The sequence below is a fragment of the Phaethon aethereus genome, assembly GCF_964289735.1.
Source record: "Phaethon aethereus genome assembly, chromosome: 4".
NCBI classification, from domain to species: domain Eukaryota; kingdom Metazoa; phylum Chordata; class Aves; order Phaethontiformes; family Phaethontidae; genus Phaethon; species Phaethon aethereus.
The window spans coordinates 29,162,671-29,224,234 of NC_138578.1; the positions used below are offsets into that span (position 1 = coordinate 29,162,671).

The following is a 61,564-nucleotide window of genomic DNA, read 5'->3' on the forward strand; positions in this document are numbered from 1 at the left end:
ATTGAATTGTTTGTCCTGAAAGCATTATTCATTGACAGATGAGGGCAGAAACAGAACAAGGCTTTCTACTACTAATATATAATGATTTTGTAGTCTGAACTTTTAAAGGTGAGAAGCTATTGATTTTGACTGAATTCTACAATGTGCAAAGCTAGTTGGGGTAACTCAGTCTTCTACAATGATCGTGTTTTTTGCCAATCTCTCTAAAAGATGGCTGGGAGTTGAACTGAAATGGGACCTGCATTTCAGTTAGTCAGTACATTGAATGTGGGTTACTCAGTCTTAAAAATACACACACAGAGTAACTGTTCCAACAGCTAAATTGCTGTACAGACTTCTGCTGCCAAACAGTATGGGTTCCAGCCGTCCCTTTTTGAAGTTGGTAGCAGAGGTTTTTTCAGAGTGACAAAAAGAAGATCCGTAACTGTTTCTCTTCTTGGACCAGTATTTCTCAGAACTGTGTGCCCCTGTGCTCTCACAGGTGAAAAGATCACCTGTGATTATATTGTGTACTTCACATGGTAGATGAATGGAAGGACGAGCATTTTCATGTTGTATTGAAACGAAGGGTTGTCAGCTCAAGAGGATTTGGATCAAAAATATAAAGGTATGTTGACTGTGTTCAGTAATGTTTTTCAAGACATATCTAGGGTGGATTCTTACAGTGTACTGAATTAGGTGTGTGAAAGCCAGGAGCTAAAACAAAACTCTGGTATCCCTCTTCTTGTCTGCAGTTCTCTTGCACTCTATACTGCATACCAGGAGCAGCAGCATGTTTTTGTGTCAGTCACACTTTATTCTTATGTGATTTGGTGTATAGATTGTTATATATGTTGTTAAAGTAATTAACTCTTTAGCATCCCAAGGTGCTTTATGTATACCTTCTTCCTCTAATTTTACAGTCTATAATTATAGACAGTAAGAAAACATAAGGACAGAAATAGAAAAACTGAATAAAGTCTTGCAGATAATTGGGGTTTCTTCGAATGCTGTTGGTTGGTTGCATTTCTGTGCAGTCACATGTATGCACCTACATGGAGTTAGTAGTTTGCTTTCTTTGTATGCACAGTGACCTAACTCTTCTGTTAAAAGAAAAATAAAAATTATATAGTAACAGGAAGATAGGTGACACTACTGGTAGCATTACTTCTTTAAAGGAATTTGCAAGATTTTCTGGGTTTTAGGCATATTTTACCTTTTCCTTTAAGTGTATTCCGACACAGCAAATTACCTGCCTGACCAAGGTTCTGACCTGGTTCATAAATGAAGTAAAAACTACACAAATCCAAATGGAACAGTCATTTAATCAATTTTGCTTTAAGAGTAAACAACAAACCACCACCACCACGAAAAAGATGAACCCTCCCCAAAATGCTACAAACAATAAACTCAGGGAGCAGCTGCTGAAATGAGCATTTTTCAATTTCATGTTGAGCTGTGTGAGGGAATAAAGTCATTTATATATGAAGAAAAGCAAACCACCTGCTTTCTAATCTGCTCACAGCTGAGGAGGCATACAGGGAATCTAGTCATCAAAGCTCTTGAATACTCTACTGTTTTGTGCTTGTCACAACCTTCAGGCAGGTATGTGGGTTGGTCGCTCTTGCAGTTGCGAGAGTCTTCGAAGCCTGAGCACTTTTTGATACTGTGAAGGGAGGTTCAGTGGACTGCAGGGCTGTTCTCCACCTGCCGTACAGCTTCAGCTGGAGGAACAGCCAGCCAAAGTGCAACCATGCCATGGCATGAAACATCTCTAATAAATGGAGGTTGATGTAGGCCCCTCTGCACCAGGGTTCAGTTGGAAACGAGCATGAAGTAGGCTGGCTGGCTACCCCTGAAAGCGTAGCTTAGGCCACTGATTGCCTTTTGCTCCTTCCACTGAGCCATTTTAAGAACTTGTGGCTTTAATTCCTGTTTTGGGGCTGTGAATGAAGGGATTAAGCTAGCGAGGGCATGCAGGAAAGCTCCAGTGTGTTTTGGAAACTGTACTTCAGCTTGTTTCTTTGGAGCTGACCCTTCTGCTCCTTTGCAGATGAACATACTCAATTTTTATAAACAAAATGCACAGTAACAGTGCTAGCACTGCTTTATGAGGAACCACAGTACATATGTCATGAGAATCTCATAAAAATTGTTTCAGTTTTATACACGCCTGTAATTTTATGGGGGGAAAAAAAGAGGTGGAAGTCTGAGGCCCTATTAAAATCTCGTGACTGAAGGGAGCTGATACTGAAAGCACCTGTTGCAGTGTTGTCAAGCTCTTCCTCATTCCTCCCCTTTCACTGCAGTTTTCAAGAGCTCTAAGTAAATTTGCTACATCTGAAAGCTTTGTAACCTCATACTGTTCCTATTACCAATATTCCACCGTGCCTCTTCTCGAGCAAAAAGCGCACACTTATGCACCCCCTCCCCCTTCCTTCTCTTAATGCGTATGCTCTGCTCGGTAAACCTTTCTGCGTCCTCGCGTTGGGCCGACTGTGGTTGAGCAGTCGCTTGGACGGCGGTGTGTGTACACAACTGCCCATCACCGCTTTAGCCGGGGAGGGGGCGGGAGGGCGGTCGTGCCCCCCTCGCTTGCCCTCAGGGACGCCCAAGGCGGACGGCGCTGAGCCACCAGCGGCGGGGGGAAACCGCTCTCCCGCTGACTGCAAGTCTTCCGAGGAACCGCGCTGGCTCGTCCTCAGCAGCGCCATCTTTCCTTCCACCCCACACACAGCGCGACCGTTGCCCCGAGGAGCCGTTAACTGGCGGCGGGAGGCGGTGCGCGCCCGCCCCGCCCCCACCCCCAACGGCCGCTAACTCCCCAAGCACCACCCCAGCCCTCTGAGGACGTGGCCAGATCGCTAGCGGCCGCAGGGACCGGCTCTGCGCACCCTCGTCTCCGTCCGTCCGTCCGTCCGTCCGTCGTCCCGCAGCAGCGTCTCCGCGGGCTATGGCGGTGAGGCGGCCGCGGCGCGGGGCCGCCGCTCCGCCCGCTAGCTCCTCCCGGCGGCTATGCCGGCTGTCCGGGGGCCGGGCGGGCGTCGCCATGGGCCAAGCTGCACTGCTGCTGTTGCTGGTGGCGGCGGCTGCGGGCTGGGCCGGCGTCTCGGCCGCGGTCGGCCCGGAGGTGCACAGCCTGCGGGGGAGCTGGCGGCTGGGCAACGGGAACGGTTCGGTGGTGCTCCGAGGGGAGGTGCCGGGCTGCGTGCACACCGCCCTGCACCGCCGGGGCCTCATCCAGGTACGGTAGGCAGCCGCGCCGACACACCTCGCCCGCCTACACCCTGTCCTCGCCGGGGCCCCGACTGTGAGGCCGTGTCCGGCCGTGCCTGGGCGCGGTGCGGTGAGCCAGGCAGGGCGCTGCGGTGTCGTAGCGCTCGAGGAGTAACCTCGCACCCGCCGTGCCGCTCCGAAGTGGAAAAAGGGGAAGTGGACAAAGGGGAAAAAAAACCCCAGCCTCCCAGTCCCTCGTGTGAGATCTCCAGAAGCACGATTAGAGGCAGCCCTCTAGCCCCCCCCAGAACACCGTTCTGTCCCGGGAGCTGCCTAAGCCGCCGCAGGTTTTGCTAGCATTGCTGGTGCAGCAGCCAGATTTCGTTTCCTTAGCCCCTCCGGTGGCAAAGGGTTTGGTGGCTGCAGTATCCTCGGGTGGCTAGCTGGAAGTTATCGACAGCAGAGTAGTCCCAAGTGGGGCAGGGGATACAGATGCAAGCCCGTGCTCTGCAGTCTGTGAGATTCTGTGGTTTTGACGCGGATCCAAGGGGCTGACACCAGATACCTACAACATCATCATAGTATGTAAGTCATGTTTACCTACAATATTACCTGAAAAGAATGAAAAGCTAAACCCACCCTGTTGAAGTTTGACTTGTTGATGCAAGAAGTCTAGGGACTTAAGGCATTTCAGTCCATTAAAAATCCCCTTTAACACTTGCAGAGCACAGAACAGTTCAGATTGTATACTCTCCAGCTCCCTAGGAGAAGTATATTCTGAAACATGAGTGTAAAACTGTTACGTTTAAAAGACTAGTTCCTGCCTTAACACTTTTTGCTGTTTCTGTTTACTATTGCCTCTTTTAGGTTTTAGATTTATGAAAACATAGTGACCATTTTCTGGGACAAATGATCAAAACTGCAGTTGTTGATCGGTAGCAAAGTACCCTGATAGCAGCATAAGCTGCTTGTCACAGACCTAACAAGAAACATGGCATTAACTGGGTCATCGTTAAAGTGAGATGCCTTTTTAAAAGGAAGTATGTGGAAAGTGAAATGTGTACCTGGAACAAGGAAAAGAAATAAAACATAGTGAAGTTAACAAAATCATCTATAAAACTGATAAATACACTTCTGTACTAGAAAACACGAAGTACTGTCATACGTTCTCTGAGTATATCAGACATATCTATATATTGTATTTATTGTGGGCCCAATGTTTCATTTCTTGTACAGCATTTATTTAAAAAACACATTATGGATGCATGCCTTTTATATTCTTTAATTTTTATTCTTCAGATTATTATCCTGCTGTGCTCCAACTAAAGTTAGAGAGGTATAAGGAGAAAGTGACCCCACTTCAGGCAGGGTAATATTAGCATTATTCTCTGTTGGCAGAGGTTGGGAATCCCAGTACTAATAATAGATTCCAACGAGTGTCATTGCCAGATAAAATAAATAGACAACATCAGAAAAGTAAATATGCTAAGAAGGGATAAACTGAGCCTTGATGGACTGTTGTTTCAACATCCGTATGCAAAGTGACGTGACATTTTGAACATACACAGTTAAGGTTTTAAAATGGCTTTTACATAGTCTTAAAAAGTGCAGTGGGCAGGTAGAGTATATATGGAAAATCAGTGAAGAGAACTGTGGCAGTTTTTCCCGTGCAGAACTGTCTAAGATAAGCTGAACATCTCAGATGTTCAACTGTGCTGGGAGGTATTGGTATCAGAAGTGTGAGTAATCCTGCAGGAGAAACTGTGACCAATGCACTGAATCACGCATGCAGGATAATGACGTAATGAATCACATTTAACTACTCACATTAAGTACTCTTCTGAAGTGAGAAAATGTGATTGCTAATTTACCTGCATGGCTGTAAGCTGACTCGTAATTTTAGTCATTTTAAGCAGCAGTATGATATTAGGAAATGAGGCTGGTGATCATGAACTCTCATGTGCCTGGTCAGAATCCGAAGCCGGCACAGAGGTATGAAAGCTTAATCAGCCAGCTGGCCAGCAGCATGGGTCTTGCTAATCGGTAGATGGGTGCTTGGCTAATTAAATCAATGATGGTTGGCTGTGGGCACTTAGAACATGCTTATGTGAATACAAGTATGAGCTTGCTCCGAACACATGCTGATACGGCTGCGTATGAACCCACTGTAGTCTGGAAACTGTTGCTAAGTTGGTGGTGTTAGAATTAGTATGCTCTGTCGCGGAGCCGAGTTAACCAAAATATTTCACTAGTGTGGTTGCTTGACCTCTGGGCTGGACCCGGCTGGTGTCTGGCTAGTTCTAAGCTCAGAATGAGATAACTTATTTCTATGTATAGGTGCATACGGGTAACTTAAGATCAATTTAAACCCATTCTTAATCAGTTTAGCAAAGTCAGCTTTACACAAAGAAGTGTTCACACAAATATTTGCACCAGGATAATTAAACTGTTTTAAAATCACATTTTTGTTTAAAAGACAGAATGGGGAACATACCAAAATACGGGAGCAGCCTTAGTAGATTTCAAATCTATCACAGATAGCGCTAAATGTAACCAATCCCTGCCACCATAGTTGTAGCATACTGCAAAGCAGCAAACCTGGGTTGTTTGGAGGGAGTCTGTGACATAATTTGTTATTGCAGTGCGTGGCTTCATGCTGCAAAGTGCAGCTCAGCTGTTTGTCCTGAGATTTCTTCATTGCTGTGAAAATGCTTATGACCAAATGTTTTCAAATGCAGCTGCCTAAAATCATATTCCTATTTATACAAAAGCATGCACACAGCCTGAATTTTAGAGGCATAGAGCACTGGTTGCTCCATTTCTTCAGTGCTCATTATCTCTGGAAATCAGCCTTTTTTGGGGTTGTGTCATGTGTAGAATTAGGAGTTTCTTTATAGTAGCCTAAATACAAAAGCTTTGTTCATGAGTATTTTTTTTCATTTGCTTCTTTTGCTCTTTGCTGCGGAATGTAGGATTTTTATTCATCCTACTGAAAATGTCACTAGATCAGCAATCCAAAAGCTTACTGCTTGAAATCAAAAGTGAGGATTGGTCTGAAAAGCTGTACCAGGAAACAGGAGAACAAAGCTAGCGGGAACTAAATTATTCTGAGTAGCAAGACCCATATGTTCTGCAACCTAGTGAAATCTATGCGCTGTTTTTCTGTGTGATTTGCAAACGGCAAATAGCACTGCATCCTTTGATTTTGTATCCTTGGGATTTTTTCATGGGTTAGCAACCAAAGCAGTTTAAAACAAAATTTGAGAGGGCCTACTCCAACAATGTAGCTTAGTGGGCATCTCACAAATGAGGGGAAGGAGGGAAGCAAGAATAAGCTGCTGGGTATAAAGCCTGCAAAATGTGGCTTAGGTTGCAAGAGTAGGCTGCAAGTAACTTAGTTGTTGGTGTGGTTCATTTCAAGTTTAGGTTGACGCACAAACTGTTTTTGGCCAGGGATGCTCTAGCTGATTGCATGTCTGTAGCCTTACTTTAACCTGCTGTGCAGGCCATACATTTAAATTGAAAGACCTCTTTCTAACAGGGAGCATTCGTTACTCATTTCTCTGGATCCTCTTAGCATTCATTCTACAGATGTCTTTACTCTTTGGTTTATAAAATATACATTGGATGAACACATCTTTCCAAATGCACCAAATGAATGTATCTTAGAAAATACTCTTGGGGAAGATACTTTTGAGTTTCCTATTGAAGTATTATTTTCTTCCGTGTTCAACCAGCATAGTTCAAATGCTGGATTAACTGTGATAAAAGATCTAAGGGCAGGAGGTAGCATCAGTGTATGTGTTCAGCTGGGTGGTTTTAATAATGTTTTATTAGGACTCCATAGCTCTTACTGCTATTTACATGTAACATTTAAAAAAGACATGAGAAATGCACATAAACAAGGGGAATCATCACTTGAATAAAATTAGTGCAAAGCTTGGGCATAAGCACAGACATTTTACAAAGTTGCAGCGAATCTATTGCTAATCCTACATCTCTGGAAAAAGAAGATTTGCAGAAACCATTTTGTCTGAAGATTAGGTTTTTAAGTACTGTCAATAATATTTTCTTTCAAGCACAGTTCTGATAAGCAATATGTATCAGCAGGTAACTTGTGCATTACATCTCTGAGCTAGAAATAGTCGTCCTCTAGCATGTACTGTCCAAGTACTGCCTGATGCCATTTCTGCTGGCAGGTGACTCCTATAAAATTTCAGTTCTAATGAATATGGCTATTGTAGCTGGATTTTCTCATCTGCCAGCCATTTGCATTCATACAGAAAGGCTGTTTTGTCTTACTAGCTGACACTTTGATTTGTAAAGACCTATTATGGGGGGTCTGCAACTGTGATGCTAATATAGGGAATGGATAACACTGCAGTTCCTGCCCTGTATACAAGGGCATGCACTTGACACAGAAGCTTATGGTGGTCTTGGTCATACTTGGATATTAAAATATATTAGAAGAGGCAGAAGCTTATGTATCTCAAGTGGTATTTCTGCTGTTGTGTAAAATAGTGTGTATTTTTGGTAGTTTGTTCTGCATTTGTCTAAAATATGCTGTTGCATATTTTATGATACTTCATGGTAACTTAGATTTTTTCAGAGCAAGCCAGGTAACAACTGCATTGGGTACCATGTGGTTCTAACAGGTTAAATGGCATTCATTGATGAAATAGTTCATTAATATAAATATATTATTTTCCCTTAGAACGTATGTGCTCTGCTGAGTTGTGTGATCATACGTGGAAGCGTTCAAAAGCTTCAGTGAAACTTAGGATCAATAATAGAGGGCACTCATGTTTGTCTTTCAAAAGCTATGAAGTTAAAACAGATATAAGTTATAGTAGTCTGTTAAATACAGCGGAGTATTCAAAGAATATTAAGCAATGGGTATTAATATCTTGTTAATTTACTCTTTAGTGGTGTTTGTCTCAGTGTTCAACTGTAACACATCTTGAGCATAAGGTGACATTCAGTTTACTGCTTTGTTAGAGTAACTACTGAAAATGAATTACTTTAAGAAGAACTTCCAAAACTCATGTTCCAAGAATACGATCCATTCGTTGCTACTGTTAGTTCAGCATGACTTCAAGCTGTAAATATGTGAAACTGGCCTTGCAGAAAATTGTATAAACGTCCTGCCTGCTATCGCTTGAGGTATCGAGGAGTGTGTGAATATAGGTAAGTATCTTAACTATTTACCTTCCAGTCTGAAGTTGTCAACAGCAAAATCATTAAATTGTAGATCGTGAAATATCCCTTACAAGTTTTATTTTGGTAATCTGTTTAATCAGCAGGATTTTCTTATGGTGTACATTATAAAATATCAGCAGAGTTGATCTATGAGAGCAGAGCATGCAAGGTGGTTTCAAATTAGATCATAACAAAAGTAGGGTAAGGCTAAGGAATCTGGGTTTTGTTCAGTTTATTAGATTTCATTTTATTATATGCTGATCTTCTGCCTGGATCCAGCTGACTGTCTAGTGTCATTCAGGAGTTTGCGCTGTGCTCCCTGGACTCCTGGTTGCGTGGGGGGCCTGAAGCTGGCCCTTCATGGGGCCAGGGCGTACCTGGCACAACTCGCTGACTTGGGCTTTGAGCCTCATTTCTGATGTGGTCACGTCTCATCCATTTCCTGCTTAACAGGAGAAGCTCTTAGCTTATATGACTGTAGCTTTTCAACATACCCATAAAATCATTGCAAGGAGGAGTTTCCATCTAGCTGTTTGGCAGTGCCTTCAGTTTAGTGCTGCCAGTGCTTTTGAAGTCCTGCTGATGTCCTATTGTCCGAACTGGAAATTGCTTCCTTTTGATGCTCTGTAGCAGGGCTTTTTCCTCATTTTGGCAGGTGATTTGCTGCTTGCTTACAGCACTGAAGTTGGGAGCAGAGAACAAATGGGCAGGGAGCTTGAGTGGTTCGGAATTTTTCCCCAAATTGCAGGGAGCAGCAAAATGCAAGGCTGTCATGTTTGGTGGGATCTAAAAATAGCTGTAGTTGACTCCACCCGTCTATAACTTGCTTCCAGGAACATGTTGAGCTAATGAATGTGAAGTATATTTAATACATGTGCAGTCTATTTCCTGCCATCTTTCAGATTCTCCCAGTGCCCTTAAGAGTTTTAAATTTGTCTTTTTTCATCCAGTTTTCTGAAATAAACGTTTACTTTTAATGTGAGCTGATTTACTGTGGGATGAAATTCTGTTTCAGATAAATCCAAACAATTTGACTTCTATAAGTACATCTTCCAGCACTCAAAACAGTCACATTTAATAATGAAAAATTCAATAATCTCGCAAGTGTGTTCGAGAAGTCATTTTCCTTTCTTACAGGACTTTGTTGTGGTCGTGCATTTTTCCTGAACCTTGAGAATTGCCTTAAAAGCATTGCTTGAACATTGCCATATGACTGATTTTACAACAAGCAACGTTTGTCATGCTTTAAAATGACTAACCAATATTAGCATTTAACAGCTTTTCTGTGTGATATATAAGCTGTTTTACTAGTTAATGTAGCAACGATATCAGTAAGCTGTTAAGTTTTATATAAAGGTACACAGAACTAGGAGCTTCCCATCTAAGAAGGTGGATGCCTGTGAGGAAGAAACAGTATTCGTACTGTTGCTAATTAGCACCTTCTGTGACATGTATTGAGCAGTCAATGCATTTCTTAAAGTTAGAAGGCTTTAGACTAATACAGAGAAAGAAATCCCCTTCAGGAAAAAGGATCCGCAGTACGCTCTCAGAAGATTTAAACAAGCAGCTCTGTTTGTAAACTGCTGTAAGAGCCCATCTGATGATGTAGTTTCTGCCTCTGATGACACATTCCTACATTTCTCTCTGCTGCTAGACAACAAGTTTTGTGTTCTCCATACGTTAGGTCTTTCTTCATTAACATCTCCATATCCATGCGTTCGTGGAGAAACAGTGCAGTTTTCTTCTATGCGGGTTCTTGATCTTTGATGAGGCACTGATGTCGACTTTTTGATCACTAGCCAAATTGCTTTTGGCTTTACAGTGTAATGGTGCTAGTGCACTTACAACTTGCATCTTATGCCTTTTGTTTTACACATAGAAGTGGCAGTGATTGAAATTTAACATGCACATTTTACAAAGCATAACCTAAAATAAAATAGTAAACAATGTTAAAGCAAGACAGTTGTTAAAAATGTGCTTTTTAAGGACATATTGTGAGTTTTTTTGGTCTCTGGCACTTGACGCTTGCCTTTTATTGTCTCAATACAGTAATCTTAATGGTGCTTCTTTATGAGCCTACATTTTGCATTTGAATATGCACTTATTAGCCTTAAAGTTTGCATCTTAAGAAAAGTCCAAGATACATTCCCCAAGCATTTTGCATATAAAAGTAATGGTATGGATATCTTAAAATTCAGTAATTGTTCTGGTAGGCTCATGATGACTTAACTTTTAGAGAATATGCTGTATTACCAATACAGAGTTCACAGTTTCACTGAGGTAACAAGACCTTTCCTTCTTGATTCTTATTCCCTTGTAGTAAGAAATTTGATTGATCCAGCATAGTATGTAGAGGCAAGGTGACAACTTTCCCTCTGTGTGGGCTCAAGGAATGATGTTTATATTGCTATGGGACTCCAGAAGAGATTTTGCTGCTGAGGGCCGTCACTTAGATGTTATGGTTTTGCTCATCTATGTAAATAGATTTGTGTTTATACTACAGAGCCTGACCCTATTAGTTGTAAAACAAAGATGAGATATGAAACAATGTTTTTCAGAAGATTTCAAATCCGGAAGTGTCATTAGTATCTATACTGACTCCCGAAACAGGGAGAAAAATTGAGCTTCAGCAAGAAGAAAAAATAAAGCTGGGCAGATTTTCTTCAGTGGGAATCTGGATATTCAGGGCAGATAGCTGTGCTGGTACTCGTATCAAAGGGAACCTTAAATGCAGCTACGCTCTCTCTTAGCTGGGTTTGAGTCATGTAGTCCAGAAGAGATTGGTCTTTGTTTGGGGAAAGCAGTTCAGCTGTGCAGCTGCTGAAGAGGATTGAACTAAGCTGTCAGCCACTGACCCAGATACCTGCGCTCTGAACTGACTGACATGGCGATGTAACACCATACCTTTCTGCTGCCTTGGCATGAAGTGCAAGGCAGTGGGTTGTCAGGTCCATGTAACTGATTTCTTCAGCCTGGGTGAGGAACGTTGTGACCTGCCATAAGGTAATAAATACAGCATGAAGCCAAAAAGGTCGAGGACATAGCTGAGACCAGCTGTCCCTTTATTCTTCCTGGTAGTGTGACTAAAGGGAAAAGAACACATTCGGTATAACTGCAGCATTATTCTCAGAAGTAGTAATTTAATTTTACACAACAAACCAAATTGTGTTGATTCTCCTTCTTCTCTTTCTCGTTCCCTCCAAATACAACAATTTCACTTAGTTTTACCACATCAAGACTAGTTGACAAGAAACAACTGGAGTATTTGCAATTGTTTTAAACTGCAGAGATTTGTTCATTGCTGTCCCTAGAGGCCTAAAATGCTGTTTCTTTGCCTCTTAAAATCCTATTAGTCTTACTTTCTCCATCATTATGAGGTTGATCATGTTTCTGTTCTTCTCATTAAGTCACAAGCTGTCTTGATTTTTTTTAATTTCCAGCCCAGTCATTTCTTATGTAAAAACAAATCCTGCTTCTTCTAGTTTGAGTATGAATTACTATAGCAAATGGGTTTTGTCCTATGTAAGTGAAGTGAAATATTACCAAAGCTTTGCTTTCACGTATTATTTCAAAAGTAAAAAGGAGTATCAGAAATAACTAAATGAGGTGGATTTTGCATTTGCAGACAGACTGAAATAAAAAGTCCTCAACTAATGGATATTATGCATTTAATGAAGTAGCACTATTACTAAATAAGTCTTCTAATTTTCTTTTTGTCGGTCTGTTTTTAGGATCCATACTATAGATTTAATGACGTGATGTACAGATGGATCTCACTGGATAACTGGACTTACAGCAGGACATTCAAAACTCCTTTTGATGTCAGGTGTGTGGTAAAGATATGTCTAAAATAGTTCTATGCCATATTTCATGCAGAATTGCTAGTTAATGTGTCAGCTCAAAATCTGCCTAATGCTTTTGTATCCAATAAAACATTATGCAGAAATGTGCAGCTGCAAAGATGTTGCTAAAGAACACTTCAGTAGTTGCTTTTTCCCAGTTTTTTAAATTGTTTAAAATTACTTGTGAATTGCTAAATAAGGAAGGGTAATACTTAGGCTAATTGGATGCTAGCCCATCTGATTCCTGGTGGGTATGTGAACATGCAGTGTTACAAACTTGAGCCACTTCAGCTGTCATCTTAATTTTACTATTTAAAGATATAGTATAGCCACACTAAGTCAAACATTTTTGGAGATAGTCGTGACAACTGCTGTTATAGATAATGATGACATACATTTTTATATTGCCTGCCTCCTGTGTGTTGTTAACTCTAGGTATTCTAACAGTTTTTTATGCATATGTTCTGTAGAAAGTGGCAGAAAATGAATTTGGTTTTTGAGGGAGTAGATACAGTAGCACAGATCCTGATCAACAATATCACTCTTGGGAGAACAGACAACATGTTCAACAGATATGTAAGTAATGAGTAATGTGTATATTTCTGAAGGTGCTTCTGTTTTTTGGGTTTTTTTTTTACCAAAGGCCTTTTGTGCTGAGCACTTTCAGTGCATTCAAGTGTACATAAAAATAGGTCCTTGGACACAGAAGGTCTTGGCCTGAGGACTGCATGTGTAATCAGATAACTGTTAGAAAGAGAAGTGTACTTATCTTTTCAATAGCAGCAGGGTCCGATCTAGAGGTGAATGTGTCTTTTTCCAAATGAGTGGACCCATGCAAGAGGATCAGTTCAGCTAATAATATAAGTCTTGCTTCCTGGGATCTGTCACAACTCCAAGAAAGCGTAAGCTTAAATCTGTTATATTAGCTGTAAATCTGCTTACTAATTGGTATTAGAATGGTTTACATGTGAACACTGAAATGAAAATGCACATGTTGTAAAGCCTTTGTAAGTGTTTCTATGCTTTTTTTTATATAGGGTTTTTGATTTTTAGTATAGGGCTTCTGATAACATTGTCTTGCATTTTTGGACTTGGCCTATGTCAGCGTGAGAGTACTCATCATGGAATGATCTTGAGAGCAGCAAAAACATTCACGCTGATTTTGTAGCTTTAAAATATGAAATTACTCTGGGTACTAGCATAAGGGACAATCCTTACTTTTCTCTTGAAAGAATCAAAAAAGGAAAAGTTAAAGGAAGAATGTTAGTGGAATAACTGAATTACAAAGGAAATGTGGTGTCTTCATATCTTAGTGTTTACCATTCTGGCAGGTTTTATTGCAGAGGTACTGGCCTGAGACATGAGAGCTAGATTCTGCCACCTGGGTCTGTGTGACCTGCAACAAATCACTTAGTTTCTTTGTGACTTACTATCTGTAAAATAAGAAATTTCACAGACCTTTTATGAAATTGTAATTATTTACTATTTGGAGAGTATCTAAAGGGTTGCCAGTAGCAGGCTCTGTAGAATTGGGAAGTGATACTGTTTTGCCCTGATTTCTGCAACTTCATTTTGTCTCAGACTGTAACAGTTCATGAAGTGGCCTTCACTGTAAAACCAGAGTGAACTGTATTAGACTGAGTCTAGGATTACTGTGACCTAGACTTCTGCTTTGTTCACCTGTTCCACATGACAACTATGTCTGCAGGAAGGACTCTGTATGGGAGATGCTATTTGATTTGTAATTTTCTGCTGTATGCTACAGACGTAAATGGTGCTAGCTGGGCTGCTCACAAGTTGGAAAAAATTGCCAAGACTTGGCTTGTCACAAATGAACACTGTGAAGAAGAAACAGGTATTAGCCATTGGAACCATGTTATCTTGATAGCACAGGATAATTCTGAAACCGAATGTTTATCCTTCTATCCAGCCACACTGAAGGGGATTTTGTGAACCAGTGGGGAAGCCCCCAAGTGTTTTATTTGGTGCTGGCATGGAATATGTATTTGTACATTTTGGGGATGAGAGTGCCGATGTCATGAAATACAGCTTTGCAGCATTCACGCAAAAGGCAGCTTGGTGCTTTGTGGTAGGTAAGCGGGCAGCACAGCATGAGTTGGAAGGACTCCTCTATAGACCAGCTTTCTGAGGTGGAACAAGGTGTCCTTCTGAAGATGCAGATGAGTTCTGAGTGAGGAAGGATGGTAAAGATTCTTTAGGCATCCTTATTCTTCAAGCACTTCTGCGTGCAAGCAGAGTGCTGCAGCCTGCAGTGAGGGCTCATTATGGGGAAAGTGGTTTGCTCAGAAACATTTCCGCGTATCTAGAATGTTACTGTGTATTTTCTTTTTTCAGCTTAAGAAGTAGCTCTTTTACTTCAAAACCAGAGCCTGTTGAAACTGTAGTTCAAATGACTTTGAAAAATATATGTATGATATTAAAATCCCAATGTAACTGATTATAAGTCTCATAAATAAATGTCAGCACTGTAATGATTTTGTTCTGTTTTCTTGACCTAGAGCTTTGATATTACCAGCATGATCAAGGAGGTCAATTTTGTTGAAGTCCGTTTCTTGTCAGCCATTTCATATGCAGCAGAGCAGAGCAGATGTCACAAAGCATACAGCATCCCCCCGGCATGCCCTCCACCTGTGCAGAAAGGAGAGTGCCATGCTAATTTCATCAGAAAGGTACGGGTAGAATCATCTGTCTCTGGCTTCAGGCTCGGAAGGAGGAATGCACCATGTGCTGTCCTTACAGATGTATTCTGAAACCTGCAATGTCATTTTATAAGTAGGACATATTTTTAATTGCATTTTCCTTCTCCTGCCCTCCTACCCCCAAACCTGTAATCTAGCATGTCGATAATACAAGAGGCATAAGAAGGCCAGGCTTCGTATCTAGGTGATAAAAATGTTCAAAAGGCTGTTTTCATCAAGGAGTCAGCAAGGAGACTTGCTGGTAAGAGAGCAGGATAGCGTTGGGAAATGTGTAATCATTACATTTTGATCCACTGGGTGTGTTTAGCAATGTATGCTGACAATAGAGTTCACTGTTGCAAATACCACTGTATATTGCCAAGGCTGTAAAAATCTCAGCCAAGCAGCTTTGTGAGTGTTTGCTATTGCTCATGTCCTGTGCTATTTATACTGGGCAGCTCTGGCATGTCCCAAGAAGTGTTATCTAACAGAGGACCTGTTCTCTTCTTATTACAGTTGTGAAGTGTGACTTTTAAATACATATTCAGTCAAAACAACAATGAAATATACAATGAATGAAGCTCAGAAACTGATTTAAGACATGGCTTCAGTGCTGTTAAAACTTACTCAAGGCAAAGTATCACTTGAGTAGCATCTCATATATTTCTGATAGCTTTGCAGCAGCTAGAGACAATGGCTAGGTGATCTTATTTTGGAATTTCTCTTTTTTGGTATTTTTCCATGTTTGTCTCCACTTAATTGCATTTCTTGTTATTAATTTTTAATCTTTTCAATAGAATCACAGAATCACTAAGGTTGGAAAAGACCTTTAAGATCATCAAATCCAACCATCAACCCAATACCACCATGCCCACTAAACCATATCCTGAAGTGCTACATCCACACATTTTTTGAACACTTCCAGTGATGGTGACTCCACCACCTCCCTGGGCAGCCTGTTCCAATGTTTGACCACTCTCTCCTTTAAAGTCCTCTTAGAGCTTCCTCAAAAAAATGACTGGAATCTTGTTAATCTAAACCTGGATGCGATTTCCTTTAAAATTTGTTAATGGAAAGATGGACTCCATGTTGTCCTGTGAAGATCCATCAGGATTAAGACGTTGTCTTTATTACTAATTGCTGCTACTTTTATTTTCATTTCATTTTAGAAAGTTGATTAATTATGCTGAGTCCACTGTGTTTCTTAGAAATTAGTGCAGGGAGGAACTTGGAAGGAAGAAGGCTGTAAACAGTTGTAGACTTATTTATAGAGCAAAAATGGCCAGGAATGATTTTATGCTTTACTGAACTATACCTTTAAATTTGTAAGAAAGTACCTTAGTGCTTTTTCTCAAAGGAGTTGTTGACTGTACTTGGAAGCTGCTCCAGACATTGCCAGAAACATTTTTAGTTCTTAGTACATGGCAACACCACCAGTGATGTTTTTACTTTTAAAAGTAAAAAAAACCATACTAGGACACTGCTAAAGTAATCTGGCTGCTTACTGCCTTAAAGTTATGGACAGCTGTTTACACGTTTGAGGTTCAGTACTAAGTGCAGTAAATATATTTAAATTTTAATAGGATTTTGTGGCAAAACACAAGACTTCCACTGGTAATATACATCAGTGATACAAGTGTCTTGTTCTTACAACATACTATTTCTCATAGTGGTCTCTGAAATATTAGTGAAACCTGACAATCTGTCAGTAATTCATTTGTTGATTTTTTTATAAAGGGAAAATGACTTTCAATCTTACTTGTTTTCTAAGAATGTGTTGTCCCTGTTTTTACACTTGAAATAGGTACAGTGCTTGCTTCCTGGAAGGCTCTTTTGCAACTTGATAGGCAGGCAGGCTGACTCCAGCGATGCAAGGGATAGGCCAGATTTGTGCAATGTGGTTTGCCAAAATTAGTATGCCTCAGCTCTAAGTTATTAGTCTCTAAATTTAGAACTGTAGGTCACTGTACAAGACCTTAAGGGGATCTATTGTATTTGCTTTGGGGGCTGGGGCTGTGTGAAGCTTGGAGGGCAGCTGAATGAATAGAAGTTGTCAAGGGATTTATTAACTAAAGGTCTGACCAGGTTTGAAAACAGCTAAATGGAAAGCAGCGTAGGTACTTCTCTGCCTCAGCAGCATTTTATTATTCTGACAGTTACTCTGATGGTAGAACCAGAACTAAGCTATTTCTCAACCATGTTTTTGTTCCCTTTGTTTTTGTATGAGAGCGCCATAAAGAGGAGAGTAACAGTGAACATAACTGAACTTCTCAAATGCACCAGACATACGCATCTCTTTCCTTGTACTAATCTGTGGTATTACAACAAAAAATAGGGGATAAAGTATTTCAAATATTCCCACGATTTTTAGTATGATATTGTTCTTTCAGAGTACTTAAACATTTGTAACCACCAGTTTTCTGCTTACTTTGTCTTCTAGGTATACAATTAAATACTGACATTACAAACTAAGATAATTCAGAGCTGAATTGAGAGTAACCTGCTGGCTTGTTTTTTTGATCTTTACTGTTTGTTTTTTTTTAAGTGGTGGGCTAGGTGATGTTTTGCTCTCCCACTAATATAAAATTTTGCTACATGTGGATGTTTAATACAAAATTGTATTTTTTATATAATATAGGTGGTAGCAGCAGAGTTCTGGTCAAGAAATAAGAAAAAATACTGTAGGCTCTTTTGGGTTTATGGAAATTGAAAAAATTCTTTCAGTGCATGGCAATATTTTATTTCTAGATAGCAAATAATTTTTATTTTTGGCACAGCATCAATGTCTTTGTGAAAATTAGGCAATTGTAACATAATCATTCTGTATTCCAGGAGCAGTGTTCCTTTAGTTGGGACTGGGGCCCATCTTTTCCCACTCAAGGAATTTGGAAAGATGTTAGGATTGAGGCCTATAACCATTATCACCTGATTTACTTTTCTTTGACTTCTTTCTTTGGTAAGTCGTGTTACTACTTTTTATTGTTGTTTCACATTTGGAATACAAACCATTTCATTGTTAAGCTCAATTAAATGTCAGTTTAGGAAGGGTTCTATTGTTTTGTTTTGACTTGGTGTGTAGTTCTTACCACAGCATACCCTTTTAGGTCTTGAAAGAGTACTTCAGTATAAACAGTAGTGATTAAAAGTGTTAGAATTCAGAATCTTTTTTTTTGCTTGAAGATCCCCAGATAACTGCAGAAGTATATCTAGTATAGCTGAGGTTAGCCCCTCCTCCTGTTTTGAAAAAAACCTTTTTTATTGGCATGTGTTTTCACCAAGACTCCCAATAAATATGTCGCACTTTTGTCTCACCTCCATTTAAGAGAAAGGCAAAGGTGCTACGTGAATTTAGTTTTGTGTTGGGAAAACAAATGCATGGTGAGCAGAGTTTCAAGAGTGCTGAGTTTTCAGGACACAACATGAAGTCTGAGAGAGGAAAGCAGTTGTGCTATGCAAGGATAAGTTGTTAAGGCTGCAATTTGAGAGGATAGCCTCCTGCATTCCTGCTACCTAACTTACCGAACCGGTTTCCTCCCTTGACGTGATCTTTGATTTTCCTCTCCTTTATCCAGAAGATCATTGCTGCTGAGCGAAAGTAGTTAATTTTCTGTTGAAGCTTTCTGTAAACGGTAATATGCCCCATCGTAGACCACCCGCGTGCTTTCTTTCACTGCCTGTTGAGCCCAGTCTTCAATGGAGTAAAGGCTAGCACGTGAGCCCTCTGCACTGGGTTGAATTTCAGCCCTTGGGAATAGAGTTGTTGTATATGAATAAAAGAGGAAGACGTCACTCCCTGGCTGCTTTTAAAGGTTCCCGAAATAGCTGCAGGTCTTAGCTAGAATTAACGTGACTGGAATTTCCATGGAAAGCCCCAGCACAGACTCTGTGTGCTCTCTAAAAATTACTTACAGTAAAAATCTTTTCTGGACCCTCCCACATTCCCACAACTCCACCTTCTGGTAGGTAAAGCCTTGCTCTCTGGGTAAGTGGAGAGAGCAAACCTCTTTCATTCAGTAGAGAGTGTTTTGGAACCAGAGTCAGAGCTTCAAACATAGTAACATTTGAAATATAAGGAGTAAACTAACAACTTGAACTCAAGCTGCTTATGCAGTTATATTGCTCATCCGATTTGGTGTCATAGGCTTTTGACCACTGAGTCTGTAAAAGATTCATTGTTCTTGATTTCTGTGCCTAGACCCCACAGTTCATGAAGTTAAGAGTGGGCTGGAGTTGCTACATGCCCTTGGAGGGGAGGGAAAACACACTGTAATGTCTGAGCTGGGGTGGGGAGCTGTTTTTTTAAGCCCTTCAACATTTCTGAAAATTGGTCTTCCCTGGGTAAGCTGGGTGTAATATAAACATGGAAACACATTTGTTGCTCTTCATTCTACAAAAGACACTGAAAATCACACCAGGGCTGAATGTAATTCTTTGCTTTTGGAGAGAGGTCTCTTTCTCTCCTGGAGAAAGGAAAAGTAGAACGTATACATGAAAAGAGAAAGTAAGTGATTAGTAGTTTGTGTATACAAAACGTGTCTTAGTTCTAGTTTTCCTTGTTTTCTGTTTTATTTGCTTTTGCTTAGATGTTTGTCTGTAATATTTAAAGTATAGGATTAGCAAGGCTATGTTTGTAGATAGGTAATTTAATTGCTGAAGTTAATGGGAAGTTTACATACTAATCTTGAGTAGCCTTGACCCTGGTTTGCCTTATTTAGTCAGTTCTGTAAAAGAGAGGACTGTCTGAGGTAACTGTAGAGACGTTTCAGGGAAGTCATTAACTTGTTTCCTCCACCGCACTTTGGTGGCAGAAGGGACATAAAGATACAGCCTGTCAAGTCTAGACACAATGGGCCCAATTCATCCCCAGCATAACTCCATTCATTTTGTCCAGTGACTCTGGGATGAATTCAGCCCGTTTTCTGTTAATACTGTTTTTGTTTAATCGACAAAAGTGATTGTACTGCCTTGTGATTACGATCTTTCCCAAAGAGTACCATGTTCATATGAGTGCTGACTAAAAGCAAATATAATGTCTATGGTAGTTGGTGGGGAAAAAAAAATCCTTCCTAGTGAAGTAACTGGTGTCATGGTCTCTGACTTCTGTACAGAACTCTGAAAAACCTCTGGATGGCTTTCGGATGGAAAAAAGAGAGCGTTACAAAACATAAATCATATTGCATAGTTCTCTTCTGAGTCAGCAAATGTAAACACAGATACCAAATGCACTAAACAAGAAGATTAACCTTGTAGGTTTGGTTCAAGCACAGACTGAAAGTTGTTGAATTTAATCTGAGGTGTTTGAATTGTTTCTTTGATGAGAGATCATGTTAACTACTAGATATATAAACACAGTTCCTAAATTCCCATTTTTTTACCCCTCGCTTCACTTAGTAAAGAGCTCTCAGCAGTGGAGTCTTGAAATTGAGTCCATTTTTGATGTAATCGGCTCCAAGCCAATTGCAGGTCTTGTGACTGTGAACATTCCCAAACTGCAAACACAGCAAACATTCAGTGTGAAGCTTCAACCTGGAGAAGGCAGCATTGTGCTGCTTGTAAACATCAACAAGGTAAGGAGGTGTGTGTGGAACCTTAGCCAACTGCAGAATGTTTCCCCTGGTTTCCAATGTGTCTTTCTGCCTCCATGCCAGCTATAGGCCTTTCTCCCCCTTTCTCCGCTTCCTTACTGCGTCCCTAATTTTAACAACAGTTCTGTACCCCTTACAGAATAGAAGAACAGTTCTTCTCCTCTCTTAAAAATTTATGTCTGTGGGGCTACATAGGTCAGTGTCAAAAAGATGATGAAGCCTTTCCCTTACTGCAAAACAAAAAGATCACATCATCACCAGCCACTATTAAATGAGCTGTTTGGGTAGATAACCTTTGGATACCCTGTGTCACGTCACTTAACTGGCAGTAGGTATCTCGTCTCCCATGCTATTGTTTACTGGACTGATTGGGACTAGAATATACTACAACATGCATGGTTCTGTTTTCCTGGATGAATGAGAGGAAATGTTTCTCAAACCTCTCAGTAGATACTCTTTCAGGTACGTAAAAGCAAAGGAGCCCTATAAAGAACTCATCTGGCAGTAAGGTTGGCTGAAATTTTGTGGAGTTGGACTTCCTTATGTTGCTTGTAGCCTCTTGTGTAGACAAAACTCAAGCGGAATTTTAGAGAGGTAAAGGATGCTTTAATGTGGAGGGAACTCAACTGAAAAATGATGGCTTTAGTATACAACCCAGTGATGAAAGAGGAAGGAATTGGTCTGCTTACCTTCAGAGGCTGTTGGGAAACTATCTGGTGCCAGGCTTGATTCATGATCATTATTTAACTTCTATAAAATATCTTTTATTTGTGTTTTTTTTAGAAACTGTTGAGTTTTATCATCACACGGGTGTAATTAAGAAAAGTTATATAGGCTTAAGAGATGAAGAAAATCAGTGTGTCTGTTCTAGTTGACAAATAGGGAGGTGTCTTGAATTAGGCTGTGAGCCCAGTGTGGCAAAAAGCAGCATGAACTTTGTCTTGCCTTCTTGCTCAGAGAGCAGAGCGCTAGTAGAGCTGACTGTGCAGAACTGAACCTGACAGTGGCAGGCCCAGGCCAGTGGGCAGGGTGGGAGCCCTGGCAGGCGCAGCGGAAGCTGATGGTGTTCTCCACTGGAGCCAAAAGCATAGCGGGAGCTGCCATCTGCTTCACTGCCACAGGGCAGACTTAGATTTCTGGGTGAGCGATGTGCTGTGAACAGGGATTTGGGGCTTCTGACAATTCTGGCAATTAATAACATTTGAGGGTCTGCACTCAAGCCTTTGTGTATTTTACTGGCTCTACTAATTTTCTCTATTGCTGTGTAACTCTGCATTTATTTCCCCAGTTTGAATGCATTATCTGTGTATTCTCAAGTTCTCTTGTTAGTTGAGTGGAGAAAAAGCATGTGTTAAAGGCAAGCAGGTTATTTATGTTCTAGTATGCATACTCAGTGGCTTGCATACTTATATGCTCTGTTTTATTTTGACACAAGAGCATACAAACATGATTTTTGTTACTGTTGTCATCTGAGGTGCAAGTTGCATGAGCAATTACAAAATACCCAGTTTCATTTAAAACAATCATTAGTTTCTGCTTAGCCTTTTCAGGGATTACATTAAGCAGACACTGCAGCATGAAACTTCAAAAATGATTTTGGTTTATTTAATTGCCCCACCCTCAATCTCAGAAGAAATCTATTAGTGGAGTATTACTGCAAGTTTGTGAGGAAGCACTTCCTTCAGAGCAGAGGCAACAGTGTTTTATTATTCTTTGGACAAAAAGGCTTTGCTGCATGAATTCACATCAGCTGATTTTACAAGAAGCCCTGCAATGTGTTTTCATGTATCAGTGAGTCTAACGGAGCCCTTACTCCATACAACAGACTTGTGTGGTGCATGCTAAACAGCGAGACCTCACCAGAAATTTATTTCTAGTTGAGAGCTTATTGCAGATTATGTTGCAAAGTCCGTAGGTGTTTGAGTGGTGCGTATCACCCAAGATGTGTAGCAGTCTTCCTGCAATTGCCACGCAAAGTGCTGTGTTGCTAACGTGACAGTGTTTTGCTTACCAGCTAATGGTGAGTGTGGGGATGACATCATTAGTGGCCAATGAGACACTCCCACCGTGCCAGGCAGCTGTGAGCGCTCCCTTGTTGTGGCACATGCTGATTTTTTGCTTCCATTTGATTCCGTGCAACACAGAGATTAGTACTTCTGCACAAACAGTTATGATAATTCTGTATCAGGGAAGCTGAAACGTTGGTAGATACATTCCTGATTGTGTCCAAGTATGGCTACAGCAAAGCATATTGTTGGACTGCTCTCTGGCCTCTGGCTTATTTGAAAAGATTGAGGCACTCCTTATGTGACTCTATTCAGTGCTGATCCCTCCATTGTTTGGTTGCATGCATTATTGCTTTCTTTCCACGATTTTTCTGTTGCGCACTCAACTGGCAAATGTTGGCAATAGGATTGAGCAGCAGAAGTAGGCTGCTGGAATGAAGGTATAAATATTATTCTGTGACTGGAAAAATGAGAAAATTAAATCATTCTATCATCCTAGAGGTATTTTTTTTAACGTTTGTGAAAATCATGCAGTACCAGTGACATGATTAGGAAGCATAGAGAAAAAGCAGAAAACACTGAAAAGAAAGAAAGAAACTTATAATTTGACTTAAAAGCTTGACATAAGTGAAGCAGTCAGTAGGGTCACATATTACCAAAGTCACAATTGAAAAGTGTCACCTCTGTGTGTTGAATGTTATATGTGATAGGTAAAAGGGTCAATGGAGGAAGGGTATGATACAGAGGCTAGTGAATCGTTTCTGCTGCTTACACAGATATTTGAGTTTTGGAGGAATGTTCTGTTAATATACCTCAGCTGAGGGGTAGTAGCTAGATGTGCACATGCATGTGTACGTGTGCCCATGACCTGTTGTGTACATAAGATGAAGTGACAGCCTGGACTTCAGTGAAAGAAATCATACTCCTCTCCTTAAATGATTTTTACCTCAGAGCTGCAGCTGGAGAGAACCCAGTTACCATGGCTCAGCTGAGGCACATAAACTCATTAGACTTGTGGTAATTCACTCAAAGATATCTGAGCTCCTAGGTGCATGTTATGCCTCTTTTTATACACATTGTTCTGACTATCTCCATTGTACATTCAAGAGTTCTACGGTGGAGGCTTGGTGGCCAAATGGACATGGAAAGCAAACTGGATACAACATGACAACAACTTTCATCATGGAGACAGGATACCAGATTGAGAAAGTTTCAAAGGTGAGCCCTTCAGCTTGATTACAGCTGGCATTGCACTGCTACTGTTAGGACATCTGCTCTGCTCTTAAATATTTTGCTGGATTGTAATATGCATGTGAAAATGCTGATGAGAAACGAGGTTTTTTGATGTCATGATGTATGTTTACTAGTTTTCTGGTAGCTTTAACTTGTATGCATGCCTTTATGTGCATTCAGACTGGAGGATGGCTTACAGTTAGTTGGAAACCTCAGAAAGAAAGAGAAGTTTACTTCTTATGTTTTCTATCTTAGGGAAAAAAGCACTTTTAAACTTGATATATCATGCTGATGTTTTTGTATCACGTGCTGAAAAACCCTTTTAGATTTCTATAGATTATGTGAGGGTTTATTACTTATTATACTTTTAAGTAATAAATTATTACTTATTTTTCTTGTTAATTCAATTTTTAAAAGATTTGTGGGACAGACACATTCCTAAAAAGTTAACATACATTCATTTATTAGAATGTGGTAGATGTGCTTCAGGTTTAAGAAGAGGTAACATCTTAAATATGACCATGAAAGTAATATTCAGGGATGTTTGCATAAGGGTTCCTGCAGCACACTGGCTGTATAATCATCTGCTTGTTTTTACTAAGAAGCCTAGAAGAGGTAATTTTCAATTGTCCATTGGAAAAAATCATACAAATTAGACTGGGGTCCTTATGCCACTAATATGTGGAAGCAACCAAGTAAATTTATACATTTATTAGGTGGTTCTGATGTGTGTTACTTCACTAAAAACTAATCTGGTCACCAGGCATCTAAAACTGCTATTTGCTGTAACATTTGTTCATGTGAGATATCCTATGAAAAGCAGTAGCTTCTAGAGTCCTTATAGGGCTAGCCCTTAGTTTGATTATGAAATCATAAGAGTAATTCTTTGCTATTATCAGTGATTTAATTTTGAAACAATTAAAAAAACGTACCAAATAAACACAGCATATTATGCTTGGAAAAACTGATTGTAGGAAATACAGCTGTAAAGCCTGTGAAAAGGAAAATTCTGTTGTTACTGTGTGAAAACTGCACAATGATAGGAAAATTAATTGAGTCCACTTAGGTAGTTGCATGAGGATATTTCAGAGCGCCTTATGTGGCTTATTATCATAGGGACTTCATGGTCTACAAAAGATATTCAGAGCCTCTTCTTTTTTTTCTCTTTAAGGGGAAAGAGAGGGGGAAAAAGCAAATGCACCACATAGTAGGCATTATAAATTAATCAGCATATGAAGCCTGTACAGATTCATACTGTAAAGCTCTGTCTTGGATTCTGACTGACACACTGTCCCCCACCCCCACATCCCCTGCCCAGAGCTGTACGAGTGGAAAAAGGCTCTATATGCAGTTTTTTCATGTTCTAGCACAACTTGCTGTCATGTCAGCAGGACTGAATAGCAATGTTTATATGGCTTAATAGGAACTTTGAGTAGTTCAGGAGGTACAAGCAGGGATAAATGTTCCTGAAAGTTGTTGCTCTGTTATTGCTTCTGTTGTCCACATAGTACTGTATTCAGATGGAATATATTTCCTGCCCCCCCCCCCGCCTTTTTAAAAAGAAAAAATAAGATGTGAGACATTTCACAAGTGGTTTGTCTCCATATGAGTATCTACATAACTTTGGACAGGTGAAAACTAAAGGACAAGAACTGTATATGTGGCAAAAGACAGTTTGATCTTATGGCAGATTCAGCTACCCTGAGCTTGAACTGCTCTCTGTTTTCTGACATGTTACAGTAGTCTCCAAAACATTAACTAATCCTTTGAGAAAATTTCTGGGTAGCCTCCCAGTATGTACTTATGGGAGCTCTATAGCTGTGCTGGGAACCTCTTTGGCTGAGGGAAGTACCTACTCACTCCTGTTGAGAATAGCAGAAAACCAAAACAGAATGAAGCCAACATCTAGGGCAAGGTTGGTTTTGGTTTTGTTTTGTTGTTCTATTTGAATACTTTGGTTTAGAATTTGCTTCTCAGGATGATGTGAAACAAAGCCATAGCCAGAAATTCTCTCAGAATGAAATTGGTTTACTTGAGGGAGTGTCTATCCAGTCCTGTTTGCTATTGATAAGTTGCTTTTCTTCTTGCTGTGCCTACATCAAGGAATTTATTACCTCTTCATTGCCTCAAGAGGCATTTGTTTGCTTTTCAATTCTATTTACCCTTCTTCAACACTGCAATCAGAGGTTTTTTTATTTCATGAGGCTATTTTAGTACTTGGAAGATCTTAACCTTTAGCTGTCTGTCCCTCCTTCTTTCTACACACTTCCCCCGCCATCGCCCTGGCCTTTTAGTGTGACTTCCAGAAGACTTTCCTTTTGGCTTTGTAGTCTTCACACACCTTTCATGCTGTGTGATAATTTCTTGGGTCACTGGGGCGTTTTGTGATCTTATTTCAGCTCCAGGCATCTTCATCCTTATTACTTTTCCTCCTGGAAATCTGGTCACTTAACTGGGTACAAAGCCTTTGTATGTGACTTAGAAAGACAGGTATCTGTTTCTTAATTATGCACAGAACCAGCTGATTGGTCTGTGGTGGCTAGAGAGCTGCTTCTGTGTGCTCCAAGACTGGGAGAAATGTTCAGTCCATAGGCAGCAATGTTTATCAGACAGATTTCAAGGTGGCCAAGGTCTTCGTAGCCAGAAAAGCATGCCACCAAGCATGCCAGATGCTAGTTGTCTCCCCTTGCCCTTCTTTCACCCCACAAGGCAGAAGGAAGCTGCTGTAGGAACAGGAAGAGGTGGTGTTGTACTGGGTGGGCCTCTGGGGAGCAATGGAGCGGGAACACAAAGGTACTGAACCCTGGGGGCTTGGGAATGTGAAATGGAGCTGAGGAGCTTTTCCTCTTGCCTCTGTGGTATGGGTGGACCTGGCTGGGTGTTTCAGCCTCTCATTGTTTTCTATTTGGCCAGTTGCACGAGTTCTACCTAATCATGAATACAGCAATATCACAGTACTTCTGTTAGTAATAGAAATACTCCATTACAAATGCACTCTGAGACAAACCCAGCCTGCCTGATGACATCCATTAAGAGGACCTCTCAAATACTTTAGGAGCTCCAACTATAAATTCCATTCCATTCTGTGCCACAAAAGAGAGCTACACTGGAGACTGAGTTGTCTTTCTCCAAGTAATTGAATTCACTGGAGGAAGGACAGAACTTTTTCCCTAGTGTAGTACTCATAATGTATTTTTTCTTTTGTAGCCTTCAGTAGTTAGGGTAACTGTGAAAGTTGTATGACATACTGGTTATTTTTTTAATTCAACTTCTCATGTTAAAATAAATCTGCAAAATTCTAGGAATGGGTGTAAGACTCTTGTCCTAAAGCTAAGTTCATCATGCTGGTCTATATTCAACCAACCCAGTGTGCAGTGGGATCACAGTAGAAAAAAGGCAGGGCACACTGTGCTCAGCACATGTATGTACGCAGAGATATTGGACAGAGAGTCTGAAATGTCCTCTCAGTGGTCTGACTGTAGTTTTTCTCTAGCTGGGAGTTTCTTCAGTGGTACAGATGCTGAGCCCCACTTGCCACTTGACCCACTGTTGCCCCTGGGGCAAACCTGTAAAAACACTGCAGGACTTGGGGCAAGTCCCATTTTTTAAATTAATTTAATTTCTGTGTTTTGGTCATTGCCATGAGGCAGAGGGGTTTAGTCTGAGGTCAGTGATCTGCAGCCTCCACTCCCGCATCTAATTTGTCATGTGCATTGGCTTTGTCCAGGTGTTTAATAACTGTCCAATTGACTAAGAAGCACCAAAGAGGAAGCAAAAAAAGCCATGATTTTCTTTGTCTTGGCTACCACTAAAAATAATTTTCTGTGTATCTATATGGTTTTTGATAAGCTGAAAGTTTAAAAAACACAGTCCCACAATGGGATTAGTCATTTCCCATTTGAACTTCAGCCTTGTCTGGTGTGTGAAATAAAAAACTACATTTTAACTTAGGTATATCACTCGCACTTAATTAGGTTAAATTTAGTCTGATTTACTGACAGATACTCATCTCAACTGTAGCTTGTGGCAGAGAAAGAACAGGCTGTACGCTACAAGCTGACCTTTTTAAAAGGTATAGCTAATAGTCATCTGAGGGAGGAGTGGTTGCTATCATAGGGGTAGTCTAGAAAAAATGAAGATTGTGCCCTCCTGACCAAAACTTGTTGCTTGGTGTGACTTGGCTGAAATTTGCTATTAGCTTTACTTCACTTAATTTCCCAATTTTCTCCCTGTGACAATGAGGGACAGGTACCAGAAAGAGAGAGAGGTTTTTTTCTGGCCTAGCTAAGTTGAACTGGAACAAGGACGCAGGAGAAAAAGAAGTCTAAAGCCTCCCTGAAAGAGATGTTTTCTGTAGCACTTTGCAGCTGTGCAGGAGCCTAACATGGCAGGTGCTCTGCATCTGCCCCAAGCCAGGTGGGCAAGACCCCACTTGGGGGCAGTGCAAAGTATTATTGTAGTCAACTAACTGTTCTGTCATGACTGTGGAATTGACTGTGTTTATGTCAGTGCAATCAGGATACCCCTCAGAGCAGCATTTGTTGCTTTGACTGAAGTAAAGTCCCAGAAAATGTTCAGAATGATTTTTTTTTTTTGACAACTTTTCTTCCACCTGCAGCAGGAAGAAGGAATGTTTTCTTGTTTCAGCATCTGCAGTACGCAATACCAGATACAGGCTGAAAGAGCAGCTGTATAAGTTTAGCTTCTGCTTGAGCTATGCTTTTATCTGGACTGACCTTTAATACCTTACAGAGAGTTTAGTGGTTATCTCGCTGAACTGGTCTTTCTGAAACCTTATTGCTGATCATGCTGTTCAAACACAGCTGCAATGGCCAGAGGGCTCTTCACTTCCAAACTGGCATTTGTGTTTGCATGCCCATCTTTTTCTCTTTAATTGCTACAACTATTAAAATGTATCATTTCAGGGCAGCAAAAGGAGGCGATCTTGCTTTTACTGGTTGAACCTGAAGCTGGGAGTTTAGGGACAGGATTTACAGCTGTGCTGCTGCAGTATCCTCTGTAAGGAGAAAATTTCAGATTACATGGTGTGTCTGATCTAATGCAACCCCTGTATTCCTTTTGCTAGTCCTCATCTGGACTTTTGACTGCATTCTGCAGCAAGCAAACATGCACCTTCTCTTGCGTATACATGCATGTGCATTGTTGTTTGCGCATGCTTGCTTTCTCTCTTAACATGATATTGAACAGGTTTATAGGATGGATTATTTTTAGCCCTGCTACAGTACATTTTTAATCAAGCAGGAATTTGGAGATGAGACAATGTCTTTTGACTCCTTGATGAATTCTAAGCTGTTAGGCTTCAGCTGAATCCCTTTTGTAATGGTTTTCTTTCTTTATTTTGTTTTATTTTTGTCTGCTTTAAATCTAAGTTTCATGTCTTCACAGGCCTATTTTCGGACAGTAGAACTTGTTCAGGAGCCTATTCCTGGCTCACCAGGTCTGAGTTTCTACTTCAGAATCAATGGCCGACCCATTTTCATTAAGGGCTCAAACTGGATTCCAGCAGATTCTTTCCAGGACAGAGTGACCTATGACACGTAAGCCACATTTGATGTTCTCTAAGAAGAAAGGATCATGTTTTCCTCCTCCTCATTCTCTATCCACCCTCTATCAAAGGGTGGCATTAGTAAGTGAAACTCCTTTCAAGGTAGGACACTAATTATTGTGAGTTGGAGGTCTCAGAATTAGGGCTTAATTAACATTAATAGATTTGAGCGATGTTCAAGGCATGTAAGTGCAATAACTGGTGGGAAGGTGGTTGCTTGCTGTCTACAGGTTACTGTCCTTTTGGGTATTTTTAGGGATGATCCTCGGGCTGATGCTATTTCTTGGGACATGGTCTTTGGTACTTGGAGGAAGTGCACTTCAGCCATGTCATAACCCATCTCGTGCAGGGAGACATAGGTGCACAGTAGCCTCTCTCCCTTTTCCCCGCTCTGGTCCAGGCTCTTGGATTTCAATGACACAGCACCCTAGAGATGCAGGTGGGATGGGAGCCGTGCTGTACTTTGACTTTGCTTTGCTCTGGGTAGCTGGGGAAATGGGACAACGGGGCATGCTGCAGTGTGCAATCACATGCAATTTAGAGGCTGCCAGCACGATTAAGAAAAAACTAATGGAGCCTGAATCCCTTAAAAGAGATGCAGAGTCTGCCTCTTACTCCTCCCTTCTCGCTGTGCATTGAGAAGAGAATATTGATTTCTGAACGTGTTTAAAAGGATTTGAATTCAAGTGATTGATATTTAAAGCAAGTAATACTTAAGGAGAGAAGAACAACCTGATTAATAAAATACAGTATTTTTAAATCTGGTCCTGCCAATACTTCTGTAAAAACACTTACTTGCATGTGTCACTCCATCTATTTTGTGTTAACAGGACCAAGTGACTTTTTCTGCACAAAAAATTGCTTTTTCAGAGCTCTGTCCAGACATGCAGACTTAGAAGGTATCAAAATAGTCTGGTTTCTATCAGAGTTAGAAGTCTTAGATTGCCTGCTAATGATGAATGTTCGGGTTTTTGTTTTGGGTTTTGGTGTGGGGATTTTTGTGTATATAACCTTAGAAACTCCTAAGTGATACAGTTTCACAAAACTTGTATAAATCTTCTTTTTGTATTTGACAGATTATGGCTACTCCTGAAGTCTGCAGCAGATGCTAACATGAATGCACTCCGGGTTTGGGGAGGAGGAGTATATGAACAAGATGAATTTTACGATATTTGTGATGAAATAGGAATAATGGTAAAAACAATAAACACAGAACGGTTATTTAAAAACTGTCAAGAACTTGTAAATAAAAATCCACTCTAAATGAACAAAAGAAGAAAATTAATACCTAAGTTCTAGCCATCTTTCCAAAGGACATGGTAGAGTACCAACCTGAGAAGTCAGATCAACCTGATTTTTTTTATTTTTTTATTTATTAAATTAATCGGAATGATTCTTGATTACTCAGGGTGTCTGTTGAAACTGGAAGTGGTATTTTGGAGACTTTATATTAGACCTCCAGTTTGTATTTTCTCTTGTAACTAGGGCTACAACTCTGTTGCTCACTCATCCCCACTTCTCTTCCCAGCCCAGAATCTGACCTTCATCTCCCTTTCCTTTTCTCCCCCCGCCCCGCGCCCTTACATTTCCCAAAATCAGAGCAAAAGGACTATGGCTTTAACCTTCTGTCTTCTAGCTCATTTCAGACCAAAACTCTCATCTCTATGTACTGTACCTCTCTACCAGTTCTACATTTCCTACTCTTGGGAAGGAATGAGAGAAGAAATGAATGGCTGAGGGACTGGTACTAGTGATGTCACTTAACACAGGAAGATGTTTACACCGTAATGATGGCCACAGTAGAAGAACTTTTGTGGACTGTAGACATCAACAGAGACTTGCAACACTCAGTCAAATAGTTGCGAAACAAGTAGTGCATGGGAAGGGGGTTATTCTCAAGATCAAATAATTTTTTTTTTTCCACAGCAGCCAGACTGTGGGGCCCTGTAGCTGTGTTTAGGGCTTACTCACATGAGAATAGTCCTGCTGAAGAATCCAAGTGCTTGAGTATATGCCCCAGATTGAGAGCAAAGGTCTTGCAATCTGACCTCAATAAGGATTTAAGGCCTGCTGTATTTGAGTTTTGATCTTTCAGCTACTTCTGAGTTATTAAAACACTAAAGAAGGTAGCCACACTTTTCTCTGCTGCAGAAATTGATTTTATTTCTCTTAGAAGTATTTTCTCCTTTATAGCAATAGCTGAAAAGGTTTGGGGTTAGTTATGTTTTTTCATTTAAACTTTTTAAACACAAATATTTAACTTGGCCTGTAGCCAAGCATGGAAGGCCTTATCCGAAGGGCCATTTTGAACAAGCTATAATTGAGTATAAATGCAGCTGTAAGGGGAACACCTGCTGCAAACACTGATAATCCTAGATGAGTACCTTTGATTGTATGAGCTTGGAGGCACATGTTAATGAATTTTGATGAAATAGTGACTAGATGAGTGAAGGCAAAGTTACATCTGGTATTAAAATCCCAAGAAGTGTGTTTAGTCTTACTCTACAGCATAAAAAGCACATAACAAAATTGATACCTTGTTGCTTTCTGCTGTGTGTGCTTGAAAAAAATTAAATGTTACATCTATTTTAGTCATCTGAATGAGTGCCCTGATTTCCAGGGTTTCTGAGCACTTACAGTTCTTTCATTTTTGACACTAGGCACCTAAGTAGGCCACTTAGATCTGTGCGTGTACAGTGCTTGTTTTAGATTTTATTTAGCATCCAAAATAGCATGTAGATGCAGAAAATCAGACCTTTATTCTGGAGGGGGTGGTGCTGGAGGCTTTTGCATTTGTTTCTTCTGATGGTCTTGCAAAGGCTTAAAAGCACATTGGAGTCAAACTGTGCTTAAGCTTACTGAGGGAAATAATGAGAGAAAGTTTCTTTCAATAGCGAGTTTTGACTCTACACAGTCACTGAAGGATTCTGAGTGGTTCTTCAGTGATAGCTTTGCTTTTTTTGTACAGTGCTAGGAGTGTAACAGTTATTAATGTATCCATTACCTCACACTGTCCGGTTCCCTATCTTCAGTTTTCTTCGGGAATGTGTGCTGAAGAGTCATGGAAAAGCATGTTTTCACTGCAGGGAAAGTGCAATTGTATGAGGAGCTGGTCTGGTGCTTTCTGTTGTTTATGTAGTGTGGTGTTCAGAAAAGTGTAGTGTCCTACAGACCCCTTTGGGTTAATGTGCTCCTTCAAGAGGTCTTTCCATTATCATTTGAGATAGACTATCAGGAGTCTCAAAGTTACAGCAATTTGAAAAACAGAACAGGTAAAACAAGAAATCTTACCCATCTCATTGGGCTTCTTCCTTTCCCCTTTCTTGTAATTCTTCTCCTTCAAGGTACAAATGGAGTTCATTGTTGAATTGAAAGGCTTGCTGTTCTCTAGTGGTATCTACTTGATCTTTCTTTGAAGAGAAAGATCAATGTGGTGTTAGAGGATCTAATTTGTTTCTGCCCCTCTTACTGGGTAAGATATGATCTCTTTAAGATCAGTTTGTGCATTTGGTATGGAAGTGTTTTGTTAACAAGTAGACTTGAACATCTGTTAAGTGTGCTCAGTACCACGTCAGAAGAATTACTGTCTCTTTTTAATAAATAATGGGGATTTGGTGTTACACCTGCAAAGTAGTAAACACAAAATTGTTCTGTTCAGCTGGAGATTGCCTCACATTCACGTTTGAGCAGTGCACAGGTTCCAGTTATTCCATTGACGCTTATTGAAGTCCATCTACTGAGCCATATTGCACTCAGTATTCCACTGAAGGCTGTCAGGATCTGATTCCTAGGGGTAAATATTTTGTAACTCTGATATTGAGGAAAACCACAGTGGACTATGCACATAGTGAACTCCATGGAGGATATGATTGTTTTGGTGATACTTTCCAAGAATAGCAAATAGAACATTTCGGTTTAATTCTTTTTGAGATAAATAACTGCAGTTGGAACAAAGGATTGTGAATCCAAATAACTATATATTTTTCAAGTATTTAAAATTATTTGCTAACAGATTTCTTTTCATTTGTTTTTCTTTTCCCTGTAGATTTGGCAGGATTTTATGTTTGCATGTGCGCTATATCCAACTGACCAGAATTATTTAGAATCCGTAAGAGCAGAAATTTCTCATCAGGTATTTTGTCCATGTGTCAAAATTCTATTTTCCATTGCCTATTTTTGATTGACTGACTTTATAAGTTGGCTTTCAAAAAATGCTTTTTGGGAGTGTTTGTTAGCATACCTTTATGCAGCAGACACAAAATGTAACCTGGCTAAATCCTCTTTAACTTAATTGCAGAAGCAGTCAGTCAAGCAGAGGTACAGGCCTTCCTCATGTCCAGACTGCCCTCTTCTCAAGAATGTTTAAGAGCATTCACTGAGAGTGAGCTCTAATGATTGCAACATGCCTTAGCAGAGAATTTATCATTCACATGTGGCTGAGTAGATGAGGATGGAGGTACACATGTGCATATGGTGGATATATGTCAGCATGCATATTAAAAGTTTGCCCCCTCTAAGTGTACATTATAAAAGTTTGAACCCGGTGGAGAGCTGAGGGAATACTGAACAGTGTGGGTAAAAACAGGAACTGTAGGCTCAGCATATGTTATATGCATGTGGACTTGTAATTCAAGTATTAAGAAAGTGTTTTGTTTTTTTTTAAATTTATTTTTAAGACAATTGATTTTGCTTGACTTCTGAAACTGTAAGTTGTATTTCAGGTAAGGCGTTTAAAATCCCATCCATCAATTATTCTGTGGAGTGGTAACAATGAAAATGAAGCAGCAATTGCAAGCAACTGGTTCTCCATACCTTATGCTGACAGAGAAGTCTATATTAAAGATTATGTTACGCTTTATGTGAAGAACATCCAAGAAATAGTTCTTACTGTAAGTGATCTCAAGAAACTGTAGGGGGATATGGCTTGGCAAAAGGTTTTAATGTTTGCAATTTGAGCAACTTGGGATTTTTTAAAAATTGGGCAGGGGGGGAAGGGGATGAAAAACAGCACATTATTGAGGAATTGCACTTTTGAGGCTCTTGTAAACAACTCTCTAAGCTCAAGGGTTATCCTTAAATTAAAACAAACCACAAAATTACTTAACATCTTGAACACCTTGTGATATGTAAAGGAAGACTTGAAAATGTAGTGGATCTTGCTTCTTTTTTCCTTCCTATTTTTAATACCTCCACAAATGCCTTCACTTTCAGTGGACAAAAATTAACTTGTCCATTAATTAATTCATCTAGATGATCGGATTTCCTTTATCCTGGTTTTGTTGAAGGATACTGTAAAAAGGATTTAACAATCCTCGGGCCTTTTAATAGCAGTTGAAGAAATTCGTAATGATGTGTGCCTTCTCTGTATTTAACTTAACAAGATTTTTGGCTTAAGCAGGTTAAACAAAAGCTATGCTAAACATTGTCTTCATGCTGTGTAGTCATTCTATTGTGTGGTTTTGAAAAACAGACTAATGGTATTTTACAGAAAGCAAAATAAAATACTTTGAGATAAAACTTAAACTGTGAGCATGCAGACCAGGAGCACCTGGAATCCATGATGAAGTCTACTGTGGTTTGGCACTACCCATTTTGCACAGCTTTGGTAGTTTTATTTCTCCTCCTAGAAGTATTGCAGTTCTTCATTATTTAATGGAATCTGTTAACTAACTTTTATGTGTGTATGTGGAGTGAAATTGATTTAGAAGTCCCAAACTGATGTTGCATAACTGTATAGGGATTAACAAACAATGCCTGAACCATGGATGAGTATTCTAAACTCCCCTGTTAGCTAAGAGACAAAATGTTGCAAGAGTTTTGTCCAGTTAGAACTTCCCGCGTCAACAAGAGTATGAGTTTTTGTTAAATGCTAGAAATGCTAGTGGCCTTTTCCTACACAGTTATCCCTTGTATAGTATGATCTTATTGACTTCAGGGTATGATAATTTTAGTCTAATCTCTGTCCTTTTCAGGATGAGATACATTTCATGTTATGAGCCTTATGACCTGAAGTTTCCCTTTGCTAAGACAGGCACTCAGTATGTATTATTGCTCGTTATTGGAGGCTACTGCCATTGTCAGAGTAGTTGTAGTCTGAGAATTTAGAATACCTTTCTACTGGAAATGTTGCGCAACCAATAAAAATGAGGCCAGGTTTGAAAGAACCTGCTGAAAAGGATCCTGTTCTTGAGGACAGTGATGCATTCTAAATGGTAATGGCATCTTATATTCCTGCTTAACATCTTGATCCTAGATTTCTATACTTCAGTTAGGTGTTTTGGAACTGAGTTGTTTGCAAAAGTATGCTGTGGTGTTTCTGTGATTAGCTACATGAGGTGGATGGCCAGTGCATGTGCAGCAAAGTGAGGTGTTCTGGCTTGATACTGTTTTTTAGTTACAGTTCACTTGTTGCTGTCCAAGATGGACCCTCTTTTATTTTAAACCCATTGAATAACTATTTTGAGCTGCAGAAGGAACCATACAGTGAAATAATTTCAGGTCCCATGTAATACAAGCCAGCTGAGGAAACCTGTAAATAGTAGCTGTACTGGACTGTATAACTTAAAAAGACTCTGAAGTTTGAGCCAGAGACTTCAGGGAATGCAGGCTATCCTGTAGTAAGTTGTTTCAGTTGATTACTCATGTCAACAACAACAAAAAAAAATAGATGGGGGGACGGGTCTATTTCTTAAAATGAAGAACATGTCTAAGTGCTTGCTGTATTGGAGCCAATTGCTGTAACCTGTGACTTGGTAACTAACTCAGGCCTCTATCTTATTACAAGTAGGATGCTAAATGAGTTATACCTGCAAAAGAATTCCTTCAGTACTTTGTAGGGTACTGCTAAAAGATTGATTATACTAAATCTATTGAGGCTATAAATAAAGGCAGCTCTGAACAATTTGAAATGTAACCCTTCTTATAGTCTAATCTATTTTAACATGCAGAGCCAGCCAAAATGACAATAACCTGCAATGCTACCATACAAGCATTAGTAGCAGAATACCCTGGCTTTGTTAGGACTAAATTTAGATGACTACTTAATAAGAAAGGGGAAAATCATGGCCTTGTTCCTGCAAAAGCACTGCAAAAGTAATGATTTTCCGTAAAGAAGTCACAGTACTCAAATATTCATGTTCCTTGAGTTTATTTTTCACAAGGGACACTTTAAATAGCTTTCATTAAGAATTTAGAAGCACATAAAGACAGAAATCTCTTGATGTGAGGAGAGAATCCCTTAGAACAGCAGAGCAAGCAGTATCATGCCCAGCTGTCCTCCAAGAACATAAATAAGAAGCTAATTAAGCAAGTAAAGATGATGAATGTCAGGACACAAAGCAGAATGTTTTCTAGGTGGTGACTCAGAAATTTGGAAAAGGCATGTTCTCCCTTGTCCCCCCACTTGTTTTTTCCAAAATGTGGTCTATATATTCAGATGATAAAAGCCAATCACTTTGAGAGCGTTGTGTTGTGGTTTTTGTTTTTTTTTTTTAAATCCCAGGAAGATAAAAGTCGTCCTTTTATTGCATCCAGTCCCACCAACGGCTTGGAGTCAGTTAAAGAAGGTTGGCTCTCCCAGAATCCTTATGATACCCATTATGGTGACACTCACTTTTATGACTATAGCAGTGACTGCTGGAACTGGACAGTGTATCCTAAAACTCGTTTTGCTTCAGAATATGGATTTCAATCCTGGCCTTCCTTCAGTACAATTGAAAAGGTAAGACTGGGCTTCCACACGTTACGGTCCCCTCTGCCCTCATTTAGTGAGGACAATGAGTCTCTTCCCAACAAACTACAGTGTCCAAACTGTAGTTGGTATAATACGTTGTTTGGTGTGGTATGGCACAGGTGGGATAGAGGTGTGTGCTGGTGTGGAGGGAGGGGATGAAACTGGACTGTTTCCATCCTCAGTGTTCAATATAATTTGCCTTGATGTTGCAAGAGGAACTAAGTTTATATGAGAGGCTATTATAAGACTATTCATTTTAATAGTAATTCTACTTAATACATAGCTTAGTAATGATTGCCTAATATTTGTTTCCTTTTGCTATGTCTAAGGATATGTGTTCATTTAGAAACAGAAGAAACATGACAAATGAATTGTGATGAATTCTAAAACATAATGATTTTTATAATTTTTACCGATTTCTTTTACTTAAATAATTTGTTTCTTTATGTATTGCATATAAGAGGATTTGGTTTTGTCTCCTGTTGCATTTAGATATTGCATATTCTATCTATTTATCCAGTTGGAGCAGACATCTATCATGCAGTTTGTCCATTTGTTCAGAGAGACATGAATATCCTGTTGATACTCATGCATGCAACTAAAAGGAGTTCAGAACATTCCTTTCAATTTGCTGGCAAAGTATATTATCTGAGACATAATCAGTACATTCACCTATACTAATAACAATGAAAATTGTTAAATCCAGCCTAAAAAGGAACTAATTTAAATAAAAATATTTTATAGAGACTGTAATTACAGTGAAAGCTTGACAATAATAACTGTATGAGCTATGCTGCATTGTTGTCCTTAGGTGAAGAAAAAAAAAAAGTTTTATGATCATTTGTTTTCAGAGGCAAGTTTTGAAAATATACACATTATTATAATTTATAGCCCTACTAACTTCTGTAACTTTTATGCCTAAATGTGTTTGACTAGAGTACATTCTTCCATCTTAATCTATGGTGTTTCTGATTTACTATGAATGCAAGCAAACCTCTGAGTTCCCTTGCCCAAACTGAACCTTAGGGTAAATAAGTTAAATACCATTGAGCCAAAAGTAATTCTTCTGGGTTCAACAGCAAAGTCTGTTTTCATTTATTTTTGCAAGGAGTATAAGCAAAGGGTGTCAAAATCCTTGTATGACTGCATGAGGCACTGTAGAAATATACTATGAATTTTAAAGGCTTTGGATGATGTCAGTAGGCTGTATCCACTGGATATCCTTTACTGAATATCCTGTCAGTCATTAAATGCACTTTTTGCCTTTTCATAGAATCATAGAATAGTCTGGGTTGGAATAGACCTTTAAAGGTCACCTAGTCCAACGCCCCTGCAAAGAGCAGGACATCTTCAACTAGATCAGATTGCCCTGTCCAACCTGACCTTGAATGTTTCCAGGGATGGGGCATCTACCACCTCTCTGGGCAACCTGTGCCAGTGTTTCACCACCCTTGTGAAAAATTTCTTCCTTATATCAAGTCTAAATCTACCCTCTTTTAGTTTAAAACCATTACCCCTTGTCCTGTTGCAACAGGCCCTGCTAAAAAGTCTGTCCCCATCTTTCCTATCAAGCCCCCTTTCTCAAGTACTGGAAAGCTGCAATAAGGTCTCCCTGGAGCCTTCTCTTCTCCAAGCTGAACAACCCCAACCCTCTCAGCCTGTCCTCACAGGAGAGGTGTTCCATCCCTCTGATCGTTTTTGTGGTCCTCCTCTGGACCCACTCCAACAGGTCCATGTCTTTCCTGTGCTGAGGGCTCCAGAGCTGGATGCAGTACTCCAGGTGGGGTCTCAGGAGTGCAGAGTAGAGGGGCAGAATCACCTCCCTTGATCTGATGCAGCCCAGGATATGGTTGGCCTTCTGGACTGTGAGTGTACATTGCTGGCTCGTGTCTAGCTTTTCATCCACTGGTACCCCCAGGTCCTTCTTGGCAGGGCTGCTCTCAATCCCTTCATGCTTCAGTCTGTATTGATACTGAGAGTTGCCCTGACCCAGGTGCAGGACCTTGCACTTGACCTTGTTGAACCTCATGAGGTTCACATGGGCCAGTTCCTCAAGGTTGTCCAGGTCCCTCTGGATGGCATCCTGTCCCTCAGGCATGTCAACCGCACCACTCAGCTTGGTGTCTTCTGCAAACTTGCTGAAGGTGCGCTCGATCCCACTGTCTGTTCTTACTGATGAAGATACTAAACAGTACTGGTCCCCCTACAGACCCCTGAAGAAAACCACTTGTCACTGGTCTCCATCTGGATTTTGAGCCATTAACCACTACCTGATCATTCTGAGATAATGCTGATCTCTTACTTTTGTGTTTTTTAAAAGGTTTCCTCCACTGAGGATTGGTCCTACACAAGCAATTTTTCTCTCCATCGACAACACCATGAAAACGGGAGTGATCAGATGCTTCAACAGATCAGGCATCATTTCAAGCTTCCCCAGAGCACAGATAACATAAAAAAATTCAAAGATATGATTTACCTCACTCAGGTAACAGTGATGTCTTCAATATAAGTAGCCATCAATACCTGCTCCATTAGATACTGTCAGCAGTTAAAACTGGGCCTATTCTGTTAGGTAATGCTCAGTCATACAGAAAGTTTCTCCACTGAAGCATTGGAGAGTGTAGTTTAATTTGGAACTAGCTTGTCTCTCATTTATTAGCGAGAGCCTCCAATTTTCATCATAGTCATCCTTTGATCAGCTGGAATACTTCTCAGGGAATTTCCTAGAAACTGACTCAACTGGGAGAAAGACCGGCTGTGTGTGCTGCCTTGGTCCCTGTCCCCTCATGCAGCTGGCTGGGGATGCAAGGGATGTTGTGGTCTTCCTTGGGACACGATTATTCCTAGTGCTATACTGTTACTCTCTGTTCCAGGGTGGGTATATTTTGTTCTTCAGGAGGCCCCTGTAGGCTTACTGATTTGATTTTTGCCACAAGAAATGCGTGAGTTTTTGAAACAAGATTGTTTCTAGAGAATGCAGTTCTCTACGAATGGGATTATTAGTAGCTTTTATTTTGTTATGGACTCAGATGATGATATTTTACAGAATCCTTTTTTTTTCAGATTAGTAGGTTATGTTTTGCTCTTCATCCTTAGTAGTTTACCTCATGCTTGTTTCTTTCTTTGTGATTTCTACGTGACTTTTAAATGATGTTAAGTAACATTTTAATGCTATTAGGCAAGCTTAAAGTACTGTTACTTTTTGTTGTGTTCCAAGAATTTCAGAAATGCTCTTTATGGAAATAACTGCCCATTCACTAAGTTTTTAATGTTTGAGAGCTGCTGTCAGCAAGTTTATATAAAGACAAAACAGCTGGAGAACTTCAGGCACTGATGACAAGAGAACAAGGATAGATGATGCTGTGAAATTGAAAACAGGGGTAAAACTTGCACAGTGAGGTCCTGACTCAAAAAGCTATGAGAGTTTCTGCAGGGTTAAGTCTGTCAGGGCATTATGAACAGGTTAAACAATTTAAGAATACCAAAATAAGGATAGCAAAAAAGGTTAAGGAGAGTAAACTTGGCCCTAGTGGTTAACTACAAGTGTTATCTTTACCTTTTGAGTTGTCCTTAATTTTTTTTAAACTTTTTCCTTTATTTTGAGACTTTCTTTTAATACCTCCCCAGCCTAGTAATATGCTTTGTGAAGAAAAAAAAAAATCAGGTTCTTTGCCTTCTACTGAGAACTTGGCCAATGAAAAATTTGGAAAAGTGTTTTTTAAAAACAAAGTGGGGAAGGAGAGAAGTGGGAGTGCAGGTAAAAAAGCTTGCTCTTTTGGTGCACAATTTTGACTGAAATTTTTTTTTTTTACACAATTTTTATACAGACTGTATACTGGGAATGTGTGTTATATGTTGAGTATAGGGATATGGACATCATGGTAGTGTATACTGGAGGTTGTGCAGCATAATGTCATTTTGCAACTCTTGGGGGTTTTTATTTACATTAATTAAAAAAAAAATTATTTTTATTTCCCTTATCTTCCATTTGCCTTTCAAAGACCCTGTTGCCCAGTGATCATCACTGGATGGAAGGCAGGAAGTAGCCCCTACAGAGTTTCTCTAAAGATACTGCTTGTAAAGCTGTTGGGAGCTGCTAGGAATAGATCTTCAAGCAGAGGCCCGCTGCACTGCAGGTGTATACTCTTGAAGGCTCAAGTTTAAAGTTATGTGCCATTGCTGTGAAGTCTGTGTTATATAATATACACGCATGCTTTGAAAGTAAAATACAAAATACTATACATAACTTTCTTTTTTTTAATGTGTGTGTTGACCAAGGTGATGCAAGCTCAGTGTGTAAAGACAGAAACCGAATTCTATCGTTTTAGTCAAAGTGAAATAATCAAGGGAGAAGGACACACAATGGGAGCTCTGTATTGGCAACTCAATGACATTTGGCAGGCACCTTCATGGGCTTCCTTGGGTAAGTTTTGTGACAGTCTGGTAAAAAGCACCAACTCTCGTTTTTCTCATCTTGAAGTATCAGAATAAGAAGTATGACTCTATCCTTTCTCTTGGGCATCTTTGCAAACTTTGAATACATTTCTGTCTGTCCTTTAAAAATGCTTTCTGGAAAACTGTTTTTCAGGATCATCTTAGTACTCTGTGAAAGCGGAAGAAGGTAAAGAACAAAGCCGTTCTTTTCCTATGGAAGTTTTTCTGTTTAAGTTCAGATTTAGCAGCCACCAACTCTTATCCTTGTTTTATCAAGGTTTAGTTTACAGAAGTTAAAATCCTATGTAACTCCTAACTTCTTAAAAAGACATTTTTTTGTTTAAGCAGTATTCTCATTTCTTCCAAGGAAATAATATAATTGAAGCCAGACAAAGCTGCCTGTTAGGAAGCAGTGATGGTTAAGATTGAGGGCACAGCCCCCTTATGAGGTAAACTTTCAACTAGCCTTGCTTTTCTTATGTAGAACTGGATCTTCCTGAAACTGTGTATGATATATCATCCAGGTTTTTCCAGATAAATTTTGCATTTTTTGCAAGTTTAATTCTTTTAAAATTAGAAAGGTAAATTAATTTAAAATTTGAGACTTCTAAGAAATTCTGTTTCCAAAAGGGCCTGTCCTAGAAATCCCTTGATTGTATTTATTGGCTCAGCTGTATGCATGTATGTACCCAGCCACCCTGGGTGAGAATGGACAGAGAGGGAGCTAGTGGGATAGGAGGGTAAGAAGGAGCACTCATGTATAATTATACTTTCCATAATCCCAACAAATTTGGTTGATTTTGTTCCCTCTGTCCCCTATGGTAAAATGATCAAAACCTCTCCCTTCAGTAGGCAGTAGTGCACTGTCAAAAAACCTACGGAACTGTGATCCTGTTCCAAGCAGGATGGGGTTTAGTATGTAAAGTCTAGGCATCTAGATTTCATCTGTAGTCAGCTGAGGGAGAGCTGGTTATCTCCAGAGTGTGATTCATTGTGTCCTTAGCTGTCTAATAAGTGGGATGACTTATCTTTTCCGTGCTGAACTTGATTTTCATAGAACTTCGTATGACACCTCTTACCCAGCATAGCTTCTGAGAAGCTCTTTGTAGGAGAAAATGACTAGCTGAGATTTGGTGTCTAACTTAGTGTCAGGTGAGGTGAATCACTCTTTGACTAAATTATTATGCTAATATGCTATTTATGCACATGATATCTCTTTATATGTTATATATAAATATTTTTCCTTTTAGAACACAACAGTGGAGTAATTGGACATATAAAGAGATAAATCACTTAGAAGTAGGGGAAGAATGTGTGGTATGAGGGAAGTGACTGTGTTTCATGTTCTGAACATTTTGTCTAGAAGTCATTTTGAAATGGAGAAGCTGTTCTATGGCAGCTGTATAGAACTTGGGCAGATTCTCTTTCAATTTTAGTTATTTCTCATGTTCTCTGTTTTTGAAAGTCTTTATTTAAGAATTTGATATGTGAAGAAATATGAGCGAACTAGAAAAAGCTAAGAGCGTGACGTTTTCAATCTGTCCTTAGAACAAAATACCATTTGGCCTTGCTTTAAAAAAAATCAGCCCACCCCATCCTCCCCCTCTTTCTCTAGGAGACATTTGATCCTCTCCCTTTTTCTTTCTGTTTTTTTTTTTTTTTTCCTTCTCTTTTATCTTTCCAAGCAAAGTAACTGCAACCAACAAAGGAAAACAAACCAGTAGAAGAAACAGGCTATTTTATTTAAATGTTAAGGCAGGGGTCCAACTGCAATGCTCATCTTTCTGGACTTTCTAGACTTGTGTTAGGAAATAGAATATCCCAATGTTCATTTTTATGATTCTAGCAATGGCTGATGCTCTTAGGCTTTCGGTGCCTCAGGAGAAAAAGATGCTTGGAAAAATGTCTCTTTGTAAAGACAGGTGTATTGAAAGATGAAGTAGTCGTGGAGACCATAAATGTCTTTTTAAGTACAGAGCTGACATCATTGTAGAAAATATATCAAATACTTGAATTATTCATATGTTGTTGAAGTTAGTTTACAGAAAAGAAGCTCAGCAGAGATACAGCTGTCCCTTTGTTTTGTTCTATTCCCTCAGTGGAATGAGGAAAGGTTTAATATTCATTTAATTAGGCAGTGTGGTAAAGGGATTTTTGAAATGCTAATGGATGAAATTATGCAAAACTTCAGAGAAATTAGTTTTATTTGCACTTCAAAAACACATTTCTGCATCTTGTTAGATGGCACAGTAGCATCACCAGTGAGTGTTTCTTATTTAAATCTGTTATTTCAGCAAGCCATGGAGGGCCTTACATAATTTCCTGTACAAAGTGGAAGTGTTTCCTCATGAAGTGGGGAGGGAAGAAGGTGGCAAATGTTTTTCCTTTTAACTTACCTTTAAGATGTTTGCTTGGGATTGAATGAAAACACAGCACAGAACTCCTGTCATAGTATTTCTGCCGTCAGTTGAGAACTAAACAGCTTTTCCCACAACTGGGTTTTGATTGCTAGTGCCTGGTTGTGGAGCTGTTTGTGCCATGTTGAATGCTTTAGCATTTATGCAGTGTGTTTTGGAAGAGTGTTGCATTACATATGGTGATTTACCTCACTTCCACACAAGTGTCACCTTGAGGTACCCAACTTGGTTGTCATGAGATTCCCTTGAACAGATAACTGGCTTTTAATGCAGGCTCAATATTTAGAGCCCCTGCTGAGCTGAAACCACAGGCTGTTACAGAGAATAATAGATCTGAATTCATGAAGATGAGGTGAGGAAAGAACTAGCAGCGTTTTTCTCAGGTTGCATTTAATGGTGTGAAGTGATTAATTTAAAATCCATTCCAGGAAGGACTGTTTGTTCTCACTCCTGCTATCAGTGTAGAAGGCTTCAGGGAAGAGTCAGAGAAAAGGGCAGTGGAGTGTCATTATAAACCTAATTTTGGTTTCCTGTTCTGAAGTTTGATACCACAGAGAATGCAGACCCCATGTTATCAGGAAAAAATTGGGGAACTTGGATCTCTTTAAGAATTCATTTAAATGCAGGGGGAGCAGGAGAAAACAACCCCACAGCTGTTTTAAATAAGTTTTGACTCTTTCCTTTGGGCATGCATGACTGTAACAGAAAAGTTTAAGCCCAGAGATTTCTCATGATAGCTACCTGATCTCCAGATTTCTTACATCCATTTTTGGGGTAGGGGAAGTATTTTATATGCAACTTTGCCTATTTTTAAATCAAGAAATGTAACTCTGGTCTTAAGGAGATCAAAACAACAGGCGAGATGAAGAATGTGGTCTGTTTTTATCAGTGAGCTTCAGTTTTCTGTGCTGTTTGAAGTTACTTTGACAATTGTATTATCAAGTTCCTGTTGCTGGAAAAGTTATCTTTGGAAGAACCTTCCTGTGTGAAAGTGCTTCAGCAGTTGAGCTTTGGTTCTTCAAAATGGCTCAAGATTTTTTGGGAAGGAAAGTATCAACCTTAAAAAGCTTATCTGAGGTAAGCAGACTAGTGATGTTTTCAAACCTCCCAAAACAATAGCTGTAGTAGCTGAACCCTAGAATGGGTTTTGAAATGGTACAAACTTATAAGCTTGTGGTTTGTTTGCTTTTGTTTGTTGGTCGGGATTTTTTGTTTGTTTGTTTGTTTTTCCCTGTAGAAGTACAATGCTAAGTTTAGTCTGAGTTGTTTTCTCTGCTGTGCAGGTTTCTTGAGGATCTTTGTATCTGCTGCCTATGTAGCAAACCTTTCTTTCCCTCCAGTAATCACTGCAATGTGGTTACGTAGTCCACTTTGAAATCAAGGCACAGCAGAAATTGAGGGTAGGGCCCATTTGAAAAGAAAGGGGATTTTATATTACGCTAAAGTAATAGAAAATTCTCTACTTCAATTGCATTATTCATTTTCATATTTAAGACAGTTGAAGCCTAGATTTTCATCATGTACCTTAAGATGAGGAAAAAAGTCAAGTCAGCTGGCACTAAAACCTCAGCCCATGATGGGTAACTTGTCTGAGCTTGTGGTGGGCTCTGAGGCCTGCAGTGAGCAGCATCTATTGCACTGACAATTGAATTTCCTGAGAGTCTTAGGGTAGTCATGAAGGCTTCAGAGTTCAACTTCTCCCAAAGCCTGAGGTTAGGCACAGTGCCCATTTCTCATACAAGACCCTTTGCCTTTATTTTCTAGATCAGATGCTGCCCCACAGTTTACTCTGTTTCAGATAATCCATCCCCAATCCAAATCTCTCATCTTCTCAAGTTTCATGACCCTGAAAAGTAATTTGCTAGCACTCCCTTTTTTTGGTGGAATTGTCACCTTTAGACCACCAATGTTTTCTGCCAGGAATTGTCCTTGGAATGAAAGAATGTGGCTTCATTCATGTACTAAACAGCACCAATATGCTGAGTATGTTCATCATTTTATCAATAGTCTGTCTGTTTCAAAGAAACTCAGCAGTTCCTCCTGAATTTTTCTTTCAGACTTCATCTCTTTGGTTTGCTTCAATGCTATTAATTTGAATGGTGGTGGTGTTTTGTTGGCAACAGCCTGATCTCCTAGCGCAGTTGAATCTTTGTCCTGGTTTTGTCTGGAATGGAATTAATTTTCCTCCTAGTAGCTGGTATAGTGCTGTGTTTTGGATTTAGCATGAGAATAATGTGGTAACACGCTGATGTTCTAGTTGTCACTAAGCAGTGTTTATACTAAGTCAAGGACTTTTCAGCTTCGCGTGCTCTGCAAGTGAGGAAGTGCATGAGAAGCTGGGAGGGAGCATAGCCAAACTGGCCAAAGAGATATTCCATACCATTTGATGGTCTTGCTCAGTATATAAACTAGGGGGAGTTGGCCAGGAGGACAGCGATAGCTGCTCAGGGACTGGCTGGGCATTGGTTGGTGGGTGGTGAGTGGTTGCATCATTTGTTTTTCCTGGTGGTTTTTTTTCCCTCTCTCTTTTGTTGCTTTCCTTTTCATTACAATTTATTATTATTAGAATGTTTTATTTCAGTCATTAAATGGTGCTTGCCTCAACACATGAGTTTTCTTATTTTTGCCCTTCCAATTCTCTCCCCCATCCCACCTGGGACAGAGGAGAGTGAGGAAGCAGCTGTGTGGTGCTTGGTTACCGACTGGGGTTAAACCACAACAATCTTGTATGAGTTTTCCAGGCAGATACGAGCTTTTCTCGTCTGTTCTCCAAGCTAACTGGTTGTGAACTTGCTGAAAACAAGGTGATGTGCAAGGTGCTAAACTGGAGCTAATGCACTTTGCTCTCCACAAAGTTCATTCATGTTTATGTGGAGTGCAGGCAGAGCATGTTCAGGTCTGCCTCCAAAAGCCACAAACACACCCTTTAAAGACTACATCACTCTGGATGAAGTCCTTAATTATAAGATGTTTGAAAGTGCTAAGAGCTTTGTACAAGCACCAAAACACAGAGAAGATGGTTAGTTATAACAAAAACATATTACTGGAAATATTTTTCAGCATCCATGGACTTTAAACCTGTTTTATAAAACAAAGAGCCAGAAACAAGGATGAAACAGGTATCTAACTTTTAATTCCTTATGAGATGATGCAGCTGACTCGCTGCTTCTTTTTAGTACCATTTCAAAGACTAGATAATGGTTGAGCAAAGACAGTGTTACAATGCTGGCAGTAGGTGCTAGATGGAAAATGAATAGAGAAAGAAATGGAAGCAGTTTCTCTTTCAAAATGGTTGTGTGGCAATGTTGCATATGGAAAAATTGCCTTTTTTTGGAGAGGACACAACTTTTGATGGCTTTTCCAGTTTGTTAATGTCAGACTTTCGAAGTATTAAAAGTAATGAGGTACAGCTTTCCATTAAAGAGGCAAAGTGAACTGATTGGCATATGTCTACATCATGTATACTAGCTCCCATTAGGTAAGTGTTGTCTCTTGATCTTGGCAAATTCTTTTTGCCTAACTCAGAGTTGCCTTTGTTTTGAGAACTTGTTATTTGTCTTCGTTGCTATTGATGTTCCTCTGGGGAAGAACTGAAAGAGGAGGACTGAAAAAGGGGAAGAAAGCACTTTGTATAAGCACCGAAAGTTACTCTGTTATCTCTTTACAGTGGTGGTAGTTTGTGGCAATGCCACCAATGCCAGTGTGTTTGTGTGGATTCTCAACAACACAAGTGCTCCAGCTGCTTGCTTAACGTGTGATACGCTGTGTCAGTTTTGTTAATGTCACTTGTGTTTAAGGCTTTCTTAACTGAATAACAGCATAGCAAGGATAGGACCAACATATACAAAATGTGACCTTTTGGTGAAGCTCAAAGAAAAGCTTGAAAGACCATCAAATTCCTTCCAGAGTTGAGCCTTGCCTGGAAAAAAACAAGAGTAACTTCAGTCATTCTCTGCACCTGATAGAAACAGGATGAAAAAGGGTGGAGGGGGTTATTGTATTGCCATAGCCAGACCAAAGAGCAGAGGAAGAGATTGTGTGCCATCTTGGATTCAATCTGAATCTTTCTTCCTTTTAACCCTTTTCAGAGTATGGTGGTAAGTGGAAACTGCTCCATTATTTTGCCCAAAACTTCTTTGCACCACTGCTGCCTGTGGCCTATGAAGATGGAGGTGTGTTGTACATTTACGGTGTCTCAGATCTTCATGTGGACCTCAAGCTGACTTTGAGGGTAAGTGACACCTCTCTTGCCACTCCTGTGTCCCTGCCACAAAAATGTGCGAAGCTGAAATGAGCACATCTTTGTATAGACAAGCTTCAGTAAGTCCATGCTCAAACGCAACGAGGTGCAATTCTTGTCTTTAATCTTCTTAGGGGCAACACTATCCTTTATTATAGTAGCGTGTGCTGCTTCACAGAACAAGGAATTAATTGCCTTGCTTATACCCTGTAGGTATAGGCCGGAAATTAACTATTCTGTTGAAATCTTAAAGGGAGTTATGGTTAAATAGAACAAGTGTGAAAAATGGTACCTCACTACTTAACAAAACTGTTCCCTGGATGTTAGAACTAGATTAACTGACTAAGGAGGGGGGAGGGGAGAATGGATTGTACCATTGCTTCCCAGACTCAAACTACACTGCTTCGGGGAAAAAGAGCTAGATTATTTTCTGAAATATCAAAAGAATGTTTATGTGCACTTCAACTGAAAGGTCGCCTATGCAATGTCACCATTTTACAATTGAGGCCTTAACTGTTTTCTGATAATGCTATAGAAACTGGTAAGATTTCTTAGGTGGTATTTGGGCTGCTGACTTGTCCTGTAGAACACAGTCTTGCTTTTCAATTTATTACATTTTGTTGCTGTTGATCACATGGCAACCAGATCCCAGATGAATTTAGGGGCCGCTTTGCACTACAAGATACAATTCCTGATGTAAAGGGTGTCCCACGTGAAAAGGCTGGGAAGGATGGAACAACAGACCCTAGAGATCTGGAAATGACTTGCTAGTCATTCCAGAACTAGTGGTATGAGTATGTCAATTCCTAATTCACTGCGCTGTCTGGTGGGCTGCCATGAATTTTCAGTTTTATAAGGTTACTTTATATGTAGTAATATATAGTATAGAAAATGGTTGCCATTTCTGGATAGTCAGTTCTTAGAGTAGGACTGCACTTAATGAAATTGTTTATTTCTGGTCTGAGCTATTGTAACAGGCTTAAATTCAGATTGTCTGATAACATCAGAGAAGCGTTGGCAGTAGGGTAGTTCCAATGAATACTGTATTTTGCACTTCAAGAAAATTTGGAACTTAAAACTTTTGAAAGAAGTTAAGATCAGTTCCTGAGTGCAGACCCCTGTTAAGGTCAAAAATAACCTAAAATTTGTGGAGAGATACAATGCTGTGATTCTCTAAGTGCCTACCTTCCAAATCATGCTTTTTTTTTTTTTTAATTTTTTTTTTAACATATCACGCATGCATTATGCATGCACCCTTCTCTGGGAATGTATTTTACTGTATTAATATAACTTCCATAATCCCTTTTAAGATGATGCAGCTTGCTTCTGTTTAGTGGTGATTTGTGCAGAAGCTCTAGATCACCCAGTTGGGTTACATCAGATAACACCGAGCAATCTCAAGAAAATCCTTTGTTTGACTTTTTTTAATCAAGGAGGGGAGGAAGAAGAGTCAACAAATTAGTCCAATTAATTAAATCGAATTACTAATTCCATTTCCCAGCACTCCCTTGACAGGAATTTGCAACCCCCTCCTCTCAAGGAGCCTGGACAAAACAAAACAAGAACAACAGATCCAGACTGTTTGAAACAGATTTCTGTTAGGTTTATATAATGCTATAATTATTATACCATAACGATTGTTTAAATCTTTGTGGAGTTGCTAGGTGGAAATCAGCTAGTACTGTCAGGAGAACACTTCTTGCTATAAGCCATCCAAAACACAGGATGCTGGGTTGTTTTCACAGATGTAACTTCTAAGCTTTGTGCTCTCTCAACATGCTTGCTAGGTCGTTGGCCACTCCTGGAGTTCTTTGGAGTCAGTGTGCACCCTTGCCAAAGATGGTGTGACCGTTAAAGCACAAAGTGCTGTCCTCATCTACAAGGAGTCCATAAATGGCTTTCTGGAAAGATGCAGAAATTGTACCAGAAAAAGCTGCGTTATTACTTTCTGTCTTGTGGGAGAAGGTGGGCTCCAGAGTCCTACAAATCATCACTTCCTTTCATCATTAAAGGATGCTGTAGGATTAGAAAAGACCCAGCTTAGTGTAAGCATCAGTCATGCTACATTACTGTATTTGGTTCTGCTAATCTTACTTTTTTTGTGTTGTATTTTGTGTTGTATTCTTGCTATGCAGTTGTATTCCTGCTATGCAGTGTCTGATTCCACTGAACGTTGTTCTCCTTAGTGGTTGCAATTCTAGCTTCCATGTTGAGTTCAAAGTTCTTTCAAATTTTTTCAAGATTTCCCCCTCCTCCCCCCCCCATTATTATATGCATATCTAAATAAGACTGATGGTTTGGTTTTGGTTTTGAGGTTTGGGGTTGGTTTTGTGTGTGTTTGGGTTTTGTTTTGTTTTAAATAATGAAGTCTCCATTTCATTTGTTTTGATTGTCTTTCACCTAACTGCTGCAGCATTGCTCCTTTTCTTTTTTTTTTGTCCCTAGATAGCAAATAACATCATGGCAAGTGTTTTGGCTTGCAGACAGTACTGTATATAGTGCAAGGTGATGCTAGTTCAGTTGAGTGTGGAGTGCATTATTGTCAAGAGGAAGTGCAGTTCCTCTTGAAGTGCTCAAACTCTCAGATCGGTGTACCATTGATAACACGCAATATTGCATGCTCCTTGCCTCCTTCTGCAATCCCTGCCCTCCAGCTAAGGGTTCTAATTTGCATAATAGTGATTATTTCTTAATATCTGGCAAGTGTATCAGTCTACCGAATAGGCACAAAAAGCATCAGTGTTGTATAACACTGTCATTTAGCCCATTTGCTGCTTTTTCCCTAGATTTCTTCTGCTCCTAGCAAGTATGCTATAGAGAGAGCAGGCATGCCCTGTGTGTGTGTGTACACACATTTTGTTAAGCCTCACTTCTTAGCATGTAAATCTTACTGCAAAAGTCTTCATCAGCAGATTGGCAGGATGGGGACTTGTGTGTTCTCACATTTGGCTTCTAAACTGCAGCTAACTGCTCTCTTTAGAGCTAAACTAAACAAGGGGGGAATAGAGGTCTTTAATCTCTTTGAATCTGGACCAGCATAATTGCTTTACAAAAAGAAAATGGGCCAGATTTTCCCCTCTTATCTCTTTCATTGCAGCATGGCTTGCCTCCTGAATACACAAAGGAAAGAAATCAGCCTGGTTTTGTGGTGTGTTTTTTTTTTTTTTTCTTTCAGCTGGTGGCACAATCTGGAGTCTGAGTCATGCTGTGGTGTGGGGTTTTTGTTTTTTTGGGTTTTTTTTTTTTTTTGGTATGTGTGTGTGACATCATCAATAATAAAAGCTCTGCAACTAGAGCATTGTTGGGAAATTTCACTCCTTTTTCCCATGGCTGTGTTGTCTCTGCAGTACTAACTAATAAGGATAGCTAGCAAGGATAAATGCAAAGTGGTTCTTTTAAGAAAGTATGCAGCTGTGAAATTATTCTCATTTGTAAGAAGCTGGTGCTTCTATACATAGTTACTAATAAACTAACTAGACTTTCAAATACATTGCTAGTTGAAGTGCTACTCTTCATAGCATTTCTTTACGAAAACACGAAGACTTTAGTGTTTCTTCAGAAAACAAAATGTAAAGGATGTGTGCTTTATCTTAAAAATTAATAGTGTTGGTTTTTCTTGTAAGCAGGACATGATTTCTGCACTTAACAGAATTTGTCTGCTTTTTATATGTAGTTAATTGATATTTGGAAATGATGCAGCATAATACTTCATGATGGTGAATGCAGAGTGCTGCATGAGACATCCTGGTTGTGCTTTTAAGACTTTCTGAGCTCTCCAGTACTGGTAGAACTTAATACAAAATCATTAAACCTTGTGCTGGTATTTCACAACATAGCTGCCTTCTAAATGTAGTGTAAGGACTTCACTGCCATGTTCCATTAAGATGAGGTGACCTCCTGTGTTACTGTGATTATTTACCATCTTTTGCTTCTGTGTATTTCTATTACTGATGTAATCAGAAAGGCCAGCTACTTTAGTGAATTTATAGGTTGAGTGAAGTATGTTGGTGAAAGGACAGATCTCTCTCACTGCAGTAGGTACAGGATAAGGATACTAGTACTACGTACAAGTCAGATTACCATTTATTCGGTTATTTTCATAAGATGGTAGAGTGATAACACTTCATGGCATTTTTCCACAATCCGTAGTATTCTGTAGGAAGGCTCTAATAACATTTACAATTTTTGCATGATTCTTACATATGAAGCCTGTTGGTTTGAGCTTTTGTTCCAGAAGAGAATAGTAATTTTCATCAAATGTTCAGCCTGTTTTACTGACATGCAGGTGTTTCACAGTTTGGGTGTAACTGGGTGCTTCTTTAACATGTATATTTTCTTTTATTTATTGATTTATTTTATTTCTCTTTCAGGCTTCTGTATCCCAACAAGATGACGTTTATATTGTTGTTCTTCAGACCACTGCAGTTGCTCCTTTTGTTTCTCTGGATGTAGGGAGTATAAAAGGCAGATTTAGTGATAATGGTTTCCTCATGACTGAAAAGAAGAAAGTGGTGGTGTTTTATCCTTGGGAACCTACCAGTGTTGAAGAACTAGAAAAGTCACTAACTTTGACCTCTCTGGTGGACATTGTCTGAGGATACTTCATTTCCTCCTAGATAAGGAGTGAAAGAGGAGGAGGAAAAAAATTAGAATTATTTGACTAAAGTTGAAGTGATGTACAATTTGAGCCAACTGGAGAACATACAGTCTGTTCCTGTCATGTGTGAATTTTAACTGATGGTTCAATGTAAAGATACCAACAGCAAAGCTTGCATATAATATATGTGCTGTGTTGAAAATAAGGCTCTCTTAGGTAACGGGAAAAATATATCCCATGTATAAAATGGGAGGGGTGAGTTGGTGCAAAAGAGCTAGTCTGAGTTCTCCAGTTCACATGAGATTGGAGTTGTGAATTCATGCTAACTAAAAGGCAACACAAATATGCACCTCCAGACTATGGTTGTAAAAATCCCTACTTTTTCCAGTTTCACTATGCCGTAAGTGGAAATTCGTCTTGGGATAACAGCAAGGTATGCTGGGGAGAAGGGGGAAGGGCAGGGAATGAAGCTGGGACCACCTCCGTGGGTATGCCCCCACTTGGAATTTTTTGATATATCTACCACTCAGATTGGGAGAGCACTAGTCCTACCCTTTCAGATCTGTGGCTGTCACTCCGTCAGGTGTCCTGCCTGCCTCCTGCAGGGTGGTCTTCCAAATAGACATGAAACCTGGGCTGTGTCCAGTCAGACATCAGGCAGATCTTTCTCCCTCTGAAAAGGGGAATGGAGTATGAGGCTTGTTTTCTTCTCTCTTTTCATGCAACCTGTGCAATAACCTTGAGAACTCTGCATCTATCTTTGACTATTCCCAGAGAGCTGCAGGTGCAGTCACAAACCTTTTGCTGCTGTGTGGGATCCTGCATAATGTGGCATAGTACAAGATATGCCTGGCTGTGGGAAAAGGAATGGGGAGAAGAGTTGAGCAAAGGTGAAAAGAGAAAGGAGGCAGTACAGAGAAGAAATGGCCCTGTGAGAGCACCACAGAGTTACACGTGACTGCTTTTTCTCTAGTAGATGAATAGTGCAGGGGCTGCTGTTCTCACTCAGACATGGCTGTGCAGCTGTTCTGTTACCTCCTGGCATTCCTCATGAGTGGCTCTATGCTCCACACTGATCCTCCTCCCTTTCCAACAAAGGAAAAGCTCAACATCTTGATTTTGCTTCTTTGTGTGTGGGTTCCCTGTAGAAGACACTGTTGACTCAGTTAGATATGGTGGCACATAGATATGGTGAACTCCTTAGTCCATACAAAGTAATGGTGCTTCACCTTCTATTCTGTTTGAGAGTAAGTTATTTTTAAAATGTTTTCCTGTAGAAATGTCATCTCACATTGGCATTTGATGCAAAGAAAATAAGCTTGCTTCAGCATGGGGGGGTTGCTGTAGCTTGTGAAGGAAAGCTTGAGGGTTTGGCTGTCAGGAAATCCAGGCCACTAAGCTGTGCTGTGGGCAGGTTGCTAAACATTGCACTCGTCTGTCAGATGTGGTTTGAAATGCAGTTGGGGTCTTGCTGGAGTTCCACAAGGATCCTCTCGCAGTCCAAGCAAGTATTAATTTTCTTGCAAAGCACCTAGCAGAATCAGTGCTTTACAGTAGGTGTTTGAACAAGCTCTACTGGTGATGTTCATGTTTGTTGTAAAAGCACCACGTGGGTCATGCTTGCTGCTGGTGCTGGGGGTCTGGGGCAGGTGTGGGGAGAGTGGCTGTGTGTTCCATTGGTCAGTTAGAGAACTTGGAACCGGGTGGTGGTTTTTTGCAGTGATCACAGTTTTAATGGGCAAAGAGATGAGCATATTGACTGATGCTCTGTGATCTCTGGTGCTTTTTGTATTGGGTGTTAACCAAAACTGACATACTCCTGAGCAAAAGGAAAAACTTAAAAATAAGAGGGAAATGATAAAGCATTTGTAAGCAGTTCCCATTTATTGGGTCACAAGACAACTCCACTGCAACTGCATAGGAGGGCTTTTCTGATTCAAAACTTTTCCTGGTTGAAAGAAAATATGAAAGCAATCAAAATATGCACGTGCCAATGTTTATAGGCTATATAAAATAAATAAGGAAAATGATAGTCATTAATAAAATTTGACAGTTAGAAAATGCAGACATTGATAAAGGAATTTAAAAGTTATCTGAGAGGCATCGTTGGCCAACAATACAAGAAAAATCCTTCAGTTTTTTCAGTGTCTTGGAATCAAAGCAGCTAGAGTCAACATAAGGTAAGGATGAAAAAAAAAGTGGAGAAAATATGTAATAGATATGATTAATAAATATTGCTGCAGTGTATTAGGAAAAGGGCAGGTTGGTTGATGTCTTTCTCTTACGTTGAGGTAGTAATGTCTCTTCCAGCAACATCTAGATAGAATTTCAAAATGGCACTTAATAGTGTTAAATAAATAAAACTCTGACAGAATTACTTATTTCAAAGACAATCACGAGGACTGTCTGAAGGTTGATGATATTTGTTCTTAGTGCATCTCAGAATATTGAGTGAAGTTTCAGAGATACAGAAAAGACCTTTTGGATTTCTGGAAGCCATAAACCATGAATTTGAATAACTGTGACCTTGTTTAGCCTATCACGCATTTCAGGCAAAATCATGAAAGAAATGATGTGGTATGTGATCAATAATGGATGAAGTGGCTATGCAACTAATGCCTATCAAAGCTGTTGAGCAGAAGAGCATTCTTTTACAAAATGTTTTGGGGTGTGGGTTTGTTTTTTTTTTTCTGTTTGCTTTCTGTACTTACCAGATTGGCATAAAAAGGTTCAGACAATTTTTAGATTACTGTTATTTTTGAAGGTCAGAAGCTCCCTAAAGAGTGAGTCCATTCTTTCTCACTGGAAAACTTTATTTCAGCACTAGGTGCTGTTACGAAAGAGTAGCAATTGCTTAAGCCAAATGCTTGAGCTCAATAAAGGGGGAGGTTCACTTCCATTATTGTCTTAATATCCTTAATATGTTCTTTTGGTTTCCTGGTGGTGTTGTAGGTATGTGTTTATAGATGCTATTTTCATCTCTCGCCCGTGCAGCAGTGGCTGTAACATGTACCTTGGTTATTTCCCCTCCGTACTTTTACCGTTGCATACTGTACTATACTTGGTTACATTGTTCTGCCTTTGTCTCAGATCAGGGCAAAGATAGGAATGCAACAGCGAGGAGATCTTCAGAGTATCCATCACTCCTATTGTCACATCCATCTGTAGCCATCTGAGTGGTGGTGTAGCTACTTGGCAGCACCTGTATTGCTGGTTGTATCTGATGAGCTGGGGTTCAGCAAAAGGAGCGTTGAGAACAGCATCTGGTAAGTATCATGGTGCCTGTCATCAGTGTCATTAAATTACTGGTGGCAACAGCGGAGGGGAATGGCCTTATCGGTATTCCTTCAGGGTGCAGCCTTGCAGTGTTTTGTTCAAAGGATCACTGGGTTTGCTTCTGCTGATGGCCTTTGTTTGCTTCCGGGCTCCCTGTGGGCTGTTCTCCACAGATGGCAGAAGCAGCAGTTAAAGTTCCGCTCAGTAGGAGCCATGACAAATGTCCACCTGGAACAGAACTTGAGCAGGTTTTGGAAGAAAGCTGTATGGCATTGGCTAATTTGTTGTCCTAAAACTGGTCTCTGGCAGAGATTTGGCTCTGAACCCATCCAGGACCTGCAGAGACCATTTTGAGCTTTAGAGGGTACCTCTTTGTTGGTATTTTCTGCCACACAAGGAAGACTTATTTGGAAGCACTTCCTTGGAAGCTTTTCCAAGTTCTTCATCTTTTCCAGGAAAGCAGCATGTGAATGTATCTAAAGTTCCTCTCTAAGTAAGTGTTCATAGCTCTTTGTCAGTCTTTGTTGTTACCTGCTGTTTGCATACCTTGGGGCCTGGACAATTTTTCTGCCTTCGAGGCGTATCTGTCTTCAGTTCTTTCACTTCTACTAGTCCCCTTTTGTTTTTCGAAATGTGTAGCAGAGACCACTTCAGTGACCTGTAGCAGTGTCAGGTGCAGAGGAACAGGCCAGTCAGTTTCTTATTCTTAGTAGCGGGCAGTTCGGTTTTGTAGCTTACAAGCCAGCCTTCACATTGTGAAGAATCGCAGTTTTCTTTCTTACCCTCTGAGGAGTAAGTTGAGTCATCCAGGAACTTGTGGTTTGAATGTTTAAGGACATGTTCCAGTCAAAGAATCGGATTTACATAACTCTGCTTTCCAGTCAGATGTTACAAGATAGCAAAATGAAAGCCCCAATTTATTTTAATTAGGATGGAAAAACAAAACTTAAATGAAAAATATAGAACCTTAAAATTGCTTGGTTTTGTCCCTGCCAACGTTGAGGAAAGTCCATCTTACGGCAGGAAGTAGAGTCAGTTAGTAAAGAGCTGTAGATGTCAGTTTTGACTATTAGTGTGCATCGTAGCCAAAATAGAGGTGTCTTTGGTCTAGACCACTACAGCAAAAGAAATGTGCTGCCGCAGGAAGGGAGACAACACCCTGAGGACTAGTCAAGAGCAAAGTGGTGAGTCTGGTTGCTTGCCAGGACCTGTTCTTGGGGGTCTGCTTTTGGAAGTTGATCTTGGCATTTCTTGATAGGCTCTGTGAGTGCAAAGTGGTTCGGTATTGCTCGCTCTTTGCATAGCTTTTTTACTTTGTGGCTGGCTGGGGGCCTGGTTGATTCTGTTGAGGGGAATGGCTGTGGTAGAAGGGACTTTACCCTTGTGTATTAGAACCACTGGCCTGTGGATTGAGCCAGGCTGTATGGCCCAGTGGGGAGGTGGGTAATCCAGAAGAGGAGCTCTAAATAAGAAAGAGTGTGGTCTGTTGAGCTGGTGGCCTGGTGGGGAAGCGTGCTGTTGTCAAGATGCAGGAGCTGAAAGTTTAAATCCTTTTTCATGGTGATGAAAAATCACCACCTTAAATGCTGGTCTCTGATAAGTCTTTGCAAATGTTGTGATTGCCAGGCTTTTGCCAGCATTGCAGCTTATCTCTCTTCTCATGTTGTGGCACTGCTCCTTTGCCTGTTGTAAATAAGCTAGATAGTAATACGCTGGCCCTGTGATTCTCTCTTACCAACTACCATGTGATATACCAGGGTTTAAGCTTCAGCTCGCTTTCCCAACAACTGTAAAGGACCGATGGTGTGAGCCAGTCCTTGGGTGGTTTCCTGTGAAAGAAAAGTATAAAGTTTGATCTTGTTAAGAGTTGTTGGTATTGGTAGGATGGTAGGAAGCTGTAGTTGGGTTGCCCAGCCTGATCACTGGTGAGGAGCTGAGGATAGCGGAGGAGCTTCCATGAAGAAGCAGGCCCAGTGTTTAATACGGTGACGTGGTTTGTGTATCTAGCCATCTGCGGCTACCCATCTGGAAGTGCTCTGGCCACAGATTTGTTTTGTACTGTAGCCAAATGTAGTTTCTTGCCTGGGATGCTGAAGACAAGAAGATACTGAGGTGATTGCACATCTGAAAGTGAAGTGAGGTGCTTGTCATGTTACTGTCTTTCTGGCAAATGTTGTATTAGCTAGCCAAGAGGGCATGATGCTACTCTGTGCGTGAGTACATGTGTGCTGACTCAACTTGGAACATTGGCAAGTGCTGCTGCAGGCCACAGGTTAACTGATGTTAAGTCAGTCACAAGTGTTTTACCTTGCAGTGTGTAATGAAGTCTACTGATCTGCTAGTGCTCCTCTGTATTGTGAAAATGCAAGGGTAAATGGGTGGCTGAAACCTTTCTATAGCAGTTGCTTTTAAATGAGTCCATGGAGAAACCTCTACAGGCTTTGAATAATGTACATACTAAAGCCTCACTCTAAGAGGGGCATCAAACTGCTTCATAACCCTGAATACAGAAAAGCAACTCCTAGGTAATTAACTTGTGCTGTCTTTTGCTTGTAGCTGTAGAAATCTTTTGAAGCCAGCACAAGTTCGGACCACACCTTTGGCAGTTACTCCAGAACCGCTCTATTGCGAGAGATGATGGGGTGCTCCAGAAGAGCCGAAAGTTGTGGATGGTGGGCGAGTACTGACCGTTGCACCCTGAGCTAACAAATAGGGACCACCATTCCTGTCAGTTGGAGGGAGTGAGGAGAGTTGCTCTTTGTCCTTAAACATAGGAAATTAGCATTTCACCTGCCTAGAAGAGAGAGAAAAGACACTTCATACACCACTATGTGCAGGTAAAATTCTTATCCTTCCTGCAGTCCACGAACTCTCAGAACACTGCCTACAACCTCCCACTATCACACTGATTTCCAAGGTTGTAAATGCATCTCAAGATGACACCAGAAACTTTTACAGTTGTGGCAGCCAATCTAAAAGCAAGGACAGTTTAACTTTCTGAATAATCCTTTTTACATCAAATGTAGAGAAGATCTGTAGTGTTTTGCTGTCACAACTTAACTTTTGCCGCATTCCACAAGTTTCTGACATTTATTACTGCAGATTAACTTTAGAATTATTTCAGATTTTGATCCTCACTGTACTTAATTTAAAATCTAATACTAAGCTTGACTGAGGATGCCCAAAGGTTATGCCTCTCTACATTCCAGGGGAAAAAAGTTTAACTAGATAACCTTTTTTTATCTTAATATTGATCCATTTGAATATTGCAAGTGTTTCGAGTGACAGGAAGTGTGACTATCACTTAGAGGGACAAACCCATGAAATCACCTTTTAAGGATCAGTTTGAGGTTTTGTTGGCTGATGCTTTTTGACCACACCTCCAGCCTCAGTGCCTTTATTGCTAATGGAAATACGCACCAGGCTTCCTGCAGTATGAGGCAGTGCATTAGAAGAGCCTGCTGTGGCGTGGGCCTAGTCAGTACTTCTGTTCTTCCAGCCACAGTGCAGAGATGCCCTGCTCTGAGTAACTAAGAGCTCGATAGCGTTCTGGGGAAGTTTTCCTAAAAATTCTCATGGAAAAAACTTAACTCCAGAAACTCTGTTCTTGCTGTTCATGCATGTATCTTAAAAAAACCCAACTTATTCCTGATTTTTAAGAACTTAGTGAATACTACCCTTCTCAGTTCTGTTTCCTCAGAGGTAGGATGGAACAGAACAGGGACGATACCCTGTGCTACAAGGTGTAGCAAGGTCTATATGCTAACTTCTGTGCTGAATGAAAATGTAAGAGTGAGTTATACCATTACTACCCTCTTCTTAGCAGTTAAGTGAGAGAGGTTTCTCTCTCTAAGCCAGGCATAGACAGGAGCGCTCAGGCAGCGAATTTCTGGGTTCCTGCAGGGCTGTTTTTCAGTTTATTCCATCATGATTGTGAAATAGGACTGGCATTTCCTTTCTGGGCAAGGAGGTGTAAGGATAAATTGTGTTTGAGGTGAGCAGATATGATGATGAGGCACATAAATATATCTTGACAGTTACCTGTTAGATTTAAAGCTGATGTATTCTTCCTTTCTGTTAAGACTTGTCTGCATCACTTACACTTTTTCTTGCTAAGCCTGGTTCCTGTGTATGCTGCCTTCATCCTCACACCTGCAAGGGGCCTGACCTTCTCCCTGATGCCATCAGTACAAGAATCAGCATGCCTTGTACAGGATGACCACCTACTAATAAGAAAGAAGGTAAAGCAGAAAGAGCAAAGCTGTGTGTTTTAGCGTTTTCTTTTAATGGAGCTGCTTGAGGTAAACACTAGGTTCTCCAGTAGGCTTGCTCTGCCAAATGAGAACTACACAAGATGACACAAATGCCTCCTACTCTCACCCAGTTCTGACATGCCTGCAACACATACTTCAGATGCTAGGGGTTAACGCAGATATGAAAAGTTGTCCTATTATGTGACTCAACTGTAAAAATTTAGCGTTCCTGTTTGAGTAAATGCAAATACTTTTACATTAGTATTTTTCTATTTCTAAACAAAGAGGGGTGGGGGGCAGGATCACAGCCTCTTTTGTTGAATAGACTGAAGTGGAGATGCTGCACAGAAAGAAGCTGCCAGACTGCCATTTAAAGCACTTGAATACACAAGGCCTAGGGTAGATGTCCTGCTGTTCGTTGCATGATCACTAACCTGATGAATAGCTATTATGCAGCATTTGGTGATTAAGTGCCTAAAGAAATACAGACCCAGGTATCTTCTGGTGGTTTAAAAGGAGAGCTGGCCTGAAATAAGGCTAAAAGGTGTGCGTCAACAGCCAGCATGCCCTGGTGACCTCCAGGATTGCAGAAACCTTAATGAAAGTCTCTCTTCCAGCACAGCTCAGGGGCCTGCCAATTCTGTGGCAGCAGCAGGTGTGTTTGACAGCAGCTCTGCTAGGGCTCAAAAAGCTCCTCCAGCCCCAGAATACAAGAACTGTTGCCTGCTTCTGTTACAGCTGGAATGCAGAGAGAACACTGGACAAGTACATTAATTGAACAACAATCTATATGCCTTTGACACTGCGTATGTAGGTTATACATACCATAATGGAAAGAAAGAATGGCATTTTTACTGTTATGCATCTTGTTTCTCTGGTAGTAATTAATGTAGTAGTAATGCAGCTGGATATAAAATTTTTTCACAAGTTTGGGGTTTTTTCATTACCGATTGTTTGAAATCATTACAGCAAATACTGTTCTTTGTAAGTAACAATTCCTAAGGATTATCTTGATTCATTTTCTCAGGAGTGACACGCAGATTACTGAAGACCGAGCTGAGCCAAGAACAACACTGTCAGTCTGCATCTCTGTGCCAAGAAAACTGGCTACAAGCAAGCGACAATGGTATGATGCTGCTCATTGCTCTTTCATCATGGAATTTGGCATCTGTATTCTTAGTAGGGCCAACATCTGTAACGGTTACACTCGCCTTCTCAGAATTAACACTGTTCAGGAACATAGTTATTAGAGGAGTTTCTAGCTAGCCCAAAGAACAACTCTGTCATCAG

At 40.2% G+C, this 61,564-nt stretch overlaps 1 protein-coding gene across 1 annotated transcript; it reads left to right on the forward strand.

Moving 5' to 3' along the window:
• Positions 1 to 2,932: 2,932 nt before the first annotated feature.
• MANBA (mannosidase beta) lies at positions 2,933 to 52,743 on the forward strand (the record flags this gene model as incomplete). Its single annotated transcript, XM_081999675.1, has 17 exons — positions 2,933 to 3,223; positions 12,126 to 12,220; positions 12,707 to 12,812; positions 14,756 to 14,926; positions 17,768 to 17,891; positions 20,327 to 20,502; positions 23,634 to 23,744; positions 29,166 to 29,317; positions 30,402 to 30,519; positions 33,371 to 33,457; positions 34,047 to 34,214; positions 36,827 to 37,045; positions 39,378 to 39,542; positions 41,336 to 41,480; positions 47,997 to 48,139; positions 49,936 to 50,193; positions 52,519 to 52,743. 17 exons carry the CDS (start codon positions 2,933 to 2,935, stop codon positions 52,741 to 52,743), a joined length of 2,754 nt encoding a protein of 917 aa, XP_081855801.1.
• Between the last annotated feature and the right edge of the window lie 8,821 nt (positions 52,744 to 61,564).